The sequence below is a fragment of the Coenobita brevimanus genome, chromosome 5, assembly GCF_032717465.1.
Source record: "Coenobita brevimanus isolate Jiangsu-jjx chromosome 5, ASM3271746v2, whole genome shotgun sequence".
Lineage (NCBI taxonomy): Eukaryota > Metazoa > Arthropoda > Malacostraca > Decapoda > Coenobitidae > Coenobita > Coenobita brevimanus.
Window position 1 is genome coordinate 14,657,692 of NC_136958.1, and position 72,089 is coordinate 14,729,780.

The following is a 72,089-nucleotide window of genomic DNA, read 5'->3' on the forward strand; positions in this document are numbered from 1 at the left end:
ATTTGGATGTGTAGAAAGTGTAAGAATAACTCTAGAAACAAAATGGATGAAATAGAGAAACCAGAAAATGAAAACAAAGCATTCAAAGAAGAATGTCTTGACTGGAAGCAAATATTCCTGTCTATGAAAGAAGGAATTATAGGAGAAACAGTAGATAGGGTTATAGACATAGAGAAACAGTAATGCAAGAAATAAAAATTTGGATTAATGAAGAACGGGGAAAAAGAGATACCAGTAATGGTAGGGAAAATGGACTAAACCTAGTTAGGGAAAGTATCAACAGTAATGACAAGAGTTACCAAGATGTAGTGAAATTGAGGTTAAAGCACACACACCACAAAGCCAGCCAGGAGACAGGACGTGTGTGCTGGGCAATCCCCAGGTTCTGTCCTCCCCCCTTACTGTTTTTTAACCATCTCATACCCCACTGACCGGGCTAATGTAGACCTATGACCCGGCCTGCACTATAGGTGCAGGGAATCTTTAAACGAAACGAATGAACGAATTGAGATTAAAGAAAGATTAGAGGAGGAATTAAAAGAGGGAGAAGAGAGGGAAAAGAAAAAGAGTAATTTGGTTATATATAATATAAAAGAGAGTGAAGAAGAGGCAGGAGCAGACAGGTAGAATTATGACACAAATAAGTATGGTGACTACTTCAAAAATGAAAGTAGAAGATAAAGTAAATATAAAGGGAGTCAAAAGGTTGGGTAAGGCTGAGGCAAATAAGACAGAGCGGTCCTTGTAATGCTAGAGAATGAAGACATGAAATGGACAGTATTAAAAAATGTAAGGAACCTAAAAAGGACAAAGAAGGATTGAATAAAAGCAGTAGGTGTTATGCAGCGTGTTCTGTGTCACGACTTCTCGGGTCCAGTCACGGTGCAACTCAGGGTCCTAATTCCTGACCGGATCAGCACTAGCAAGGAAGGGAAACACAAACACCACGGGTGAACAAATACACCAATATATTAATAGATAAACAATTACACACACAATAATCAATAACCAGAGTCGAAATTACACAATGCCTTACACTGATATTGGTCTGAAGCACTGTCCACCTAGTTCAGCATCTTTGTCTCACATCTGGGTTATTTCCTCACAGTATCACTGGTAATATTGCGCCAATGTAGATAATACATCAACACAGAGAGGTTTACATACACATTACCCAGTATACTCACACGGACAGCTCAAGCCTAGGTGCTCGCGTGACATAGACGGGTCCTAGCTAATACATCATCTCTGTGTGACATGTACAGCAGTCCCTAGCTAACCTGGAAGCACTGCAGGGAAATGGTGGGGAACTGGTGACATGGAGGCGATTGTTTTTGTGGTTAACCCTTACAGCATTAAGGCGTCTGGCAATAGATAGATAGGTAGACTTGGCATAGTACACTGGTTCTCAAACTGGAAGCCATGGCACCCAAGCGGGCCATGACAGGATTTTAGTAGAGCCATGGTGGGCTAGTGTAAGTAGCCTACAGTATTTAATCAGAGTGTGCCTTTCACTCGGGTGAGGGGGTTCACGTGTTAAAGCTTGTCGCCCTGCTCCCTCTCGCTCCATCGTATATTTGTTATGTTTAAACACCGAAGGACCAATAAGCGGCCAAGAAAAAAATATGGATAAGTGGTAACACTTTGTATGCGATATGCAGGAGTGAACTTGTTATCGGGCAAACCATGTATAAAGTCCTATTTGCCTCTATCGAAGGGATAGGCTAACAAAAGGCCCGGTCTCTATAAATGTGGGGTAAATCTTAAACAATAACATCTATCCATGGGATTCTTTCAACAGATTTAGGACTGTACAGGGTGCAAGTGTGTCTCCCTTGCTCCCTGTTGTAATCTCCTTGACCAGGACCCCAGTTGGCGCCCGCAGCTGTAAATTTGTGAGAAGTATCTACTGCTCTCTGTACAGTATTCTAGTGTTACTTGCGAGATATTTAACTGATAAAAGTATTATGAAACTGACATATTTTTTCTGTCTATCTGTCTACCTGTAGTTATATTTGATATAGTTTTATAGTTTATGTATTCCCCCACTCTGCCTTCCCAGCTCACTGGTGGTCTCCCTATCACACATCTACCTTTGATATTGCTCTCATATAGTCTCTTTGTAATCTCATTTCTGTTCATCTCATTCATTCATATGTAAAATAATACCATTGGCCACTTGCACCAAAAAATATAGCATTGATTATTTTATAATGTGTGGCAGACTTCAATTAATCCACTTTCACCAAGCGATCTGAATTAAAATCATTGTTGAGAGAAAGAGAGAGAGAGAGAGAGAGAGAGAGAGAGAGAACGTTACGCTGAATTTAAAACAAACGGCTTTCACCAAACCCGATTTCAATGCAGATATGCAGCTCTGACTTGAATTTTGACAAACAACGTGGAATTTTAATGCAGGGTAGAGTCGGCAACAAATTTAAAACAGTATTATTTTTTTCTGCTTTCTTCTACTTACCGAAGTTTTTGGATGATTGAGAATTCATATGTGGTATCTCATGTTTCTTTTGCTGCGTTTGACATCTTTTTACGTATTTTTTCATCAACAATTACTGTTTACTGTCAAAATTAGTGACAATGCGAAAATGATACGGTACTGCTTATTCAAAGTGTACCGCTTCATTTAGCAATTTCACACGATATTTCAGTGTGTTCTGACGATGTTACCATTATTTTACAGTACATACTTGAGCATGATGTATGAAGTGTGTGCTGTGGCCCTGTCTTTTATGAATAGTTTTCTTCTCTGAGTCTCATTACTTCGTTGTTTGGGATATATACTCTTTGTGTCTTAGTCTGTTCTTAACTTCCTCGAACATATATATACTACATTTATCTCCAACTAGCATCTCATCCTACTAAACCACCAGCCTCCTGACACACACACACACACACACACACACACACACACACACACACACACACACACACACACTTCCTTGTTCTGGGTTTTTCCCACCCTTAACCTCTCATCGAGTTCTCGTTCTCCTCCTCCTCCTCAAGTGAGTGAGGAGGAATGCAGGACAGGATTACCAGCAGGAAATCCCACGTCGCATGGCAGAGAGAGAGAGAGAGAGAGAGAGAGAGAGAGAGAGAGAGAGAGAGAGAGAGGGAGAGAGAGAGTGAGATCTACGCTTGAAGATGAGGGTAATGTACACTACTATTTCAGTAAAAAAAAAAAAAAATACTACCGGACGAATTTTTTAGCTTAAGATCTCTCTCTCTCTCTCTCTCTCTCATACTGACGAGGTTAAAGGAAACTAGACAGAAAGGTCCAGCAGAAACATGAGAGGCAAAAATTAAAAAAACCATCATAAACAAAGCAGATATTAAGGACACAGTATGACGTGAAGATAGAAGACAAACTAAATATACTAACGTTCAGCGAGTGGCGAGCTGACGACTATGTTTATTATTTTGTCTCGTACCCACTCCCTTCCCTCACCCTGCCACAGCCGACCACTGTTTTCATCAATGCCTTTCTTATATCTAGGACGAAGAGCAGTATCTAGTTTGTATTAAACATTCACACACACACACACACACACACACACACACACACACACACACACACACACACACACACACACACACACACATGTGGCTAGATATACTAATTTACACACACACACACGTGGCTAGATATACTAATTTACACACACACACACACACACACACACACACACACACACACACACACACGTGGCTAGATATACTAATTTACACACACACACACACACACACACGTGGAGGTCGCTAGTGGTCTTATCCCCAGCATATTACCTCATCTTGTTGGACTCCTTAATGGGTGGCTGGGTGGGTGAATGAAGGCTTTTGTTTGCGTCCCATGACAGTGGATATTAATGAATTGGCTGGCAACCCCACAACACGACCCTCTGGCATGTCTGAAGTATCTTCTATAGACTCTTCGCCTTTTGTGGTGACCCTGGAGCCTTACGAGGCGGCCAGTGAACATCGACCTCCACCTAGGGGGTCACATCATCGTCCCATGAGAGTAGTCCAGTCTGTATTTGACCTGCACGAACAAAAAGATTCGTTTGAGAAAATTTGTGGTTGTATGCTCGAAAGAAGGAGTGGATCTGAGGAAGTGTGATGTGTTTGCCACGCATAGAGTACTGGTGGAAGTTTGTGGTAGGTCCCTTAAGGTTGTTCCTCAGGCTGATGGCAGCTTGATAGTACAAGTGGATGATAAAGATATGAGTGCTAGTATGTTGTCGTAGAAATTTTGGGGGGATCAGCCTGCATCCTGTTCTCTTCATGCTTCCTTAAATTCCTCTAGAGGTGTCGTTTATGCCAGAGATTTGATGATGTATGATGAGGCGCGGTTAACAAGAGAGCATGCTAATCAACAGTTGTAAAGGTGGGGAGAATTAAGAAGAAGGTGAGTGGTGATATAGTTCCGATGACAACACTGATTGTTGCATTTGACTTCCATGTTCCTGAGATTTTAACAGCTGGTTGGCGTCGTTTTAGAGTTAAAGAGTATGTTCCATTACCTAAGAGATGTTTTCACTACCAACATTATGGTCACATTGACCTGTCTTGCTGGCGTCTAGCCCTCAACCTGCCTCCAGTGTGTGTTTCATGTGGGATGGACAGTCATGAAAGGAAGGATTGTATTGATCTTGAGTAGGCTAATAACCGAAAGGAAACCTAACAAATTAATCACAGTCCTGGTCGAGATTCGATCCCGGGCCCTCGCACTTCATACGTGCGCACGTTACCACTGAGCCAAAGAGAGGATCCCATTTTTGCCTCTAGGCAATGCGGGCTTTTATGCACCCCATTAAACTCCTCTTTTCTCCCCTTGGTGATTAATTTGGTGAGTTTCGAACACACAAGGTAGCGTAAGCATCAGAGGCCACCATGGAGAGGCTGCGAACCACACCGAAACAGCCCATCCCCAGGATGAGTGTAGGGACGCTGTCAGCTAACCAACGACCAACATCAAATTGCCAACCAAGCCCCGCCTCACATCCCACACCGCTGCCAACCAATGTAATAACCGAAAGGAAACTTAACAAATTAATCACAGTCCTGGCTGAGATTTGATCCCTGGCCCTCGCGCTTGATATGTGCACACGTTACCATTGAGCCAAAGAGAGGATCCCCCCTTTGCCTTTAGGCAACGTGGGCTTTTATGCACCCCATTACAGTAGTGTGTTAACTGTTGTGCCAGCCATGCAGCATCATCTAGGTCATGTGATCAGTACAAATTTGAAAAGGAAGTTTTGGTTCTACCTACCAAGGAAAGTCTGAGTTTTCCTGAGGCTAAGGATCGTGTGCGATTGACGTTTGTTCACAAGGCGTTACATTTGCTGTTGCACTCTCCAGATTAAGTCCAAGGGTCTCTTTTTGGGATATGACTTCCACGTCGCATTACACGGCAAGTGCCTCTGCATCTGACAGTGGTTCTGTCCTTGAAGCATCCTCTTCTGATATAGTTCTGGTTTGACCTGCCTGTGGCTAATTTCAAGTCTTTCCAGCACTCAAATGCATTGTCTTCCTGTCCCTGTTTGTGGTGTATCTTATGAATCTTCTCAACCTTCAAATGCAGTGTCTTCCCCAGTCTCTGTTTGTGGTGCGTATCAAGAGTCTTACCAACCCTCAAATGCAGTCTTCTTTAGTCCTTGTTTGTGATGACTCTCGAGAGTCTTGCCAACCCTCTGCTCCAGAGTGTTCTCCATTCCTACCCTCTGTTTCTGCCCATCATACATAACCATGACCTGCAATATCTACGTCTAGCCACTGACACAGATCATGCATTCCTCAGGCTTCTTAGCCTACACCTGCTACCAAACATGGTTCTTCTGGTTCATCAAAACGTAGTAGAGGGTCATCTGAGTCGGTTTTGGTGGAGGATCCCCCAGGCAAACTCTCTGCCAAGGAAGCCATTCAGAGGCAGCCTGACACTGCAGCTTCTGGGGCTTCTTCTCTCAGGGACGTGTTGGAGGTGGCTGGTGCGAGGGCTGGTGCATCCTCTGCCACTACCTCTGACAATGCTACGGCGCCAGGTCTTGTTTCTCCGGCTCCTACAGCGAACCCAGTAAACGATGATAAATAAATCCGTATTTCCAAACACCCTGTACAGTTTCCATCATATGTTCCTCGTCTGGGTGGGTGCAGTGGTCCTCTTCCTAAAGTTTCTCGCAAACAGACCATGCCTGGGCCAGCAAATTTTGCTTTGCAGTGGAACTGTTGTGGTGTTAGAGCTAATTGTGAGGAACTTCAGTTGCTTCTCTCTGAGTTTCACCCTCCTGTGTTTGCCTTCGAGAGACTATGGTCGGAGATAGGCCTCTTTCTGTTCTTCGTGGCTATACAGTTTTCCACTCCCTTCCTTTACTGGACTGTGCTATTCTGTGCTGAACAGATGTTCCATTCACATCCTTTTCTGTCAGATCTCCCCTTCAGGTTGTGCCTGTTCAATTACACTTGGAGAGAAGATATACATTTTGTTGCATTTCTTTCCCGCCATCTGTGACTTTGCCTGGCTTGTGTGGCAGTGACCATTACCCTATTTTGATCAAAACGTGCAGTTCACTGCCTGTGGAGAGCATTCCTCGGTGGTGTTTAAGAAAGGCTGAGTGGGGAGAGTTTTAGGAACACTGTAGGTTTGAATTCGGTGCTTGTGAGTTTGAGAGTGCTGATGATGCAGAACAGTACTTCACATGTACTGTTTGCCAGGGTGGGTTTTCATTTGTCCTTTGAATGTCTGGCCGGTTCTTCAGGAGACCTGTGCCTTGGTGGAATAAGGAATGTGCCCTAGCTCGAAGTGTCCGCGGAGCTAGCAGAAGATACAGGAAGAACAGAAATATTACTTTTCTGAAAACTGTGTATAAGAAAACTCGAGCTCACTACTGATGGGTTCTGGAGAATTCCAAAAGCAGCTCATGTAGATCGCATTTCTCGACTGTTTCCTCACCTACTCTTTTACCGGTGGTACGGAAAAAGGTAAGGAAAATTATAGGCAAACATTCGCCTTCTCTCTCTCCAGCGCTGATTGTTCACAGTGCTTCTGTGTCCAATGCTTTGGATGTGGCATCTGCCTTGGCAGATCACTTTTACAATGTCTCCCATAAGGATCCATCTCAGACGTTCAGTTGTTACCGGCAGCTACAGTAGAGGCATTGTCTTTCCTTTCATTCTAGCGGTGAGGAAACCTATAACGCATGTTTTACTCACCATGGATCACAAGCTGCTCTTCGGCAGTGTCGTGATTCTGTTCCTGGTCCAGATGACATATCTTACGCCATGATTTGCCATTTACCAGATGAGTCTCTCCTGTTTTGTTAGACCTTTAGAGTAGAATATGGGATGAAGGTATGCTGCCTACTACTTGGAAACTGGGTGTAGTCCTCCCATTTCCCTAAGCCGGGTAAGGACCATGCTCATGTTTCTAATTACTGTCCAATTTATTTGACGTCTTGTGTGTGTAAGCTGTTTGAGAAGATGGTTTGTGTGAGGCTGGCTTGGTTTTTAGAGAAGAATGGGTTGTTCTCTCTTCACAGAGTGTGTTTCATAAGATAAGATGTACATCTGACAACCACCTTAGACTTGAATCAGCGATCTGTGAGGCTTTTGCCTCGAAGTAACATCTTGTTGCTGTCTTCTTTGACATGGAGAAGGTGTATGATACGATGTGATGACATGGGATCATGAGTGTGCTTCACAGCTCTGGGTTGCATGCCTGTCTGCCGGTGTTGCTTCAGAACTTCTTGTTGAACTGCATGTTTAAAGTCTGAGTGAGCTCCACACTCTCTGCCCCTAGGGTTCATGGGGAAGGTGTTCCAAAAGGTAGTGTATTAAGTGTCCTTTTATTTGCGGCTGCCGTTAATGGCATAATAGACTCATGGCCTAAGGGAGTATCATCCTCCCTTTATGTAGATGACTTAGCAATCTGGTTTGCTGGATCCCGCATGTCGGTGATTGAGAGGTGAATGCAGATGGCATTGGAAAGGGTCGCCAACTGGGCGGACCGGAGAGGTTTTTGTTTTTCTTTGAGTAAAACTGTGGCTATGCATTTTCGTAGAATCAGGGGAGTTCACCCAGACCCTGACTTATTTCTCAGTCAGCTTCGGCTCTAGAGTGTGGAGACCAAGTTTCTAGGTTTAAAGTTTTACTGCCGGCTGACTTGGGTTCTACACTTGCAACATCTGAAGGTATCGTGTATGCGGGCTATGAATTATTAAGGGTTTTGTCCCATACCCAGTGGGACGCTGATGGCAAGACACTTCTAGGCCTGTAACCTATCAGGCGTTAGTGGGATCTAAACTTGCCTATGGTTGTGAAGCTTATTACTCTGCTACTGTACCTCGACTTATGGTTCTTGCTCCTGTTCATCATGCTGGTTTGCGACTTGCTACTGGAGATTTTAGGTCCTCCCCAGTCCCTAGCTCGTAGGCGGAGGCTGGAGTGCCTCCCCTGGATTTGCAATGCATTTCCTTAGTCACTCGTCGCTGGAACCGCTTGAGATGCATGCCTGCCTCGCTCACAACAGTTTGCGTATCTAAACAGTCATTTTAGAATTACTATTAGGTAAACAGAATATTAAGAATTTAATAATGGGGAATAGGGATCGCTAAAAAAAAGTAAACAAACAAGGATGGATCGCTGAGGAACATGCAAAACCAGCAAGGATTCAAGAGACGTTGACAATGTAAACCTGCAAATCCCTTTTGACTCTGGTATTAACAGTTTGTAAAGAGTCAAAATAGGGATTTGTGGGTTTACATTTTCAACGTTACTTGATTCCTTTCTGGTACTTGATTCCTTTCTGGTTTTGCACGCGCTCCAGCGACCCTTCCTTGTTTGTTTACTTTTTTAAGCAATCCCTATTCCTCATTTTTAAATTACTAATTTTGTATTTATCTAGTTTGCTTACTTTTTTTTTTAGTCCATTAAATTTTATGAATTAAACAATCAATATTCTTGCGTTTCAGTTACCATTAAGGCTTTTATGTCATGTTTATGGTTTGGCTATGTGGAGAGGATGGAGAGCGAGAGATTGACGAGAGGAGTGTACATGTGATGAGGAGTGGGGAAGAGGGAGGGAGAGGCCAAGGATGAGATGGAGGGATGTAGTTTAGAGGTATGTGAATGGGGTGTGAGCTGGGAGCAGAGCAGTGAAATAGCGGGGGACAGGGCGACATGGAGGCGATTTGTTTGTGGCCACCCTTTCGAGATTAAGGCGTCTGGCAATAGATGTTATGACACTAAACACTTGGCATTTCCTAATAATTTTCATTGCTGTGGTGTTGTTGCTTAGCACACACTGAATGTTGGTTGTTATTTTAAATTCTGGTCTTCATTTTTACTACAATTGTGAAGTCTCTTACGGTGGACATTGATTGTTTTCAGAATCTCTATATTTGGGAAAATGATTAAACAAAGATAATTTTTAAGAAAAAAAAAAATTGACTCCTGGTGGTTTTGTGGGTAATAAAGGTACTCCAGTCGGAGTGAGCCGCTGAAGGTTTATATCCAAGGGGTGGTTGGGGTTTATTGCTCTCGTAATGCCACTCAGGGATGAGTGAGGCTGGTCACTCTCATCTTATATGCCATGACCAACTTTCCTAGCCCCGGGCTCCTACGCTCCTCATGGGGCAACGTAGGATTGGATGATGGATGGATGAATGTTTAAGAAGTTGCACTGAGTAAAACCTGAAATGCTGTACAGTATATTCAGACTGATTACGACAGAATCGAAATCTGCTGTTGTGTGTTTTGCACGACTCTTTTGCATAAGTGTTTTTTTTTGTGTGTGTGAAATAGATAATGCAACATTACTACACTAGTTACAGTAATATCACTGGTCTACAGTCAAAAATGCCTATGAAATAAGTCGTACTTTACTAATTTTGGGTCCCTGAAAACGAAACTACTATGGTACGGTACTTAAAAATCTTGATTGGCTCTAGTTTCAAGATATCATCGAATATAATAAACTGCTCGAATATTCAGTCGAGCTATAAGGACTACGAGAGAACGAACTTGATTTCAAACAAGATTGTGTTATCTGAATGATTGATATGATCAAAAGACAATATCTGATACTGAATCACGTACAAAATCACTTAAGTCACATACAAAATCACATTAATCAGCTATAAACAAGTCACTAATCACTAATACTGTAAAAACGTGTTTTCTGTGTTTGCAGGTTTGGTGGAAATGCCTCGTAATTGTATTAACAATGTCGACAACTGCTATGTTTGTGGTGCAGAATAACCGCCATGATCAAGAAACCCTACCACCTCTATTTTGGCTGCAAAATCGGCGATCAGGATAAGACCTGGGCCCCACACATATGCTGGAACACCTGTGCTTCAATCCTCTGTCAGTGGGTGAATGGGAAGAAGAAATCCGTGCTGTTCGCAGTGCTGATGGTCTGGAGGGAGCCGGCAGAGCACATCAGCATCTGCTACTTTTGTATGCTGTCCCCACTTGCAGGTGTGTCAAGGAAAAAGAAGTGGACTGTGCAGTATCCCAATATTCTATCTGCCATACGACCCCATGGAGAGGCACTGCCAATTCCTGTGGCTCCAGAAGCGTTCACACTGGAGTCAGATGAGGAAGAGGAAGATGTTGAAAGCTGCCTTCTTGAGCACCCCACATCACATGACCCAGATTTTCCGTCACAAATTCCTTTCTAACCACAGTTCATAACACAGGCCAGACTCAACGATCTCGTCAGAGATTTGGAATTGCCTAAGAATAAGGCAGAGTTACTTGGGTTGTGGCTACAGGAATGGAATCTACTGGTGAGCGATGTTCGGATTTCCACGTTTCGTGAGCGCCAAAGAGATCTCGTTTGATTATTCTTTATGGAAGGAGAATTTGTGGCCTACAAGGACATCAATGGATTGATGATGGCTCTCAACATCGCTTATGAGTCTTCTGAGTGGGGGCTGTTCATCGATTCATCATAGACCAGCCTCAAAGCCATTTTGCTACATAACAGCAACACACTGCCTTCAATTCCAGTCGGCCATGCGGCACATACGAAGGAAACCTACGACAACATGGAGCAACTCCTGAGATGCATAAACTACGACTCACATCAGTGGCAGCTCTGTGGCAATGTGAAGGTTGTTGCTCTTTTGTTAGATCTATAGGCCAGATACACCAAGTACTGCTGCTTTCTCTGTGAATGGGACAGCCGAGCAAGAGATTCACACTACATCATGTGAGACTGGTCGCTTCGACAGTTGTTGGAACCAGGTCAGAAAAATGTTCAGCATCCCCCACTTGTTGACTTGGGGAAGGCATGACAAGACTAAGCCAGCCTTCAAGTACCTCCTCGAAAAGTTCCCGAGGTTAAGTGAAGCAAAAATAAATGAAGGAGTGTTTGTTGGCTTGCAAATTTGTGAACTTGTTGGAAATGGTGACTTCCACCATGTTTTACGAGGAAGAAGCTAGCATGGAAGGCTTTCAAAAGAGTTGCAACAGACTTTCTTGGGAACAAGAAGGCAGACAACTACAAGTAATCGGTGGAAAACCTGTTCGAGACGTACAGAAGCCTAGGCTTTCTAGCCTAGTCGCTGAATACACTTTCTATATTCTCACCTGGATTTTTTTCCCTCTGAACTGCAGAGCAATGAGTGACGAGCATGGTGAACGGTTCCACCAGGATATTGCAACAGTGGAGAAGTGATATCAGGGCAGGTGGAATAGACTGTAGCACCAGTCGAGCGGGGCAGTACTCCCAAGGTGGATGGAAAGCTGATGACAGGGAGAGCTGGAGCTCCTGTTTCAACAGCCCTCAGGACTAGTTCCTGACCATCCCCCTTTGTTGAAGTTTTTCAGTGTTTCAATAACACAGAGAGTAAGCCAGCATGCTCTCCAATACAAGTTTCTCTGTCACCACCAAACTACATGCACAGTACACAATACACTTCCTTTTCAAAATTAAAAAAAGAAATATGGTGTCTAATAACCAAGCCTCAGAGTCCCCAGGGAGGAGGGAACCATAAATGCCCCCATCATTCGCCCCTCTCCTGGTGAGGACTCAACGAGCTGCCTGGAACCACTGTCTGACTCACTTCTTCATTTCTGCAACATTTGCGGCCTTTCCTCTAACTTTCTCTCTGTTGAGCACCACCTCTCCTCCTCCAAACCCCACCCTCTCTTCTTAACTGAGACTCAGCTGTCTCATGCAACTGATAGCAAACCTTTTTTGTGTATCATCCTAATTTCTCTATACTCATTTCAAAGCCAAAGTTGGCTGTTGTGTATATGTACACAGTGACTTATCTTGCTGCTCGTGTTCCTGAACTTGATTCTTCTGGCTTCTCTACTCTCTGGCTCCGGCTTACCTGTCATTCTCTGACTAAATATATCTGCACTGTTCACCTATCCCCTAATTCAACTGACTACGAAAAATTCTTCGACTATCTTACTTCTGCGATGGAACACATTCTATTCATTTCTCCTTTCCCTGAAATCTCCATTGTAGGAGATTTCAATGTTCACCACCACCTCTGGCTCTCCTCTCCTTTCACTGGTCCACCTGCTGAACAAGCCTACATCTTTTCTATACTTAAGGACCTAGAGCTGTTTGTACAGCACTTTACCCCTATCCCTGACCACTTTGGAGAGAGCTCCAACATACTTGACCTCTTCCTCACAACTAATCCTTCTGTTTACACTGTTAATGTTTCCTCTCCATTTGGCTCCTCCAATCACAACCTTATTACATTAACTTGTCCTATCACTCTGGTACGGCCTGTGGACCTCCAAAGAAACGTCGATTGTGGCACTTTGGAGCTGCTGATTGGGAAGCCCTCAGGCAGTCTATCTAGCTGTCTATCTACCTAGGCTGCTTCCCCCAAGGAAAGGGAGGTAGCCGAGACAGGACGACACACTCCCAATTTACTTATCCACTCAAACACATTCATTCGTATCTTAGCCCAAAGGGGAGAAGGGACAGATCCTCAATGCACCACACCGCACGAGGGTCAACTGTGCAGTGCAATCAGCGACATCCGCAGGAAGGTCCAACAGCAGAGCTGATTTACCCTGCCACATCATAATGGGCCCATCCCCTCACCTGCACCTGACCTGATCAGCTGATCAGACCAAATGCTGGAGAATGTCCCCTCAGGGCTACGTCATCATTTATTCATTCGCTGTTTCTCTCCATTTATTTCTGTCACGCACAGCCGCCCATCCTTGCTCAACAGACATCCCTCTCACATCCAATGCTCTCTTCACACTGTACATCCACCCTATTTGTGGTCATCCTCTCAGCCTTACACCTCCTTAATCAGATCTAGTTATCGTTTTCACCAATCGCTCATTATCCATTCTCTCCATATGCCCAAACCATCGCAACATCCTCTGCTCAACACGATCAGCCATCTCCCGTTCAACTTCAGTTCTCCTTCGCACTTCATCATTTCTCACTCAGTCCATACGTGTCACTCCACACATGCTTCTCAGACACTTCATCTCCATTACATTCAAAATTTTCCTCTCTGCTGCACCCATATTCCATGTTTCAGCCCCATATAACGCAGTCGGTACCACAACACCCTTATACAGCCTTCTCTTTACATCCATTCTAAGTGAACGACATTTAAACACTTTTTTCATTCCTCCCAGCACCTTTCCTACTTCATTCATTCTAAACTTCACTTTTGCATCTATTCTTCCATCCACAGCAACATGTGACCCTAAATACTTAAAACATTCTACCTCCTCAAGCAACTCACCATTCAAAACTATATTCATCCCTCTGCCATCTATCAACTTCGTACACTTCATCACTTTACTCATATTCTCATTTATTTTCAATTTCCTCCTTTCACACACCCTTCCAAACTCCTCTTCCAACTGTCTCAATCTCTCCTCTGAATCAGCCACCAGTGCAATATCATCTGCAAACAGCAGCTGCCTCATATTCCACTCTCTACCATCAACATTCACCCGACTCAGACCTCCACCTAACACTCTTGCATTCACCTCCCTTACAACACCATCCATATAAATATAAAACAACCAAGGCGACATCGCACATCCCTGCCGCAGCCCCACTCTCACGGGAAACCAATCACTCACTGTATTTCCCACTCTGACACACGCTGTACTATTTACATAAAAACTTTTCACTCCTTTAAGCAACCTACCATCAAGTCTATACAATCTTAAACAGTCCACAAAGCCTCCCTATCAGTCCTATCATACACTTTCTCTAAATCCACAAACGCCCAAAACACATCATACCTATCACTAAATTCTTCTCACACACCTGTCTCACAGCAAACACCTGATCCACACATCCCCTCCCTTTCTTAAAGCCACACTGCTCATCACCAATCACTCCCTCTTTACCCTTTCTAACTCTCTTAATTAACACTCTACTGTACACCTTACCTACAACACTCAACAGACTTTTACCCCTAAAGTCAGTACATTCATACTTACCACCCGTACCTTTATACAACGGGACCACACAAGCACTTGCCAGTCTATGAGAACCATACCTTTCACAAAGCACACATTCAACAATCATACTGACCAGTCAACAATAGTTGCTCCACCACCTTTCAGGCATTCCACAGCACACCCATACATACCTGCAGCCTTCCCTGTTTTCATCTTTTTAGCTGCCTCCTGCACTTCCTCCATCGTAATCAAAGAATCATTTAACTCTCCCAAAACGTTTATTCCTTGCACCCTTCCATCTGTCATAATTTCAGCCTCCCTTTTTTCCTCTACATTTAAAAATCTTTCAAAATACTCTGCCCATCTCTTCCTTACTACATCCATCTCAGTTAACATCTTTCCATCCTCTGCTTTTATTTGCTCTTCCTTCCCAGAGTCTCCCTTTCACACCCTTTTCACCTCCTTCCAAAACATTTTCTTAGTTTGTTGAAAATTCTCAGTCAACCGCCTACCCCACTTCTCATCTGCTGCCACTTTCGCATCACGCACAGCCCTTCTCCCCTTATTCCTCTTTTCCTCATACCTCTCATATGACACCTCATCCTTCCTCTGCAGCCACAATTCCTATGCACGCCTCTTCTCAGCCACAGCCATACTTACTTCCTCGCACCACCATTCACTTCCCTTTCTTACACCACCACCCACTCGTCTCACACCACACACCTCTTCCGCATGCCCCACCACACACCTCTTAAACAACTGCAATTCCTCCTCCACACTGCCATTCTCCTGATCTTTCACTGCATTCCGCTCATCTTTCAATTTCTCCTGATACTCTATCATTTTCTCTCTTTTATCCAACTCATTCACTTTCAAAACCTCCCTGCCACACCTAGCTCTCCTAGCTCTCACCCATCTCTTACCTATTCTCAACTTTCTTTCCACCAGCTAATGGTCAGACATACCTTCACCATCCCCTCTCAAGACTCTCCAATCCAACAATCTTCCTATGACATTCCTGGACATAACCGCATAGTCCATCAATGCTCTATCAACAACCCTTCCACCCTCCTGTCTCACCCATGTATACTTATAAATATCTTTCTTCTCAAACAGGGTTTTTCCAATCACCATCTCTCGTTCAACGTGCATCCCTATCATTCGTTCCCCAATTTTATTTCTTCCAGACAAACCATGCATACCAACTACACCTTCAACTGCTACATATCACACCCTAGCATTCAGATCTCCCATCATTACCACGTTCACATTCGCTCCAAAACTCTGCAGACTCTTATCAACATCATTCCAGAAAGATTCCCTCTCTTCTTCATCCCTTTCACTACCAGGCCCATATGCACTCACAAATACCCACAACTCACGTTCAAATTTCGCTTTCACCCACATCAGTCTCGATGGCACCTCCTTCCATTCAATCACACACTGCTGTACTTCTGGGCTCACTAACAAGGCCACACCTTCTCTTGCCCTTCCTTTATCAACATCTGACAATCTTCCATTCACACTTTCAAACTTAGACTCTCCTTTCCCTTTCATCTTTGCTTCACTCAAAGTTAACATATCCAACTTTCTTCTCACAAACACTCTCCCAATCTCCTTCCTTTTAGCCTCAATCGTACTACATCCACGCACATTCATAGACCCAATCTTCAGGGTACGGGGATAACTCAATCCCCCATCCTTTTCTCTAGCCTGTCTCTTTTTAGGAACTAAAAAAACAGAGGAAGGAGTCCCTAGTCCCCTCACCCCGCCCCTTTTAGTTGCCTTTTTCGAAACGCAGGGAATATGGTGGCAGGATTCTTCCTAACACAACCTGGCTGCAGAGTAGTAGTACCATCCTATAATGCGGCCAGATTGATTTTCCCTGGAATGGTTATTGCTTCCATTGCAGGGAGCCATCTGAGTGTGCCTTGCGCATTACTGAGGTTATTCTCTCAGACATGGAAGCATACATTCCCTTCTCATATCCTTTGACTAATGCAAGAAAGCCTTGGTTTAATCACGCTTGTTCTAATGCTGTCTACAAGAAGGAGAGGGTTTATAAAAGGTACCAGAGCCAATCCACCTCTGAATCACATCTTTTTTATGTTTCTGCCCGGAATTGTGCTAAGTCTGTTCTTCATTCTGCTAAAAATAATTTCATTCATATTAAATGCTCTAAACTCCCCAACTCGAATTCTTCCTGCTCCTTCTGGCACCTTGCCAAAAAGCTTTCTAACAACTTTACCTCATCATCCTTCCCTCCTCTTTTCTATTCTGATGGCTCTGTAGCTATTTCTTCTACTGACAAAGCAGATCTCTTCGCTCAGACTTTCTCCTCCAATTCCACCTTAGACGATTCTGGTGCTGTTCCTCCATCACTTTCCCCCCTCTGACTTTCTCATGGCTGACATTAAAATTTTTTCAGCTGATGTATTTTCTGCCATCACTGGCCTCAATACTAACAACGTATATGGGCCTGATAGAGTCCCTCCTGTTGTCCTCAAGAACTGTGCTTCTGTGCTTACACCCTGCCTAGGTAAACTCTTTCGTCTTTGTCTATGAACTTGTATCCTTTCCTTCTTGTTGGAAGTTTGCTCTCATTCAAGTCTATCAACTTGTACCTTTCCTTCTTGCCGGATGTTTGCTTTCATTCAGCCAGTCCCAAAGAGGGGTGGCCATTCCCAACCCTCTAACTATCGCCCAATTGCTTTAACATCCTGTGTTTCAAAAGTTTCGAGACTATTCATAAAAAAAAAAAAAAAAAATATAGCAACATTCCTATCACAACCTTCTTTCTGATCGTCAGTATGGGTTCCGTCAGGGGCGCTCCACTGGCGATCTCTGTTCTTACACCTATCAACCCGGCAAAATCTTCCACAGAAGTACCCATTTATGTTTAATAATATCGAGCTCAATCCTGCATCATCCTTGAAAATGCTTGGGGTTTCATTCACGCAAGACTTATCTTGAAAAGATCATAATTATTACATCTCTTGTAAAATCTGCTTCCAAGAGATTAGGTGTGCTAAGCCAACGCCATACCTTCTTTACCGCTGCACAGTTGTTGAATTTATTCACGGGTTTTATTAGTCCCTGTGTAGAGTGCAACTCTCATGTGCGAGGAGGCTCGCCACATACAGCTCTTCTCACTAGGGTGGAGTCAAAGGCTGTTCGTCTCATTAACTCTCTCACTCTTACTGGCTCCCTTCAACCTCTGTCTCTTCGCTGCACTGTTGCATCTTTATGTCTTTTCTGTCACTACTTCAATGATCACTGCTCCTCTGAACTGTCTGCTTGCATCCCTCCACTTCTACGACGGGTGTGTATGTAGCACCCGTCTAGCAACAAACTCTCATCCCTTTTCTGTCCAACTCTCTAATGCAAGAGTTAACCGTTACTCCCATTCCTTCATTTATGCAACAGATAAACCCTGGATCTGTCTCCCTTTGTCTGTATTTCATACTTCCTATGATCTCCAGTCTTTCAGACGCAGTGTGTCCAGGCATCTGGAAATGAACTGATCTTGAATTTGGCTCTATTTTGTATTGTTTTTGTTTTTTTCTTGGAAGGAACACTTTGCATGCTCCTAGCCTTTGGTTTCTTCTTCCTTGCTTAAAAGAAAAGAAAAGAAAGAAAGTGGAGTCCATCAATGCTAACAGACTACACCTGGACAGTGACAAGGGATGCTCCACTCAAAAGCTTCAAGGGGCAAGCGAAGAAACGTCGAACAGACAATGAGTGAAGTTGAATGACTGTGTGACTTGCACAATTACTGTAGTACTTTCATAGTATCATGTTGAATTAGTGTTTTAGAACATTTTGTCTGTATTATTCAGTGTTAATGTGATATGAAATATACATACACTGACTTACTATGTATCTACTAAATGTGATAATATCCGGAAACCAGAAGCCAACCAAGGGATTTAATGGTCATTTTTGAATTCAGGACGTCCAAATCTACCAGACAGCACATTTCATCTCTGAAGCAGTCAACTTTCAAAAATTGTAGATCAGTGTATAATAATATTGATGTAGGGGGCACTTCTCGTGCCTCCCCCATGCCTTTTTCGTCCCCTTTCTCTGCCTCTTCCTTGTCCCCCACCATCTCTCCCTCATCCCCCTTCTCTTCGCCCCCTCTACTGTACAGTTGACTCGTGAGTTGGTTACTGTCCAGATGACTTCCAATAACGCTGAATAACTGATCCATGTTTGGCGTTAGTTCGCTTTAAGAAATGGTCACGATATGACAACATGATCAATTCCAATTAGAGCGCAAAGCACAAACCCGCACTTTTAAGTTGTCTCACGTGACGTCTACACACAAGCTGGCTGGGACTTCAGAGATGAACTATGAAAAGCTAAATAAAGCCTTGGGTTAGTAATTAATGTAATTGTGTAAACTCGCACCAGTGCGTGTTAATTACACAAAGACCCTTTCCCACAGCGGTACTTCATTGCCTGCCTAAGTACAGTAATCTACTAGCTAGAGTTTTTAACATAGTAATAACGTAGTACAACATAAGATTTATTATAGTCACGCTGATAATGATGCACTATTGATACCTGATGGCAATTCAGTACTTGAATGGCTTCTCACGCGCTTGCAATGGCGTAGAGGAATCTCTATGTATCTGGAAGGTGGATGATCATCTTTTTATTAGGTGTTTTAAAATAAGTAATGGACACGCACGGTGACCCATTAAGTACGAATAGTAAGTTTTTATCCCGAAATACCGAATAGATTTTCTTATAGACTTGTGAAACAATAATATGAATAATAATAATATGAACAAACAGGCAAAATCGAATGTACCAAACATTCTTATAACACTTCATTTCCACATTATCTATGCTTGGCTGACTTAAACTGTTGAAAAGGAACCCTCTGGATGTTGTTTCAAGAATCAGTTTCCTGTCTAAGATGGTTTCTAGGTGACTGTTCTATTAGGGTTTTCAGCAAATTCCTGGGTGATGCGTATTGTGAACCACTACCATGGTTCGTGATGATTCCCATCCTCGTTCTCCATGTCCTTGTGGGTGCAGGGTTTGGCAGATTATGGGGTACTTTAGTCTTTCCATTCCATAAGGCCTGTGCGCCCTGTCTGGGTTCAGAGGATTGCTTTGTTGTTGCTCCCAGAGGTGCATTTAAGCAGGTTTTTTGTGGGCTTTAAGTCCTCTGTCCGTTCTCAAGCCCTTCGTCAGTTGTTTTTGGAACATTTGTCTCTCCACAGTGGCACTGTCCTTGTTTATGTGGATGGTTTGAAGTCAGATGCTGGCACTGGGTTCGGAGTGGTATTTCCAAGTTTTGTACGAGGTGGAAGTCTTCCAAAAATTGTCTGCTGTCATTTTAGCCTAAAATTTATTTTAATTAACCAAGACACATAAGACACATCTTTTACAGGTTTTAGTGACTCTCAAAGCGCCCTTTTGGCCGTTGAGGGTTTGAACCCAACTCACCCATTGGTCCTTTACATCCTCGAGTAGCTTTACCTGATTAAGCGGCGAGGTAAACTTCTCGAGTTTTGTTGGATCCCTGTTCATGTTTATGTAACTTGGTAATGAGAAGGCCGATGCACTGGCCATTGCTGTTTCTTCTCGTTGACCCCCTGCTACTTACCCTCTCCTGCGCAAGATTTGACTCCTGCTGTCAAGTTTGCAGTTCAGGTTTGTTGGCAGGCAAGGTGGGATGCTATTAGGGACAACAAATTAAAGTAGGTAACCGAAAGGGTGGTTACCAATAGGATGCTCCCCTTCATGCCTAGATGGTTGGAAACTGCTGTGGCCAGACTGTGCATTGGGCACTCCCAGTTAACTCTTGGGTTCCTGATGTGTGGTGGGCATCAGCCATATTGTAATGACTGCTTGGTCCCCCATATTACTTGGCACTTGCTGGTCGAGTGTCTCAGTCTCAGGGACCTGCGTCGGAGGTTCCTCCATAGCCATAGGGAGGCAGATGGCACCGACTGTCTGTCCTCCGTGCTTGGGGGAGCCTTTTTCTTTTCATCTGAAGTTTTTAAACTCTTGAGGGAGGCGGGCCTCCTCCACCTTTTACAGTCCAGTGTAATTGTGGTCATGTTTTCCTGTTTTTATGTTCTTTACCGTGTCCTGGAATAGTTGTAACTGTATATGTATGTATTTGGGTGCATATGCATATATATGTACTTACGTATTTTCGGCTCTATATGACCTAGGTGTTGCGGCTTTATTCTATTTTTAATAACTCATTCATTCATTCTCCAAAAGTTCCCAGTGAATTTCAATGAAATTTTGTGGAAGGGTCGGCCATGGGCAAAGAAATTACTTATTAAATTTTGGGGCTGATCCGGATCCGGACCCTGCAGTGGCACTGGCGGTGGTATGCGCTCACCGTTTGCTTTCAAGTTTAAACACTAATCCGTCTGTCCGTCAATTGGTCTCCATTAATTTATCAAACATTCTAACTGCTTCATTTCCGTTCTGTTTCTTCCTCCAATCATTCTCCCATCTGCTTCACTTATATCCCATTGTGAACCCAGGTTCAATACTATGAAAGGAATTGGGCATTTTCAAAAGTTAATAAATGGAGGAACCCCGGATTTCGGACCTATGAGCTTCACGATTATGATCCGATAGGCGGAGGGCGATACAAAAAACACCTTTCCATCAACACCCTACACGCAGCAGTCCTGGGATCCAGTGGGACATGTTGTCATACCGTACCTACACTTTGTTTTCGGTCTTCTTCTACCGGTCCTCCCTTTAGTTTCGGTGTTACACATGTAACCCTTTGAACGAGGTCATTATATAGGCTACTTACTGATGACGGTGAAAAAAATAAAAATGGTGGACAGCACTTGGATTGGCGAGCAGGAATGGTAATGAGCGATGATAGAGAGACCTGGAGTTAAAACAGTCGTGGCCACCATGAACGAACTCTGGGATTACTCTTTTGAAGATATACACATAGGTAGATGATCCAGTGCGACAAGTGGAAACGTTGGGTGGGAGAGAGACACAGGTTAGAGCTTGAATTCTTTATTTTTTCTAATGTTTCGAGCTACAAAGAACCCATCATCAGAAAGTCTGAACAAGGAGTGACAGACCCGAGACATTTATACCCCTGGAAAATCCCTCCCTCTTCTCGTGTCGCAGCCTAATTTCTCTAGGAAAATTCCGTCATCTTACCCCACCCCTGATTGCGACATTATTTCTATCCGTGCTCTATACCTACATAAGCTGAGGTTACTTACATTTTTTACACAGATTTAAAGCTACTTCCAACATTTTTATCAATTGTTTATTCAGATCTTTCTCAATTATTGTAGATTCTTCCCACTTAGGCAAATGATTGTGCTGATCTGTGTGCAGCGCCAGAGAATGAGGTACTCTGTGACCCCTTGCATCTGCTTTATGTGTTGCTATCCTTGTATCCATTCCTCGTCCAGGATAGCAGAACACAAAGCAGATGTAGGCTACGATGTTACAGAGTATCCAATTCCCGAGTGTTGCATACAGATCAGCACAATCATCTGCCCAAGTGGGAAGAAGTTACAATCATTGACAGAATTCTGAATAAACAAATGAGAAAAATGTTGGAAGCAGCTCTCATTTGTGTAAAAAATGTAAGTAACCATGGAGAAGGATTTCTCAGCCTATGTGGGTCTACAGCAAGGACAGCACTAATGTCGTAATCAGGGGTGGGATAGAAAGACCGAATTTTCCCAGAGGTATCCAATCAGGCTGCGACACAAGAAGGGGGAGGGAATTTCCGTGGGTGTAAATGTTTCGGCTCTGTCACTTCTTGTTCAAATTCTCTGAAGATGGGTTCTGTGAAGCCCGAAATGTCTACACATAGATACATAAAAAGGGTATACAAGTATATAGACTGACAGAAAGATATAGCTGGCTAGCTAGATATTTAGACAGACAGATAGAGAGATAGTGATTGGATGAAGACAGTCAGAGAGACAGTACAGACAGATTGATAAATAGGTAAATGGGGAGCAGATAGAGAGGTAGCTCAATAGACAGAGATAAAATTAGGGATAATATGGTTATGTTGCAACGTAAGTCACACACACACACACACACACACACACACACACACACACACACACACTCTCTCTCTCTCTCTCTCTCTCTCTCTCAGAGAGCGGGGGTTCCTTGCTTAGTCTTCGTAGGACAGTCAAGGAGGGAGGTTGTGGTAGCTGTGGCGGCTGATCGACAGTGGTACTTGTGGTTGTTCCTACAGCTGTTGATGGTTGTGACGGTAGGAGCAGAGTGGTGACTGAAATGTGGGCGTTTTGGTTGTAATGTAGTGAATGAATATGAGTCGTGGCTGTATTAGATAGCTGTCACTCCAGGAATTATTGCTGGTTGTAGTACTGGTCAAAACTGTGGTAAGCACGGTGACAGCAGCTGAAACAGCCAGTGGTGATAGTAGGTGTTCTGGATAGGAGAAGTGCTAGTTGTGTTAAAATGGTGGTAAGTTATGGTGATGGGAATAGTTAATGGTAGATACTGGAGGAGGTAGACAGGGTAACTGTGGTACTGTTGGATGTTTGTGATTATTATTTTTTTGTATGTGTGTGTGTGTGAACAGCGAGGATGTGCAACGTGACCCGATTGTTTGCCGTGTTAGCGACGGTGATGATGATGATGATGGTGATGGCTCTTGGGCAACGATCCGATACGCCGCATGAAGATATTCCTTTCTTCTCGATTGAACCCATCATCAGCGGCGTTGTAGCAGAAGTAAAGGAACTGCTCAAAGAAGAAAGGGAACTGTTGGATCACAAAATCGTGGCAGTGGAGCAGAAGATGGAAGCATTGTATCAGAGAGTGGTGACAGTGGAACAGAAGGTTGAAACAGTAGATCAGAATGTAGGGGCAGTGGAGCAGATGGTGGAAGCTGTGGATCAGAAAGTGATGTCGACTGGGGCAGCAGTGGAACAGAAAGTGGAAATAGTGGAGCAAAAAACTGAAGCGGTGGATGAGAAAGTCGGCGAATTAGGGGCATCAGTGGAGCAGAGTGTGTCGTCAGTGAAACAGAAACTGGCAACAACTGGGGAGGCAGTAGAGCAGAAGGTGGCGGCGACTGAATCAGCGTTGGCGAGGCTACTAAACACCCTGGCCACACACCAGCAGCTGGTGGAGATGAAGGCCAAGTTGTCCACAATGGTCTCCACTGCCAGTGGGAAGGTAACGGAGGCCATGGAGGAGATGGCGGATGTGGTGAAGGAGTGTGGAAGTTGTTGCCAGGAGGACTCTGTGGTCCAGGTCCTGGCCACCGCTAATGACACCAAGTACAATGTAGCCTCCCTCGCTCACCTCATTAACACCACCACCGACGCCAGTGTTCAGGTCAGTTCCTCCCTCTCACATCGCTTTGCTCTGCTTCCCCTCCCCTACACCTCATTCCTTCCCTCTCACATCCCTTAACTCTCCTTCACTCCCCTCAACAACCACTTGCTTATCCGTTCAATCTCATTCTCTTCCTCCTACACCCTTTCTCAATTTCTCACAAGTCATCCACTCTCCTTTCCTTCCACATCTCTTAACTCTCCTTGTGGTCACATCACATATATTGATTATGCAGAACGTTTCTGTTCATTTTCCAAAAGGAGGCATAAAAATTCGCTTGAATGTATCGAGAGAAGAATAGTAATGAACAATAATCTCAGTCTCTTGATGTAAGGTTTAAGTAATTAAGCTAATACTCACTGCAGAGGTGGCGAGCGATGGGACACTTGAGAGTGGTGTTTAAATGGTGAAGACGACATAGAAAAACTTATTGAGATGATTACTATAGTCAAAATGCTAAAAAGTAGGGATATAAAACAGACACAATTCACTTTAGAACAGAACGAGTTAAGTTTTGGTTTGGTAATACAGTGGTGGACGAGCGGAAGAAATTAACCACATGGGAGCCGCCAGCTCTGTTGACATCCCAGGGAATAAGCTTGATAAATACTCGTATATAAGTAACAAGAAGAAGCGCTCTGAGAGTGAGACACCAGAGCTCTAGAGTTGAACTATGGTCCCCATCATTTGACTTTGCTCAGTACCTTGAAATACGAGCGACAGTTATGAAGATCGAATTACTTCATTCTTGCCTCGATTAGGCAAGTGTGATCCATGTGCATCAGAACTCTATAAAGTTTGATCCAAATCAGTTCAAAACTGAGTTATACGGCCAAACGTCTATCTTTGTCCTGTGACCCATCCGTCCCTAAGTCGTTCAGGTTAGGTTAGAATTGGTTAGTTTTTTTTTTTTTGGCAAGATTAGTTTAAATTAAGCTAGGCTGGGTTAGACTAGATTTAGTTGGGTTAGTTAAGGTTAGTAGGGATGAAACGACTGGTGGCGGTTTGGCTTGAGGCCCAATCCACCTAAAAGGCCACAATAGCGGAGGGTCATTTGCCTTGGTCTGTGTGCAGAATTGGTGAGGATATATAAATAGTTTCAAAATTGCCAATTTTCTGCAGCCTTGTAAAGCTATCATCATGATAATTAGGTTATAGTAAAATATATGCATAGGTTCGTACCTAATTTCACCATTTCTATGTATTTATCAATATGGGTAAGGTGGGGTAAGAGGAAACCCCCCCCCCGCCCCCAAGGGGAAAAGTCCCTGATACCTGAACTATTAATGACACCGACGTGGGATGGATATATTGAGAAGCCTTCATGTATTGCCTATCTAGGCTCCGCGTTGTATATGTATTGTATCTCAGGTTTTAACATGGAAAAAAATGTATTTAAAAAATATAAAAGGGCCTTTTTACTATCCCATGGGTTGGGCAAAAGGCCCATGGAGGAGACCCATTTACCCCACCAAAAAATTTCTGTTCTGATCAAATGTGTCAAAAGCACCAACTTGAACAAAATACAGTTTTATTGACTCCCTTAGCCAAAAAAATCAGCTCCATTATAGCCGGAAGTACAAATTAGCTAATAAAAAACAAAATTATTTATAAAACTTGATAATGATTGACCTTAATACAATCACATATGCAAAAAAATCTTTTCTTCCTCCACTTAAGGAAAATATCCTCCATTTTAGACTTGAGTGAATTGCATTTTAGAAACAGGAACAAAATTAACTTTATTTTCATTGAATTTCATACAGTCGTTTTATATAACATTAATGTTCTATTCTTGGTTACTTTTAGTCTGCTTTTACGTAACTTAAAATTATTTTTTGGTGTGCAGATACTGTAAGAAGATAAAATTCATGCTTTTTTTTTTAATAGCTATAATTACATACCAACAGGGCCGTACAAAAATTGCACGTTTGCCTGAACTTCACAGAGGGTTAGTGTGAAAAATTATACTTACTTAGGTATCGTCAGATTCACAACTGTGACACATGTACCGGTGAAATTCAGGTGTACATTCTTCATGCGCCCCTTTTCTACAGGAGGTCCACTGTACCCAGGTCTGCTATCAGCAAATAGGGCTCCACACACCAGATAAGGCCATTCCTCTTCGTCAGATGAAACTGGAAGTGAAAATGGCCGTTCCTTCGTTTTCTTTGTAGTTTGCTTGTTAGGTGAAATAGATGCAGAATATTTTTCTGGAAGTATTTTTTTTTTTTTAAGCTGATGTTATTACTTCAGGCCTTTGTAATTTCATTTTCCCACACTGCTTCTGAGTTGGTTCTGGGGACTGCACAGTTGTGTAAGAATAATTTTTGCGTCATTCTCTGCTGATGTTCCAGGTTGTGGATCGTGGGACTTAAGTGCTGAGGAAGTTACATTTGTTGCTGAGAATGTATTAATGCTGACATCTAATGAACTTTTATCAAGATCTGTGTACACTTTATTCTCAATTAAATCAGAACTGTTTTGTGTGATTGTGCTAAAATCATCGAATCAGGTGGGTCTTCAGTAATGTTGCTTCTATAAAGTCTTCATGTGTAAAGATGAAAGGCCACAGACCAACTGTTCTAAAACTATTTACAGTTTTATCTACAATGGCCGTTTTCATGAAGGCATTGGCAAATACATATACCACATTATACTGTGCAATGCGTCCCCCAGCATTTGAAATCATCCAGTTATCTGCAGCTTTACTGTATATATATATATATATATATATATATATATATATATATATATATATATATATATATATATATATATATTAAACAGTATACAGGTGTATCATATAATTATATGCATAATACACACAAGATACAAGAATTTCTTTGTTTGTATACGCATACTTGCATTTGTGTAACTACTGCATATTCATATATGCATACGTGAAAGATCTTGATCACATGGGTAATGGATTGTCTTAAGTGTACTGTATATCAAGTAACACATTTATATATTTTGAATATGTATATTCAGTAATAAGCAGTACAACTAAGTCTAGGAATACAGTTATTTTCGTGTTACTACATATACACTATACAGCTGTCGATTGTACCATATTCTGTGTATTGAAGGAATATGCTTTCTTACACTGTAGGCTACTGCATAGTCAATCAAAAAAAGTATTGGTCCTCTTACTGCGCGTATCATTCTGAATTATGGACGAAGTATTGTGATATAAGGCTTACCCTCATTATAAGTGCAGTTATTGTTCTTAGTATTTATTACTACGACAAATCACACAGAACTTCACATATTTACGCACTAGGTTAACAGATTCACGTGTGTCTGCAGAACTCGGTCATTTTCACATCCATCCAATCCCCAGCGGTGCGATACTTTTTTGGCTGACATTACATTGCCGATAAATATGATAAAAAAAAAAAAATTACCAGAAACGTCAAGTTTTTCTGCTCTACTCTTACGTTACAGTGCAATAAGTTCTTTTTCACTTACGGTATTGCTTTGTGATGCATACCAAATGGGGGTGTAAGTGAAACATCAGATATGAGCTCCTCAGTAGCTTTTTTTTTTTTTTTTTTTTTTTTTTTGCTGCTGCTGATCACTCAGTTTAAGGGAAAAAATGATAGTCAAACTATCTCACAGGAAAAAATTGTCTATCTCTTGCTTTCACCTGCTCCTACCTCATGCGAGTATGGCTACTTTTATAGGTAACTGTAATATGTAACTCTCACTTACTCATGGCTATATTCTCCCATTGTGGCCACGGCCATAGATATGTGTGTAACTATACCAACTTTAGGGTGGACCATCATCTGATAATTTTTTTACCGTTATCCCTCGGCACTCACTTGGTCCAGCGTACGATGCACAAGTTCGACGGCGAATACAAAGTAATTTTACCTTTGCGAAAAGAGAGAAGACAGAACAGAATAGATTTTAAAAGTATTTTCCATAGCTTTGGCCAGAATTCTTTCCTGCAGACAAGGGGCGTGGACAGAATATTTTATGGATAGATGTTCTGATACAAAATGGGAATGTTTTGTGTCCTGAGGACGTAAACAAAAAATAATTTTGACCAAATAGTATGCACTTACGGTTTCTGTAGTTCAAGCCATTTAATAAATTAAGTGATCATTGTTGTGAAAAAAAAAAAAAAAAACTTTGGCATTCTCAAACCTTTGGCATTTACTGTGATATACCGACATGATTAATATAACATCTGACATTTCCTAAACTGGTGCATAACACCGCATTATCATCGACAAAAAGAAACAGATTCTTTGATACCAAAATTTAATTCCGGGTTGTGCTTGAATTTCTAGAAAATAGCACTGAAACCCTTTGTATGGTACTTATCATGGCAAATATGTGGCAGACGAATACAGTGGCAGTCATTATGGTGGCCATGTTATTATTATTTTTTTTTTTACCTCAATGAACTGAGATCATTTGGTCATTGTTTTCTGTCTTACTCATTACACTAACAAGGCTTCACACTATTTCTGGAATTTTGTTGGAAGCTAAAATACTTTTAAGTTCCTTCTGGATCTTTTCCTTCTCTTCCATATCTTAAAATTTGCTGTGTGAGGATAAGTTGGTTACTTCTGCATATGTTTGGCGTACCTAGGATTTCGGATTTGTGATACATTAATATGAGTGCGCAGTATCTCGTGTCGTGGTGCTCTCATCTCCTGTCAATCTTCTCTTCAAATCTTGCATTAATAAATCCAGAAATGAATACTATATCTTTCCTCCGTAACACTCATCAGTGTTAGGAATCTGTGGCTCTTTCTTGGGTATACAAATAGCTTTTGTTGTGTCCTAACGGCATGAAAAAATAAATAAAAAGATGTTGCCCCCCAAACCGCACTCTTCTGGTTGCAGAGAGGGCGAATGAGCAGATCCTCAAGCATTTGTTAGGGTTTTATCTGTGCACATGCCTGCTGCATACATTTAGTAACACCGCCGGACAGTTTTATTGAATGAAATACTTCTTGTACTGGGAAGATTATTAAAGACGCATTTGTCTCCGCCACGGCCAGACACGTGACAGCATTATCCAAGAGGTGGGTCGCCTGGCCAATGAGAGCAGCACCACCAACAATTTTATCGGGGCCAGAGTGAATGAGGTCCAGGCAGCTGTGATGGACATCAGGACGTCACTGGGGGAAATTCTTAACTACTCCTGCTCACCAACAGTACCACCATCAACAGACGCAGGTTAGTGCACACACACACACACATACAGAGAGAGAGAGAGAGAGAGAGAGAGAGACTGAAGATGATAAAAACTGTAACAATTCTGTAATGAAGTATTTCTGTGATAGCCATCACTTGCACCGACGTCTACTGGTTTCACATGTTATTTACATATGGTTACTCCGTTTCTGATTCACTGCCACCATCTTGGGGCAAGTTATCTGCAGACTTGTAATATTACGATGTAATTTTGCTTGAGTACTGTACTCAAGCAAGTTTTATGGATATCGACTTTTTAAAAATTATATAATTTTTTTTTTATTAATTTTACTTTAACTTGAGTACGGTTTTCAAATACTTTTACTTCAATATATATTGAAAATTAATAAAAAGTGACTCGTTACATTAATCATTTGAGATTGACGTTAGCCTTTGGTCAGTGACAGAGCACAGAAAAGTGCAAACATGGATGCTGATCAATCACAACACTGTTTGGACCAGTCACGTGAGGTCTTGCATGTGTTTTCTTCTCGGTCTCCATGCCTCCTTCCTGCTGAACCGGCCCCACCAAATCGATCTCTCACGATTCATCATAATCTCATCTTTATTTCCGACCAAGTATATGTGAAAGTATGGACCAGAACACAAGGAAAGAGGGAAAAAATGATGGGAAGAGCCCTAATCAATAGCATCCCCAGTGAAATAGGCCACACACTCACTCGTTCAAGCCCCTGGAATCCTAAAGCTGCCTCAAAGACATAAGGATCGGGACATTTTTGTTTGTCTGTTTGTTTGCTTGTTTTCAAGATGCTGTTCACATCCCCTATCACAAAGTCAGTCCAACAACAAACTCAATCCCGTAAGTTGCCTCATATCATCGACTTTCATACCTGGCTTCCTCACACATTCGTTCACCATCATTATTCATTTTCATCTTTGACAACACCACGTTGAGTACACCGCTTCCCGTCCGATCAGCGAAGTTAAGCAACGTTGGGTCTGGTTAGTACTTGGATGGGTGACCGCCTTGGAACACCAGATGCTGTTGGCATCCCTACGTGTCAAGTGGGGTTGGTGGAGGATTAGTGCCCCTCCCTGTAAAACAATTAACTCTAAGCCCTTGGCCACCCCGTGTGGGATACATGGCGTCTGGCAATGAATGAATGAAAAATCTTTGACAACCAGCCATCCTCCCAACCTCAAACTCATTCACATATATCCTTTTCATCACTCTAACTACATCTTTCCTCAAGTGACCTATTGTCAACTAGCTTCCTTTCCCCATATCTTTCACGAATCACATTATTCTTTGTTTTGGCCACTCTAACTTAAGCACTTCACCTATGTTCCTTACTAACTACATTTCCTCTGCCTTTATCTTGACATTTTTTGCTCTCCTGCTACAGCAAATGTTCGCACCTTGTTAATGTGAGCAATAAAACACATTTAAGCAGTCTGTTGCGGCTTTCACATTCAGATCCGAGTCTAATGTCAAGGCCTTCAAAGCATGCATCGTTATTTTACTCTACTTTTCACTTCCTTTGCGCATTTATATCTTTTTTCTATTACCGCACATGTTCAAAAGTCATGGATATCAACAAAACTCTGGATTAATCTGCAAATCTATTGTTCATTACCAGCAACCAGAACTATCCTGCACATTTAAGACTTAGGGTCTACTACCGTTCACCATTCATTAACTTTTTCCCTCTCTCTCTCTCTCTCTCTCTCTCTCTCTCTCTGTCCAAAACATTTGTTTTATCGCTGTCTATCTATCTATTTATATACCTAGCCTTTTCCTCCTAAAGAGGGATAGCTGAGACATGCCAGCACACTCACCAAATTACTCATCCACATACATTTACTCGTATATTAGCCTCTAATATATATATATATATATATATATATATATATATATATATATATATATAGAGAGAGAGAGAGAGAGAGAGAGAGAGAGAGAGAGAGAGAGAGAGAGAGAGAAAGAGAGATAGATAGATAGATATAGATATATAGATAGATAGATAGATAGATATATGCAAAGAAGAAGGAACCATTCAAGATCCGTTCATTTCGAGATGCTTGGACACACTGCTTTTGAAAGACTGGAGATTATAGGAAGTAGGAAATACAGACAGAGGGAGATAGTTGCAGATTTGATCTGTTCCATAAATGAAAAACTGGGAGTAACGGTTATTTTTCCATTAAAGTGTTGGACAGAAAATGGATGAGAGTTTGTTGCTAGACGGGTGGTACGCCGTTGTAAAAGTGGGGGGATGAAAGCAGACAGCTCAGAGGAGCAGTAACCACTGAAGTAGCGACAGAAAAGTCGTAAAGATGCAACAGTGCGGCAAAGAGGCAGAGGTTGAAGAAAGCCAGTAAGAGGAGGAGAGTTAATGAGACGAAAAGCCTTGGCTCCACCTCGTTGAGAAGAGCTGTATGTTGAGAGCCTCCCCACACATGAGAGCTGTACTCTACACAGGGACTAATAAAACCAGTGTATAAAGTCAACAACTGTGCAGGGGTAAAGAATGTATGAAGTCGGCTTAGCACACCTAATCTCTTGGAAGCAGATTTTACAAGAGATGTAATATGATCTTTCCAAGATAAATCCCTTCAGAGTGAAACCACAAGTATGTTTTAGGGTGGTGTAGGACTGAGCTGGATATTATTAAACATTAGTTGTTACTCCTGTGGAAGATTTTGTCGGGATGACAGGTGTAAGAACTGAGTCTTTGATGCATGAAAAACAACAAGATTACTATTACCCTAGTCAGAGATACGAGCCAAGTCAGACATTAGGTGTGCCATAGCCTCATCCCTTGTTTGTTGAAGTAACTGTTGAGATGGACGTTGCTGAAACCAAATGGAAAAGTGAAGGGTGGAATCATCAGTGTACGAGCGGATAGGGTTAGATGTACAACCTAGAAGGTCATTGATGAATAAAAGGAAGAGAGTTGGTGATAGGACAGAGCCCTGAGAAACACCACAGATCATAAATCTAGGTGAAGAACAGTGGCCGTCTACAACAGCAGCTATAGAACGACCAGAAAGGAAGCTATAGATGAAGGCATAGATAGAAGGATAGAATCCATAGGAGGGCAGTTTGGAAATTAAAGGCTAATGCCAGACTTGATTGAAAGCCTTTGAGATGTCAAGTGCAATGGCAAAGCTTTCACCAAAGTCCCGAAAGGAGGATGACCAGGAGTCTGAAGGGTAGGTGAGAAGATCGCCAGTGGAGCATCCTTGATGGAACCCACACTGACGATCAGAAAGAGGGTTGTGAATAGACTCGAAAACTTTGAGACACAGGATGTTAAAGCAATTGGGCGACAGTTAGATGGTTGGGAATGGTCACTCTTCTTTGGGACAGGCTGAATGAGAGCAAACTTCCAGCAAGAAGGAAAGGATACAAGTTGATAGACAAAGGCGAAAGAGTTTACTTAAGCAGGGTGTAAGCACAGTTCTTGAGGACAACAGGAGGGACTCCATCTGGCCCATATGCCTAGTTAGTACTGAGGCCAGTGATGGCAGAAAATAAATCAGTTGAAGAAATTTTAATGTCAGCCATGAGGAAGTTAGAGGGGGGAAGTGATGGAGGAACAGCACCAGAATCGTCAAAGGTGGAATTGGAGGAGAAAGTTTGAGCGAGGAGATCTGCGTATCAGTGGAATAAATAGGTATAGAGCAATCAGAGTAGAAAAGAGGAGGGAAGGGTGATGAGGTAAAGTTGTTAGAAAGGTTTTTGGCAAAGTGCCAGAAGGAGCGGGAAGAATTCGAATTGGAGACTTGAGGGCATTTAGTACATATGATATTATTTTTAGCAGAGCGAAGAACAGTCTTAGTACGATTCCGGGCAGAAACAAAAAAGATGTGATTCAAGGATGGGTTGGCTGCGGTACCTTTTATAGGCCCTCTCCTTGTTGTGGACAGCATTAGAACAAGCATGATTAAACCAAGTCTTTCTTGCATTAGTCAAATGATATGAGAAAGGAATGTATGCTTCCATGCCCGAGAGAATAACCTCTGTAATGCACAAGGCACACTCAGATGGCTCCCGGCCATAGAAGCAATAATCATTCCGGGGAAAATCAAAGAAGTACTGCCTGAGAGCCTCCCAGTCAGCAGCTCCACAGTGCCACAATTGATGTTCCTTTGAAAGGTCCACAGTCCGTAATGGAGCAATAGGGTAGGTTAAGGTAATAACGTTTGATCGGAGGAGTGCAACAGAGAGGAAAGATTAACAACGAAAACAGAAGGATTAGTTGTAAGGAAGAGGTCAAGTATGTTGGAACTCTCTCCAAGGCAGTCAGTAATACAGGTAAGGTGCTGTATATAGTCCAGGAGACAGTGAGGTGAACCTTACAGTAGGGTATATACAAGATTTTTTTGCTATTTCTAGTCCTCCTGGGTGTCCTAATGATGAATCTGACGGAAGCCACTCTGGCACCCTTGGGCATTTGTTTTTATTAACAGAAATTCAAAATGGCGGCCAGACCATATCTATCACTGTGGTACTGTGAAGAAGATCAAGAGGATACCTGCTTTAAATACTATGTACAAGCTGTCACTGCTATTATAATAACGTCTATGAGTTTTATTTAACATCATACACATTCGTCATGACAATACATGGACATAGTATGGGCAAAAAGCTACCAAACGGTATAAAAATAGCATATAACAGTAACAAAATGTATGATGCCAGCAGTGACTAACATTCATCAGTAAGTTCTCTAGACTACCCTTCACCAAAATATTTAAAAGAAAGCTCTCTACACTTCACCACAATATATAAGCTTTAAACATTTACATCCATAGCTCAAAACAGAGATCTATTCATCCAGATCATCTTCACTATCTGATTCAAGAGGATCATCGAACATCTGCTTAACTGTATGTTCATTGTTGCACTTGTCCTCTGTTTGGCAGCTGCAGAATGTGGTGCAAGACATCTTTGCACTCTTACAGCTGCACTGCTTACGACTACATGGTGTGCTGCTTGTGCATCCACATGCGATAACTTTCATCAGGTCTGAAGGTGCTGCAGGCCTATACATTGTTACTGGATAGGGGACCCCATCTCTGTTATGCCACCCATAGTCTTCTGCATTCACATCTGGGGGTTGCTGCTCATCAGCAGCTTTCCACAACATTGCCTGAAGGTGAGCTCGCTTCATGTGGTGAGTGAGTGCCTCGTCTGTTGGCGGAAGAGAGTGGAGATTGGAGCATTTTTCTCTCTTTGTGGTGAAGAGCATGTGGCGAACTTCAGCCATGGTTGTGCAGATCTTGGCACCATACAAGAGGCAAAACAGACGACGACCAGTCTCCATCAAGACTTCTTCAGAAGTGTTTGGTTGACCCACTGGAGTAAGATCAGGGTTGTCATGCTTCATCATGACATTAATGGCAGATACTTTGCCTTTCCCAAAGGGGTATGAGACTATGTTACACCCGGTAATCACATGCAAGGGCAAAAGCTGCAAGCTTTTATTTCCAAGCTTTCTAGCTGTAGCAGTTATATCGATAACTGTTCCATCAAACTTCCTCATTGTGACCTCCTGGGAGAGGTGGTGTTTACAACAAAAGTACACCAACAGCACAAACACATCTGTGTCCTCACTCAGTACCTGAATGTGTTCTCTGCTTTCCTCTCTTGCCAAAAGAAGAGTGTAGCTGATGATGTTGATATCGGCTTCTTCATGTCCAAATTCTTCATCCTCCTGACCAATGATCTTCACATTCACATCATCATCATCATGTGCTGAACAAAGAAGGCCAATGAGTTGCTTTTTATTGTTGACATTCTTCATGAGCACATTCCTATCTGGCAGAGGAGTGGTCATTGTCATTTTGATGTCAAGGGGCAGAGCTCCAGATGTACGTCTCTCATGTTCATGGGACTTAATGGATCCCTCCTGGTACCGGTCAAAGATAACGTACACCTCATGACTTCGAGATACTGATTTGCTGAAGTTAGTTGCCAGCTGTTCCATTGTTGCATTCTTTGGCCAAGAGATGTGGTACAGCATTGCATTACCATCAGTGATTTCAATCTTGGGCTGAATGGTTGAATGCTTCAATACTGCAAGATGGCTGACAAGAGAGGATTTGTTGCCTTTCCTCATATCACCATATTCATCGAATAGACTGAATGGGATGGGTGCCAGTTCATAACTGAGGACATCCTTTAAGTCAAAGCCCCTGTGAGCACTTGTCACGAGCATTCTTGCATACAACCTTTCTGTGTCATACACTGTCTTGTCTCCGACTCTGACTCCTTTCTTCACTGTCTCCATAGTGACCACCTCTTTTTTCACTGGTTCATAGAAACAACAAGAAAACTAAAGCACTATGTGCATATCTAGTGTACAAAGAATTGGTGAAATGTGTGCAGTAGCTTAGAGGAAGGCAGGAAACTGCCCTACAGTCATGACGTGGCATGGGTACACCATAGTTTTTTGCATTTTTCTCGAAAAGTGTGAGGCCTAGGATCACCGTTGTGAACTCAAATGAAAGCCAATGAAATTCTGCATAGGATGATAAAATAACAATATAACAGTGTCGAGAAAAGTTTTTCGCTAGAGCTCCCTGAATAAAAAATCTGTTGTCTGTCGGAAATGGGTTTTACTTTTTCGCTTATTACTTGAACACCATACCTCGTATCAAACTGGGACTTCCGGCATTCGAAAGCTAATAAAATTCTCTTTTCAATGATGTATAACATGTAGAGATTGATTAATAAACATTCGACTTATGATGTTGGGAAGTAAGATGTATGCTTCTGAATGTTTATTCATATGGCCCTAATTTACGTATAGTGTTTTTTTTTTTTTTTTAATTGTTTAGAACAAAGACCGACAAATAGGAATATGTGGGTTTTGTGGCAAACTAAATATGTTTGGGTGGTGAAAATAAGCCAAAAATACTTTTTTGGAGAGAGCGGTGGCAGGGGGGGAGGGGAGAAAAGCTGATGCATCATGACACAAAAAACTTATTAACTTATCCACGCGCGAAAGGGTTAACCCGTACCATCCCAGGCATTTTTGCAATTTTATACCCACCCAATCCTGCACCAAAAATGGAAAAAAATTTTATTACATAAAACAATCCAAAAGGACATATAAATTAAGGAAAAGCAAAAAAAAAAAAGTACTCCTTATAGGAGAAATAAATGCAGGATGGCCGTCCATCGTGTTTCTAGCCCAGTTTCCCAAGCCGTGAGATAAGTTTTCCCTCCCAGCTGGGCGGGATGAGAGAGAATGGGGAGAGGAGAATGGGGAAATCCCCGTTCTCAATATCCTTCTCCACTGGCTCATATTCCTCCCCAGAAGAGTCGTCCAGGTCTTCCTCTTCTATAGAATCACTAAAGGAAGGGACAGAGGGTCCATGTGACAGTGTCAACCACCTCCTCCAGCCCAATGAGGTGGGAAAATGGCGTGACTTCTGCGACATTCTAACGCTGTGATGGACAGTGGCACACTGATATTACCCAGCCATGCAGAACCAAACTCAGTGCTACAAGTGCTTGTGCACAATGTCGCCAATACATTAAGCTACTCCTTAGCAAAAAATTAGCTAGACTGAAGCAGTCAGAGACGTGCTACAGTGCTCAAATTATGCTGTTGGCACCATCACATCGCTGGGATTACTCAAGACGTTTTGTACCATAGGCACCCTGCCGATGGCGGGATTGTACGGGTTAATAAAGCATTTAAACATACATGTGGCTTAAATGTGAGTTCTTCGTCAAGGCTGACACCAGACAATTTTGCATGTAGGACAATTCATTACAGACAATTCATTACAGAAGTTAGCAATGACAAAACAGACTCATGTGTAGGAACATTTCGAATATGATACAGGTAAAATGTAAGCAAATGCTGTAGACATGAATTACATAAAAAAAAGTACATACTCTTCCCCAAGAGAGAAGGTGGAAGTAGACTTTGTAAAGCTCAGATGGGGAAATAAAGAATGAAACTTCAAAACAGCAGTTAAAAACTCTGTCACTCATGTTGCTATTATTAAATTCAGTAACTACTGTGACCGACGTATGGTATGTTGTACAACTTAATTCAGCATCCAAAAGGACGGAACATACTATAGTCATTCTATTTTATGAAGGCAGTTTGGGTGGGACAACTTAAGACCTCACACCACTAGCTCAAGTGCCACATCACCGCCGCCACACATTTGTAATTATGCCTGCTCACCTCTCTTTCCCTCTCTCTCTACTATTTTAAGTTAGTAACTACTTATAAATGAATTTTAAATACACTGTATAGATGTAATAAAAAAAAAAGCTATAGTAGAGTATAAATCTGGTAAGACTTGTCAGCGTTGCTTTTGTGACGTTGTCAAGTGGAGTGACACGGGAGATAGCCTTGTGTGTGCAGCTCATACTCAGTCAGTCTCCCGCCATGGAAGCTTGCCCATCAAAATTCAAAACGAGGAAAGAAAACAAAGAAAATAAAAACAGAAGTAGTTAATATAAATATAAATATGAGTGAGTGTGTGTGTGTGTGTGTGAGAGAGAGAGAGAGAGAGAGAGAGAGAGAGAGAGGAGAAAAGCACGTGTGTGGTGGCGATGTGGCAACAGAGCTAGCGGTGTGAGGTCTTAGGAGGCCCCACCCAAACCGCCTTCATAAAATAGAAGGCCTATAGTTACCAAATAGACTCGTCGATCAAAATTAGTTTATCAACAAGAAGGAGTGCGGGTGTTGCCATCAGAGGGTGCAACACCCGTGAGCACTGACTGGTCTACTGTATGGGTCAAATATTTGACTGTGGCTTTGATCTTCGATAGACTACTATCAAAATCGGATTTGTCATTCTTGCCTAACACCACCAAATTTGGTTCAAATCGGATCAAAACTATATGAGCTGACTTTGCCCAGTGACTTTGATGTCTGAACACGCCCTATGGCCTTTACCTTTGACTGGTTGTTCTCAAAATCATATATCTTTATCCTTGTTTCAACTCGAACCCTTCCACAAAGTTTAGTGTACATCGGATATAAATTTTGGGTTGACCATGTCACGTGGCCTTGATTTTTGACCTACTGCAATTTTTTAAAATTTCAACCTTTTAGGTGATCCTAAACTCCTCCACCACGTTTGACCTACATCAGATTAAACTGTTATATTTATTTTTCACACATACACACAGGGTGAACTTTGACCTTGCCTTGTTACCTTGACTGATGACTTTTCACAAAATTTTTTTCCAGTTGTTGTTGCCTGACTCTTAACCCTACCACTAAGCTTGGTTCAAACCAGATCAAGACTGAGATGATCTTTCATAAAAATAGTAGTAGTAGTAGTAGCAGTAGTTGCAACCCCACAATTATCTGGATGCGAAACTAGTGGATAACAATCTGAAATAATTCTTCACTTGTAATCCAGGCAGTGGGGCCACTAGATCTAATCGATACCACCACTTGAAGGTACACCTTTCCGGGAGCAGCTGTTGAAAAACAAACAAAACAAATGCTAATAAAGACAGCAAAAACTAATATTCCAAAACAAAAACCTTGATCATAATTACGAAAGTAAGTAAAACTGCATATAAAATTAACGAATGCTTAAACAGGTAGGAAAGAAATGAATAGGCTTGTGAACAAAAGACAGTGGTGAAAGACAACAGAGAAACTTGGATCAGTTGGAAGCGATTGCCAAGTGAAAGGTTTTGGAACAGGTTCGATAAGAACCAAAGAAACGACAAATGAATTCTTTGAAAGTTAATAACTGGGAAATTTTCAGTGCATGGACTGAACAGTGTTACGAAGAACTGTACATTTAAAATAAAATACTATCAGTATGTGTTTATGAAGACGCAAATGTGCCAGGAGAGACTGCTGACGAAATAAGTTTTAGGTTCAAACTCACTTATTTGTTCAATATATTAAGAAAAGATAAAACCCCTGAAACACGGTGTAAACCAATTGTAATTATGCTTAATAAGAAATGAGACTAACAAGACCTTTGTTTATATCCTTCTATTCATGTACTGATTTATACATTTGTATATATCCCCCTCTTTATTTACAGTCTGTCTATCTATCTCTCTGTCTATCTGTCTGCCTGTCTGTCTGTCTGTCTGTCTGTCTGTCTCTATCTATCTATCTATATCTATCTATCTATCTATCTGTCTCTATTTATCTGTCCATCAATTTATATACTAGATTCTTACAAACAGGTTAACTAAGACTTTAGATGACAACTATGAACAAGAAACAGGTAGGATTCCGAAACCAGATTTTAGAGTCTGTGGAGTAACAGAATTATCTGCGTTAAACACAAGACTAAATACTCGAAATATGATCGTTTTTATGTCTGTGTTTACAAATTTTTACCTTAGGATTATCTGTAAATATTTATTAAAATATGTCATAATTTCATTTTTTTAATTTTTCACACCTAAGCTGGCTGTCGTGTGGACGGAACACATCTCAGAAATGGGGATTTTCATGTCAACGTCCACTGCAGCATCAGCGAGTGTCACGAAGGTTATTTACGTCCGCATCAAGGTAGACATCACACTTCAGTTAAGTTTATTATAATCAACACACGCAACATCAGCAGGTATGAACAATCCCATCACTTCTGAGAAACTTTTATATAACAGTGATTATTCTCTCTGACAAGGAGAGTTTGTTTTCACCCCCGTTTGTTTGTTTGTTTGTCTGTTAGGAGGATTACTAAAAACTAAGAGAGAGATTTGGACCAAATTTGGTGGGTAGGTAGCCCATGTCCCAGAGAACAATAGATTAACTTTTGGGACCGATCTGGATCGTATTACAGATTCTGGATCCGCAAAACACTTATTGCGAAACCCTAATAAAAAATGAGAACTCTTAACTCATTATAAAGAGTGGTTGGAAATTACTTTGCTCTTGTAGGAGAAATGCGCTCCACTGAGCGCCCCTCTAGTGTTTGATAAATGATCATTTTTAGTATACAGTATGTACTTGCTGTTGCCACATCCCTTGTTAAAAGATAGAAAATCGAATGTCTCCTCACTGAAGTGTACACACGGATCGGATATAAATGAATAAATAAATAAGTAAAAGAAAATTATGATTACCGAAATACAAAAAGCGTTTTGTCAGGTGAATTCGTTATTCGATATTCACATAATAAATTCGTTGCTACATTCTAAGTGTCCTTTCTAAAAGTGCAAAGTCTGATATTTAAGGCACCTTTCCAGTTATCTTTCATATTATGCGTGGTACTGAAAATGGCTACGCTCAACTGTTGCGCTAATCAGAAAACGATATAGCACAAAGTTGACAAGTTTTTGTATTCGGTTAAGGAATACATGAGATAAGCTATCTCATTTCTACACTATCCTCCCCTACATAATTCCCTCACCAATTACCACTGATGATAATTACTCTGAGTAATAAATATGAATATATGAATGAATTTTTGATAAGCTCCAGTTACCTTTTAAGATAGCGTTCCATCTGTTGAAGAAAAACATTATGCACTTATAGCAAACGTCCCAAGCATAACCCAAGGAATGTTCAGAAAAGATGAGAAAATGTATTGTAACACATCATGTCTAGGGTAAGGGCAGAGTTCCCGACTAGAGACTTATGTGTAAAAGTTTACTCATTCTTCCAGCATATAACAGTTTGACAGAAAGGCTCTCCGTTGAACACTCAATAGAATAGGGTACTTGAAGTCAGTTTTACATAATTGTCAGGTCTAGCTGAAGCATCACGTCGGTGTCTAGGCATTATTACCATTCATCAAAGTTTAATCACATAACCTTTGGGTCAATTGGAACTTTCCCATAACAGCTAATTGTTTTTCTTGAGTTTCTTCATTATTTTTCTGTAATCTGGCAGGCAAACAGACAGATAAGTAAAGCAACCTTTCCATCGTCGGTGGCGATGGTGATAATGGCACCAGACTGGCAACGCAGATAAGAGATGGGAGGAAGAGATGCACATAAAATAAACTGGATTGATGATATCTGAAAATACTGGTATGCAATGAAACAGATAACACCTAGTATTTTGTGAGAGGCCTTGTCGCGCAGTGAGTCAATACATGCTGACGTTAGAGAATAATGATGATGGTATTCGCCAAGTTTTAAGGTAGGGTGTATTTGTATGTGACATTTTTACTTTCTGTGGCAAGAGAGTATTTAAGGTGTCAGATAGAGATTTCCTCAACATAGAGGCTCTAAAGTAGCCCTAAACCCAATTTTTATCTTTTCTGATAGGTATTACTAATGTTTCAATTACCTTTAAAAATGTGATCTAAATGACGCTAAAGCAGCGATTATTGACTATATACGTAACTAGTTTTTCACTGGCGACCCTGAAGACAGCTATTGTGATCGAGTAAGTATTTATACATGTATGTATGTATGTGTGTATGAATGTATGTAAAAATTTCGTCAGGGCTAGCTCCGATCTGAATTAAAAATGGCTCATACATTGTGTGTCGATCTGGGTAGAAGTGATTCGATTTTGTTGCAGACAGGTGAAGGTTTAAGGTTATGGATCAACATCAAAATTCAGGGTGAGGCATTAACTCATGAATGCCTGGTCCGATTACGATCTTTCTTCGCAAATGCACTGAATGTAAGAATGGGAAGATGTTAATCTATTGTGCTGCAGATCGAGCAAGTGGCAACGTAACTGTGCCCTCTGAGCGCCCTGCAGTTTGTTTTTTTTTTTTTTTCATATTACTTCACTTCCTTCTAATTTATATTCTTCCTACTGAGTACTAATATTCTCTTCCTTTTCAGCCTAGCCATGGAACAACATCCAACATTAGAGCAACTTAAATGTGATGATCCCGTCAACAACCATATGTTTGTCATGTCTTGTACAAACTATGGAGGGTCTCTTTATCTTCCAAGCCATCCTTCTACGATTTTCCCCCGCACCCACAGGAACAACAAAACATAATCCTTATCCCTATCTGTATCACTTCCTCCCTCGCTCCCTCACTCGTCACTCACCAAGTTACTGTACTTTCCTAAAGAATGTGGTTAAGGTCTTCTGAGAGGAGTGTTAGGAAATGGAATTCTGCACTATGGTAGACTTTCCACTAGGCCAGGTATTCCGGTAGGGCGGGATCCTTGAGGGCTGCCTCCTCCTCCCCCACAAGGATGGCGGCCCTCTGGTATCACATTCAAAATTGTTATACACGTTTTTTCTAAATCTGGAAATACGAATTTTTTGCACAATGGTAGTGTTACACTTGCGCCAGGATAAAAGCATGGTGGGATCCCCAAGGACCGTTCCTCGTAGGGAGGGCGGTCCCCTGTAGTCTTGACTAGACGTAATGCATAACCAAGATTTTTAATCAAAGATCATGAAATTTAGCATACTGATAGATGGTTACCTCAGCCATGTTTGAGGGTCGTCCCTCACTTGGGAGAGGAGCAACACTAGAGCATCCCAGCAAAACCTTTATGCATGATCATAGTTTTTAACTTAGGAACACGAAATTTTGCTTATTGGTAGACGTTTACCCTGTCACATTCTAAGCATGCTGAGACCCTCGACGACCACCCCTACGGGCGGAAGGGAGAGGGAGCAGCCCCCAGAGGGTCATTACCAAAGATTTTTACTTAAGAATATGATATTTTGCATAGTGGTCGATCTTTCCTGAGGCTAAATTTTAGGCAGGGTGATACCTTTAAAGGCCGCCCCCCACAGGTGGGGGAAGGCGACCCAAGGGGGCTCTGGCCAATGTTAGTTATGCATTGTTATTGTTTTCAACATAAAAACAGAAAATTTTGCATGTTGGTAGACTTTTACCTGGGCCACGGTTTAGGCAGGGTGGGATTCCCGATGGTCACCTTTCAGGGGGGACACCAGTTTTTAAGCTGGCACAGAATTTTTTGCACATTAATAGTCCATCACGTGGAACAGAGTTTACAGAAGGTAGGACTCCCAGGATTTGCCCCTCCTCCTTCCCCATAAACGATAATTTCGTTTCCCTTACATTATTGCAGAGGTGAGTGTGGGTATAAGAGGTGACCTTTGACATATTCTAAGTACTGTGTATCCACTCGTGCTGAATTTGGAAAGAGAAGAACTGATTCCTGTCAGCAAGTGCCTCCAAGAGGCCACCCTCAGATCCCAATCCTCTGGGGCTAGAATCTCCAACAGGAAGATCATGTTAGTATCCTGCCTGATGATGGCCTCTCTGATCTTCAATCTCTGATTTCTGACCCCCTGCACATTCCCTGTGAACCTGCTGGGGATGAATGATGAGGAACCAGAGGTTATGACAGCTTGGGCTGTCATTGACATGATAATAAGATGTCACTGGCTTTTGCGCCATCCTTCACTGCAACCAAGCCAGCAGGTATGCCATCCGCCAGGCTGCTCATCAGCTACCACAAAATCAGTGATGTAGATCTGTGTCTTGAATACAAGCGGCACCATCACGTGTAATTCACCAACCTACGGTATGAACATGAACCAGCAGATCATGAGGCTGGTCATCACTGAGTGCATTGCCAGTGAGTGAGAGGTCCTGCCTACAGTGGCTATTACACTTTGGTGGCTGCTTTAAGCAGTAGTTTGGGTGGCAACCATTCTGTCAAAGCAGTTTGAACTGCTACGTGACAGTAGAGGCAGCCTGCTGTGGGGAGTTGGGTCCCTGTTACTGCTGGCATGATCCCTCATATTTTGGTTTAGGAGGGTCACTCCTTCTAGTGTGGGATGGCTGTTGCTGAACCACACCCCTTGCCACAATGGTGGTGGCGGTGGAAGCACAGTGTGGTGTTAGTGGCATATTCCCTTGAAGATGAGATAAGCTATAGATTGGACACGAGAATGGTGGGACGGGCACAAAGTGGCGAGCTACAACGCCTGTGCCTTCTCACCGACAATCCTTCTCACGTGCTCAGGGAATCTCAAATGTCATAGATAATTCCCCCCACCACAGCTGAGGCACTTGGAAGTGAGCTCGTCATTCTTGTCCTTTTGCAAGCACTTCTTTACCAGACGTGGCAGCAAAGGCACAACAACTCTAGTAGTAATAAACCACTGTCATTAGTAGCACCTGATGGCCTTGAGTGTGTAGCGATGCATGGAGTGCCTACCCCAGCACTGTAAGTTATATTTTCGGGCAGAGGTCCGAATAATATGACAAATACCTGACAAATGAAATATCCTTCTCCAGCTTTAAGCACATAGCAGATGCCACCTGTAAGTGGGTCTACCAAGGTCTAAATAAGGACAAGTTTGTGTATTTCGAATTAATGCTAAAGATGGTGGGGGGTGGGGGGAAATAAGTTGCATCGTGTCAAGCGACAAAAGAAAACTTTATTAAAAGGATTCGTCCTGCCTTTCCCCCTCCCTTTCTATGTCTTTGAGTTGTTAGACATATTAATGTTAGATCTGGAACATGCATTTCATATAATCAAAACAATATATATCTCGGTCATGAGGAAAAATATTTCCTTATACGAGTAATGTCGGTCAAGTGATGCTCATTACAAGTCCTCATCGTTTTAAAAGTATATATATATATATATATATATATATATATATATATATATATATATATATATATATATATATATGGAGCCTCTGTGGTACAGTGGTAGAGTGTGCGTTTCGTACACGGGTCAGCCAGGGTTCACACCCCGCCAGGGTAATAAACTTTGGGAGTGTTCATCCGGCCACATACTGCTTTGGCGGATACAAGGGGTGCTGTGGTTGAACTAGTGTCGCTTACTATAAAGTATGCTTGCACCCAGTCGGCTTGCGCGGGCCGATTACACTTGGTTCACAGACTACACACATATCCAAAGCCACTCCTACACTACAATTACACTTACAAGCACTTCTCACCCTACACACACTCTCTACTAGACAGCCCAAGCCACTTGGTAGAGGTACATTGGCTGTATCGTCCCGACTTCAGTCGGGATAGGCTGCTCCTGCAGTGGATACTCAAACGGCTGCTGCTGCTGCTGCTGCTGCTGATATATATATATATATATATATATATATATATATATATATATATATATATATATATATATATATATACAGTATCCTGACGTCAAAGACGGTAATATTGTCGCCTGAGGGTCCCGTCTTGGACGAGAAACGTCTTGGACCAACACAATACCTTATGGAAAAAATTAATGTCACAAAATCTTCGAAAAGCGCCCCTAAAAATATCAACCTACACCAATTTTGGCATCGAAACAAATTTCCTCACCATGAAAGTGTGCGTTTCTGAGCTTGTTATCTCCAGTAGCTCAATCATCTCCTGCTTACTAGCCTGAGGTACATAGCGGCGCTTCAGGGGGTTAGCAGGCGGTTTCCTAGGCAGGGTTACGTAAGGAGAGGCAATAACCAAGGAGCAAACGCTAAATGCAACACGCGGTAAGTGTGTCCATGATGCTCTGGTGAGGGAGACAAAAGGTAGCCCGGCCTGCTCATCACGTGACCAAATGCCAATATTTTACTGGACAGCATCACAACCACGTCACTTTCCTGGGTGCGGGAACCGTGTTGTACCAGGTGAGACCGTCATAGCTGTAGTCTCCTCGGATTTGGGCCCTTATAAACCGTTTGTTTCGTATTGGACGTATGCAACTGTATTATAGCAATATATTGGAATATATTATTTATGGTCTCCGTCTTGGATTCGAAACGTATTGGACAAACCCGTCTTGGACGCGAGGGTTTATATATATATATATATATATATATATATATATATATATATATAGATATATATATAATATTAACTGTGATAAACAGTAATATAAAAAAAAACTCTTGTATGATGCAATAATTGGTCAATTTAACATTGTAATATTATTATTAGAGCAGTTACAACGATTTTACTGTATATTGGATTAGGGTAATCCACTAGACCAAAGCTGGAGCACAGATGACTGCTTGTCAGAGCCACATGCTGCCGCATACACCTACCACGTGACGTCCCAGGTCTCCCTGCACCAGTAGGATCCATTGTCGTTCTATAATGCTCAGGACTGTTCACAGACTTTGATGTCCCCACTGTCTCAAAGTGAAAGTTGAGGAGGTATTGCTGGAGGACAGCCTTTGGATGGTTTTCTGCATAAATAAATAAAAAATAATTTGGTTTTACGCCAGGTATCCCCGAAGAGCTAAGGTGTTGCCCCTGGGTAGAGGACTTTGGATTGGAGCTTGTAGCATTTTATGACCAGATGCCCTTCCTGATGTCTACCAATGACCTTTGGGTGGATTCGATCCTCCGACCCTTCAGTCTGAGCGGAGCGCTCTAACCCACTGAGCCACGGCTGCATATTCAAGTAAATGTAGCTGGACAATAACATCCCGGTTCTCAAGGAGTGGCTATAGCTGGCCGGTGGTTCCTCATCCCTGGTGATGAGGAGGTACTTCCCCCATATGTTTGGGTGGGTGCTCAACAGCTGGAGGTCAAAGTTCTCCTCTAGTATGGTGATGGCCTTAGGCACTGAGCCTTAGCTGTTAGTAGCCTCATCAGGTGCCTGTAGTCTATCTTTTTTTACAATAACAGAAAACAGGACGGGAAAAAAAAATGCATATACCAGATTACTGGTGTCTTCTATTCATAAAAAATCTGTAACAGTTGGACTTGAAGAGCAGTAGGTTGAAGTATGGGGGGAAACCATTCTGTGGAAGCGAGTTCTAAAGAGATGCAGTTCAGGGAATAAAAGAATTTTGATTGGCTGAAGGTCTGCAATATGGCAGCATGACAGCCCAGTCATAAGCGCTACCAGATGCCCGTGTAGCGCGGGGGAGACGGGGAGACGTGGCACAATGGATGCAACTTCGTCTGAGCATTTGCCACAACAGTATCTGTAAAATAATGCAAGGGAGGCAACATTCTTTCTTACTTGTAGGGGAGGTAGTTTATTTGTAATAGCAGGGTTATTAATAGTTTCTAACAGATTTGTTTTGAATTTTGTCCAGTTGTTTTAGTGCAACCTCTCCAATCCCTTCCATTAGGGTGAGCAATATTTCAACTAAGAGTATGCATGATTCTTGTGAATTGTAGTTAACGAATCGTCAGTGAAGAAGTTTCAGATTTTATACAATAATTCAAGTTTCTTTGAAGTAGTTTTAGCATGCGATCTAACATAAAAAGTCCAGCTGTGGGCTTTGTTAAGTGAAAAACCGAGAATTTCAATACTTTCAGAGATAGGACAATTAGTAGCACTGAAGGTAATATAAGAATCAAACAATGTCTGTGTATTAGTATATTATATAGATTTGGTTTACCCAGCATTAAATGAGATAAAGTTATTTTGTCCTCATTCAGTGATTTAAGATAAGTCTTGATTTATGGAGACTGCTATACTGAGTTGTGAGTTAGAAATATTAAACTCTGTGAATGGATGTCTAAGTGTAGAGGAGCTGTGAAGTGTTGAGTCTTCTGCATATGAGTGAGTGGGATTATGGGTGACAGATGAGATCATTGATATGAATTAGGAATAGAGTTGGAGCCAAGACTGATCCTTGTGGCATGCCGACATCAATCGAGGGGAAATTGGAATATACATCGTCTACTTTTACTCTTATGTCTCTGTTGCTGGGGTATGATAAATAAGAGGAACAAAAGATGATAGCCCATAGTAAGGGAGTTTGGACAGCAGGGAACAGTGCCACACTCTGTCGAAAGCTTTGGAAACATCAAGGGTTACTGCACGAGTTTCTTCATGTTGGTCAATTGACTGATTGATGGTATGAGTCAGGAGACTGAGTATACTGTATCAACAGTGGATCTTTCATGGCGAAAACCATACTATCTATCACTAATTAAGTTGCTGGATTTAAGATGTTTAACAGTGTCCTTATTAATAACAATCTCAAACACTTTGCCAGGAGAAGATGTGATAGTTATTAGTCCGCAAGCAGAGGAGTCAGAGAAAGTTCTTTCTTCGGATTTGGGTGGATATCGGCTTCTTTCCAAGAATTGGGGAATGAAGAAGTATGTATGCATAATTTAGCTAGAACAGGAGCAAGTTCTGTGGAACACTTTTTGAAAACAATTGGAGGAATTCCATCTCGACCTGGAGCTTTGTTGGTTGGTTAATTGTCTACGATGGATTTTACGTATCTAGTCTGTATCTTAAGTGGAGCAATTTCGGGAGAGTTACGTTCTAGTACTGAGACCTTTTGGCCAACTTCCTCTAAGGTAGAATTTTCTGTAAATGTACTGGCAAGGATGTTCTCTTTACCAAAAGGATAATTAATTTTTATAGTGTTACCATCTGAAGATTTTAGTGGGAGAATGGGTGATGATTTGTTAAAGTTATTATCTAATTGGTTGCATTACCAACTGCGTGAGATTAAACGATTCTGGAAACAGCTCGCACTCTAGAAGAGTATCGTCAGTCCCGGCAGAATGCTCTAACAAGTCTACATTATGGACGTTAAAATCGCCCAAAACGGTAATGTTCGTGGTGAGGGTGAGGTTTAGGTTGGTCAATTGTGTGGATATGGAGTCAAATACGCTGGATTCTGAAGGAGCATTGGGGGAGCGATAAACTATACAGATATATTTGGTAATATCTAAATAATTTAGTTTGTATAATGAATAATCAAAATAAGCTGAAGTGATGTTCAAAACAGTTTCAACTGCAAATTCAGATTTGATATAACAACAAGTGCCACCCTTTTTACGGAAGTTTGTGAGGATATGGTAACCAGGAAAACTGGAGGGAAAAGAATGTCTCCTATTACATTTTACATGTTCCGAAGGGAAAATATTTTTCATTTTTTTTCTTCTTAAACACTCGTCGCCACAATGTCCCAACGTTACTTCTGGTCCAGTTAGATCAAATAAAAGTGATGATAGCTAGGGCTGGTGGCAGTTCTGTCAAAGCAAAGGGAGAGTGGTTACATACGGTTTGCCACAAATGTGTGGGATGTAACTCCATCTTGTACAATATATGTGAGAAGTGGTTGCAGAAGAAATGTAGTGTTATTAGTCGTAAAGGGCGAGATAATGTTTTTCGCGTGTGAGGTGTAATGGGGAGGGCATGTAGAGACTGTCAGGTACAAAAAAGCTGATCTTGCTGGTGGTCTCCTGTGTGCGTGGAAGAGGTTTGTTAACTGGGGGACATGTTCTGTGCTGGAGGTAGGGCAGGGGTGGCTAGGGTAAGGAGTGGTTGGAGGAAATTCAGGGTGCTGTTAATTTTCCTGACAACTGAGAGGGCTCTCCCTCCATGCTAAGGGATATTCGTATGCGGCATGTGTTAGGAATGTAATGCTGTTTGGTAGTGAGAACTGGGGAGTAATGTAAGAGGATATTCGTCGGCTCAAATGTATAGAAATGACAGTGATTAGATGGATGTGCAGTATGTTCATGAATGCGAGGCCTGGGAGGGTCTAGGTTTACGAGAGAAGAGTTGAGAGGAAGGATGAGGCTGGAATGTAATGGTGTTTTGATAAGGAGGGGTAGATTAAGATAGTCTGGGCATATGGATAGGATGAAGGACGACAACTGGGTTCGGAAAGTGGAAAATGTGAACGTCGGGGGTAGGGTTGCGAGAGACAGACCGAAAAAAAAAAAAAAAGCGAGGTTATAGAATGTTGCCTCAGGGATAAGGAACAGAATATGGCGGCTCCCGGAGATTGAGCAGCGTGGAAAGCGGCCATTAGGTGACCAAGACCGACGTATGCAAGCATTATGGAGGCTTTATAAACGATACGAACGATACGAATTGGATTGAAAATTACTCTAACTGGGCTTTCATAAGACCTTCCTCATATTTTGGATTTATGCCTTTAAAATGTTTTTTCTGGCTAAAAAGTGCAAAAGAGATGGGCCCGAGATACTGCCTGACAAGCGTAGAACAATCAGAGGCAAAACAACCACCCCAGGCAAGGCACGTGTTCTGTTTAGCTTCGACTGCGATTACGACACAGAGCGAATTCGATTCGAACGTGCCCTAAAGCCTGCTTGTTTTGTAATATGTTTCATATGACTCACAAATGAAAGCTCATGAATGTATTTATATATATAAGATGCAACCATAGGAAAATGTCACGCATGTGTTAGCAAATGTTGCCTCCTCTCCCCCCCCCCACCTCCTCTGTCTCTGTCTGTCTGTCTGTCTCTGTTGATGTTAGTGTAATGAACCGGGTTTATACCTTTATTGGATGCTACATTGTATCACACAGGTGTACTGAAATGATACATCCCACAGGACCACTGAGTGCCAACGTGAGCTTCAGTAAGCTGCATGACCTTGGCTGTATTCACTTGTACACTACTAAGAAGAACTGGCATGATGCGCGAACTGATTGCCGGCTCCGAGGTGGTGACTTATATGTGGCAGGGGACCTTCAGGCTGCAATACTGGCATACAAGGATGAAATTAGATACACTGGTGAGTCTTAGAGCAGAGTCCACACACACACACACACACACACACACACACACACACACACACACACACACACACACACACAAAAGCACGCACGCACGTACGCGCACGCGCGCCAGTACAAGCGATCGGACATAAGCTGGATGGAGCATAAAAGTTTATCTAATTTGTGGGACAGAAGAGCTCAGTTCAAGTTAAGTAAATGTCTCCACATGAATTTAAATATCTATTGATTCAGAGATAATCAGAAGACAGAAGTTAATTATAAAGATGTGGATATTTTAAAAATCAGCTGAACACAAAACCCCGAAACATCAACTATGTCCTCTCGTTTCTCCGGAGGTACACCCCAAATATCAACAAAGTAAATCTAGCAGTAGAAGGATGAATCCTGAATCCATAGAATCTGAAGAGTTTCAGGGTGCATCCAAGGAGATGGATAAAAAATTAGAGAGGGTGGTGACTGAGCAGGAGGTTATAAAGATGTAAGAACTGTTTGAAGGAAGAATACAGGTAATTTGTGAACATAAGTGCTTTGGTGGGGATAGGTATTATAGACAGGTTGACTGCTTTGGAGAAGAGACTAACTGAGAGGGATGAAATGAAGGAGGGAAAGATGTAGGCTGAGTAATAATTGGTAGAATAAATGACAAAGGTGGAAAGTCAGATTAAGAAATTTTAAAGGAAGAGAATGAAGCACTAAAAAGAAGTCTAAGGGGAAATCAAGTGAAAGCAGAGGAGATGGAAATAGAAATGAATATTATGCAGAATGCGTGGCAAATGGATGAAATAAATGGAAAAATGAATTAAGTGAAATAATTTAGGAACAAAAGAGGAAAAAGGAGGGACTGGAAAGAGACGAAATAGAAGAAAAAGTGAATTTTGAAGCAGGTGTATTAAACATCAGAAAGGGGGAGAACATAGTGAGAGAGACAACAGATCGGAAAAAATGTATGATAGTATTTGGAGACAAAGAAGATGAAATCAGAAATAAAGCTGAGAGAAAAGAGACAGAGAATAAGGAAAGCCAGTGAACTGATTAAGGAATTAGATCCAGAAAATAATGGATGGGAGGAAGAGAGAGAAGGAGTGTGGAGGTTCTGATAGCATCGAAAGGGTGGGGTAAGGACACTCAAAATTCAGTTCAGGCCAGTAAGGGTGGCTGAGGAAGTGATGAAATTTACATGGAGGTTGAAGGAGAGTGAGAGATACAAGGGGGTAGTTGTGAGGACGGATCTGAATCGGGATGAGAGACTATATGAAATTTAATATCAGAAGCAAAGGACAAATAAGCAGAGAACAGATGAAGATATATATATATATATATATATATATATATATATATATATATATATATATATATATATATATATATATATATAATTTTTTTGAGAGAGAACCGAGTATGAAAATGATAAAATTGTATATAAATGAGAAGACAAAGAAAATAAAAATCACAAAGTAAGAGATGTTACACATGATAAAGTAATAGACAAGAAGAACAATATAATGAAAGTAATGTATAGTAATATAGATGTAATGTGCTTAAATGAAACAAAGTTAAAAGGTCATGAAAGTAGAGGTGATGGGTTGGAGTGGTTATAATATATGGAGAAGAAGCAGAGAAGGAAGAGCTGGGGGAGGAATTTCAATAATGACAAAAAATAATGTGAAGATAGCTATGTCATGTAGAAATAAATATTAGAAATAAAATGTAGAAGCCATAACGATAGATATCATCAATGAGAAAGGCAGAAACATAGATACTGGAGTAGTTTATAATTATGCCACCTCGAACAAGAAAATGGAATGATGGAGAATATGAAGTAATGAGTAGAGATATGTTGATATACCTGGAACTGGTATTAAAAAAAAAAAAATCGACCGGTGTTGGGGTGAGAACCAGGAGGGAGATGGAAACAGCGAGGCCAGCTTGTGGTTTAGTCTAATACAGTGGTTTCCAACCTGTGGGGCGCGCCCCCCTAGGGGGGCACGAAGGCTTGATAAAGAGGGTAATTATATTTGAAAACTATGAATTATGATGGAATTCAGTAATTTCTAAATATGGAGAGTGGTATCACAATACTGTCATGTAGTAATTTTTTCACTTCCATGCTCACTTCCCTGTTTCTTATCACTGCTTTCAAGGAACCAGCAACCTTTCTTCCTTGTTGTACCCTTTCAAGCACTTCACCCTCCAAACTTCCATCCTTACTCATCACACTCCCCAAGTACTTAAACGTACTCACATTTTCCATTTCCTCAACATCCAGCCTCACTGCACATTCACTGACTTCACCTCTCTCCAAGACCATCACTTTACTCTTCCCTATATTCACCTTTAGATTCCGTTTCTTACACACTCTCTCCAACTCATCCACCAAGCCTTGCAGCTCCCCTTCGTCTTCACTTAACAACACAGTATCATCTGCAAACAACAGTACAGGGAGTTTCCAAACACTACCCTCTCTCACTAGGGCCACTCCAACATCCACTGCCCTACCTTAATATCTCTTATATTACCCTGTCAATGTACAAATTGAACAACCTTGGAGACATGACACATCCCTGTTTCAACCCAATCTTCAAACAAAAAAATTCACTCAGTTCACCATCCACACGCACTGCAGCCTTAGCACCATCATACATACTCTTCACAGCATTCAACAACTTTCCCCCTACTCCATATATTCTTAATACCTTCCACAATCCTTGTCTATCCACCCGTCATATGCTTTCTCCAAATCCATGAAGGCCGCATACAACTTCTTTCCCTTCTATAGAAACTTTTCCACTAATGATCTAAGAATAAATATCTGATTTACACAAGCTCTTCCCTTCCTAAAGCCTCCCTGTTCCCCTCCAACTAATTCCTTCGTTATTTCCCTAACTTTGTCAACAAGTATCCTACAATACACTTTTGCTGTTACACTAAGAAGACAAATGCCCCTGTGATTACCACACACTTCTTTTCCTCCCTTTTCCTTTGTACAAGGGAATAATTAAACCTGACTTCCAATCCTCTGGGACTCTACCTTCCTCCCAGGCCAATCTGCTCATCTTCCCCATCCATGCTACTACTATCTCTACCCCATGCTTCAGCATTTCACCACACACTCCATCAATTCCTGGGGCTTTCCCCAATTTGATTTTCTTCATTGCTTCCACAACTTCTATCCTACCGATTTCTTCCTATCTTCTCACCTCCCTCCTTCTCCCAGCCATTCCCCAGCCACTTATGCTCGCATTACTTCAATTCTCTATGTTCAACAATTCCTTAAAGTGTTCTCTTCATCTGCTCACTTTCTCTCCCTTCTCCACTAGTAATCTACCATTTTTATCATTCACTCCCCTACTAACTTCACTGCCACCCTGTCTTAATCTCTTCACTTCTTTCAAGAACATTTTCGTACAGTCCCTCCACTTTACACTCATATTCCTTCCAAATTCCTCATCCACTATCTTCTTACTCTCTCTTACTAATCATTTCACCTCTCTCTTCCTTTCTACATATAACTCTTTCTTCCGCCTCTCAGCTTCTTCCAAGCCCCTATTTCTCATCCATTCATTGTGTGCTTTCTTCTTTTGTGCCACAGCCTGTCTCACCTCTTCATTCCACCATGCTGTTCCTTGCACCCCCTTCCGTCTTCTCTTCACCCTACGCACCACATCACATGCTGCACATATTTCTTCTGTGAATATCTTGCACATATCTTCCGCGTCCCCCATCTGCTCCAGTTTATATCTACCCAATCGTTCCTCCACTTCTCTCTAATATTCTGCCTTTTTCTCATCCTCTTGTAACCTTTCCACTCTCCTAGCAACTACTCCTTCCTCCTGTCCTTCCATTCTTCTATTTCTCCATCTTACTTGAATCTTGATTCTGGCCACCAGAATCTAGTTATCTGAATATATAAACAATTTCAAAGGTTAAGAATCTATGATATTTATTGACACATGCCAACTATGCCAGTAAAATACAGTAATTAAGGAAGGGGGACGCAGGGAACGTGTCATTCAGTGAGGGGGGACGAGAATTAGAAAAGGTTGGAAACCACTGGTTTAATAGGTACTGGCAAGGGCGCGTCCTCTCTCTGGTCTGGCCTGAGTCAGACTGCCCGTCAAGCCCCAGGAACCAGGTGCAGGCTGGTGGCGCGGCTTGACGGGAAAAGTTTCCAGCGCAAGCACAAACTCCAGCAATTGATATTAACTGGAGATTTTAATTGCAGAGGTCACCTAGGAGGAAAATGATGCAGGTAATAATACCAATACGTGGGGTTATAAATTACATGAAGTGGCAACAGAAAACTTATTGATCCAAAACATTAAGGAAAGCACAAGAACACGACGTGAAGATGAACCATCGAGGTTAGATTTTTTCACAAAAAGATCCAAATAAATTCCAAAATAAAAAGTACCGTTCTTCCTTAGGTAAGCATATAATATACTAACTGAGCTTGAGGTTATAAACTGGGAAGAAGATGAAATTATAAACATGAGGAAATTGGGTATAAGTATAGCATAGTTGACTATAAGGCTATGGGAAAATATTTCAGGGAATTTGACTGGAGAGAGTTTAACGAAGCAGTGGGTGTGGAAAACAAATAATATCAGTTTACGGAAGCATACATGAAGGGTGATAGTAAATATGTTCCCAAATATGGAGCTAAATTCGAGAAATAAAATGAATGGTTTAATGACATGTAGAGTAGCAATGATAAAGAGAGAGAGAGAGAAAAAAGCTTGGAATATGGTAAGGGAAACTAAAAATAAATCAGCATGGGAGATATAAAAACATTTTGGAAATAATTATATGAGGATTAGAAGAGAAGTAGTAGCAAGATATGAAAATATAGTGGCAAAGTGTGGAAGTGATCCAAAATTGCTTTACAGATATATAAAGAGTAAAATGGATATTAAAGATAGAATTCTAGGACTGAAAGATGATATTAATGGATATGAAAGAGAAGGTGACGTGTGTGAGATTGTGAATGAGAAATTCCAGATAGTATTTGTAAAGGAAGAGGATTTTCAGAGATCGGAAATAGATTATGAGAACATAGTAGATGAAATAAATAAAGTAAAATTTTAACCTAATGAGCTTTTGAGGTTGACGAAATGTGTGGATGTAACCAAAGCCATGGGACCTGATATTATTTCTGGTTGGGTAATGAAGGAATGTGCTGAAGAGTTGGTTAAACCAATATATGAGGTAATACAATGTTCTGTAACGGAGGGAGGTTCGACAAGCGATTGGAGGGGAGCAAATATAGTACCAATATATAACAGTGGCAGCAGGAAAGACCCATCAATCTATAGACACGTGTGTCTTACAAGTGTTGTTTGTAAATTGTAAAAAAAAATGCCATAAGGAAGAGATGGGCTGCTCATTTAGAGAAAATTACGATAATAACTTTTAGGCAGTAAAGTTTCAGAGAAGATATTTCGTGTGTCATAAACTTGCTGAGTTTTTACGACAGATTTTGTGTTACAGGAAAGAATTCTGTGGATGGACTGTACCGTTATTTATTTTTCAGGAAAACGTTTCATAGAGTGCCACATGAGAAACTGATTTGGAAATTAAGAGATGATGGTGGCACAGATGGTGTTTTATTGAAATAAATGAGAAGTTACCTCACTGGCAGACAGATGAGAACTATGATTAGAGACAAGTTTTCAGCATGGAAGGAAGTGGAATGCACCATAGAGGAGTTTTAGCCCCCCATTCCGTTCCTGATATATGTACATGATATGCCCAATGAAGTTCGATCATATGTGAATATGTTTGCTGATGATGCAAAAATCATGAAGAAAAATGTAGGTGAAAGTAGTTGTGAAGAGTTGCAGGATGATTTAGATTAACTACATAAATAGAGTCAGCTGTGAAAGATCATTTTAACACTAGTAAGTGTGAAGTAACTGAGATAAGTAAGAGATGACCAAATTAGGATTACAAAATGGTAAACAAAGATAATTATACACAAAACTATTCAAGAGAAAGATTTGGGTGTTATAACAAAGCATGGGTAATCTCCAGAGAAGCACATAAATTTGGTAACTACCGGAGTATATAATTTGTGGATGAACTTAGAAGAGCATTTGATTATATGAGTGAGGAAATGCTTGGCAAATTGATAATGACAATGGTATGACCAAGACTGAAATATGCTGTCATGGAGTGGTCCTCTCATTTCAAGAAACATAAAGAAACTAGAGAACGTGCAGAGAGCGGCTACAAAAATTATACCAGGCTTAATGGATTTGCATTGCGAAGAGAGATTGGAAAGACTGAAACTGACTACATTACAGGAATGAAGAGAAAGAGGAGATAATATTATCATAATGACGTATAAGTGTACGGGTGGTATAAAGAACAATGATAGAAAAGATTATATCGTAAGGGGTGAGGGGAGGACGAGAGGATATACTGTAGTTTTAAATTAAAGGTGCCAACTTTCTCGGGTGTTGTAAGAAAATATAGCTTTCTAAACTGAAGTATAACCAAATGGAATAATTTGGTTAAAATGTTGTTTGTACAAACAGTACCCATGATTTGAAAGGAAAGTTGGATAATTATATATTGGAGGGGGAAAACACGAGCTCAGGCTTTGTAGAACACAACTAGGTAAACACACACACACACACACACACACACACACACACACACACACACACACACACACACACACATCCACACACACACACATGATTATTATTTATCTGTTTTCTAATACTTATCACCGATGATATATATAAGATTATTATGTGAAGCCTTTTTGTAGGGATGTGGGTGGGCGCCAGAGCCAGGACCTGGTTGGATGGCCGCGAGGTGAGTGGTCAAGAGTGGTGGAGTGGCCAGCCAGATGGTGCCATGGAAGAGTGTGTGGCTGGTTATCCTTATGGGTCTTCTACTGGTGCCTGGGATCTTAGCTGTACAAACAAACACCCTTACCTGTGCCAGAAAGCAGTCTCCTTCCTCTGTTAGTGAGATGGCGTAACTACTTCTGCAATTACTGTTATTATGTATGGGAATAATACCAGCGGTAGTGTGAGTGGGGACCTGGTCATGGAAAGGTCATTCCCAGTGTCATTTGAGAATGGGTTTGGTGGTACAGAATATGAATCAATAAAAATTTGTGCATAAAAAAAAAAATCTATGGAAGGACTGATTATTGTGCCCATTTACATATATTGACCTGTACAATGGTTTTCTCATGATCTGACATCAATAGAAGTGTTAAATTGTCATTTATATTCCATAAGTATTTGTCTTTCTTAATAAATTCCCAAATGTTTCCACACAGAAAATATTAGTTATGTAGTCATACCAGTTACACAGAACTGTGGATAAGAAATACTATTCTTATTTACACAAATAAGAATGCAGAAATATTCACATATTATAAGTACCTTAATGGTATGAATTTTATCACCTATGTAGAAACAACAGATTTACCTTGAGTTTGATTAAAAGTAGGACCAATGTCAAAAGGAAAACACGCACACACACACACACACACACACACACACACACACACACACACACACACACACACACACCGAGAAAGGGAGTGAGGGAGAACGTCCGTCACCTTGCTCTGCAGCGGCCACCTTTGGCCGCAACTGGCCACTCCTAAATGACATCTTTATATGAGTCAGGCTCTGTACTAGGTTAAATTAAGTGGTGTTCTAACACAGTAGAGCAAGTATAAGCAAAAGTATTGTCCAGACAATAGAATACATCCAGTTAGTGCAAGAATCCGCTGATATGCATCATAAGCTGGGTGTCGTCTATCATCAGACGGGTAGCATGGAGACGCAAAATTGTAAGTAAAAGTTATTTTTCCAAGTGAGAATTACCGCAAGATGAGCACCATCTTTGGTAAAGAGAATATGGAAGGAGTTTAGGGAAGGGATAAAGGTAGAAAACAGGATCATGACTGCTACCCAGAACTGGCTGAAATGGAAACATAATAAATTAGTAGAAAGTGAATAAACTTGGGAAAACTTTTCAAAGTGAAATGGATGAAAACCCCACCCCCCCACCCCCAAACCACCTCCACCCCCACACCCCACCCTCCACCCGGACCTCACTCCCAACCCCCCAACCCCACTCCAAACCCTCAACCTCCACCTATCACCCCCCAACCCCCACCCTAACCCTCCGACCCCACCCTACTCCCCACTCCAGCCCCCCACCACCCCCAACCACCACCCAAACCTCTCTGCGCCACCCCATCACCACCAACTCCCCCCCCCCCCACAAACCCCCAGCCATGTCGCAACAGCCGATTATGCCCGTCCTGAGCTTATGTCAAAACCTTCTGATGCCCGTCTTAGGATTAAATTGTCGCTGTTCTTCCTTCACATCCCTCATGAAAGCATCAAGCTGTTCTTGCATCGTCAGTTGTAATATCCTCTGTTGCTCCTGTAATTCCTCTTGAAGCTATTCATATTATTCTTTCTGTTCTTCGCTTTGAATGATTTGAATGGAAATGTAGGGAATGTGAAAGTGAATGGGGTAGTTGGTGAGTGGGGTGTGCCTGCAGAGATGGATGAGAATGGCAGTGCTTTAGTGGACATTTGTGCCGCGAGGAGGTTGGTGATAGCCAATACCCTCTTCAGCCACAAAATAATCCATAGGTATATGTGGCGAGTGATGAGAAGGTTGGATGGTGAACTGAATGAACGGAAGGTAATGAATGATTATGTGTGTGTGGATGAAAGGATGAGAAGGTGTGTAATGGATGCAAGAGTATATAGAGGTTGGGGGGAGTGGACTTTCTGACCACCACCAAGTGGTGGTCAGAATCATGGTCCAAATGAAATGGAGAAATAGAAGAAGGGAAGAAGAGGAGGAAGTAGTTCATACAAGGAGAGTGGAAAGATTAAAAGAGGATGGAAGAAAGGCAGAATATAAGAGAGAAGTGGAGGAATGATTGGGAAAATATGGATTGGAGAAGATGGGGGACGTGGAAGGTGTGTGCAAGATATTCACAGAAGAAATCTGTGCAGCATGTGAGGTGGTGTGTGGGGTGAAGAGAAGAAGAAAGGGGGTGCAAGGAACAGCATGGTGGAATGAAGAGGTGAGACAGGCTGTGGCACAAAAGAAGAAAGTATATCGTGAGTGGATGAGAAACGGGCGTGGAAGATGTTGAGAGACGGGAGAGAGAGTTTTATTTTATTTATATATATATATATATATATATATATATATATATATATATATATATATATATATATATATATATATAGTTAGTTAATTAGTTAGTTAGTTAGTTTTCCGGAAGAAATTTTCTAGCCTAGAATTTGTGCTAACTCAATTTAAAAATGGTGTTGTGGCATTATAGAACAGTGCGTTCCATATTACCACCATGCCTTCTATCTTGTTCCATATTACCACCATTCCAAGGGATGTCTCAAGTGAAAGAACAAAAGAGAAGGCAGCAGCTCCAGCAGCAACAGCTGGTCCATCAACAACAGCAGGTCCATCAACAACAGAAGGTCCATCCACATTTCCAGGGTTTATCTCCCCACACATCATTTCTCCAGTTCCACTGGCAAAGAAGAATGTGTCAAACAGAGGTCGCAAAGCTCTGAAAGCATCTGTCTTGATTTGCTCTCCATACAAGGAGGCTTTAAAGACCTCGCTAGAGAAGAAAGCAAGTGCAGCAGGACAGAAGAACAAAGCACCTGCTCATGGTAAAAGTCAGAAGAGAAATGCATCAAGAACCAGCATGGAGTCAAACAGGCCTACACAGAAAAGAAAGAAGGAGGTAGAGGAAAAAGCGCGAAAAGTAAAACAGAAACTTTTTTCAAAAAGACAGAGATGAGGATGAAGGTTCTAGTGAAGAAGAAGAGAGAATTCGTCTGTCTTCTGAAAGTTCAAACTCGGTAGAAGAAATTGTAGGAGAAGCAAATCCTTGAAGAGGTGATGCAGACTGTCTTTTTTGTTCAGAAAAAATCACGAAGTTCAAATCAGGAAAACTATGGGTTCAATGTGTAGTGTACTAGGGATAGGCTCATGTCTTGTGTAGTGAGTGTGAAACTGATATTTTCATTTGTAACTTCTGTTCTTACACATACCTTTTCACTGTAAAATTACTATTTATGTATTCCCCCCCACAAAAAAATATTATTTTTTGTTATTTTCATAATTGTTCCATATTACCACCCCACTAGTTTCATATTCCCACCCCGTTTTCCAAGACCCACTCTTTTGGATGTGCTAGAATAACAAGTTGTGGCATTTGAATGGTTTAATTTTTCTAATTATAACTCTGAATGTGTTATAAAGATAAAATTTGTCAGTACTTCTGACGGTTATTGATGCAAGTTTTCCCTTTAAAATAGGTGTTTTCGCCTGAAACCAAAAAGTGGTCCATATTACCACCATCTCCCTTACATCACGTTTCTTTCCAAAGTCCTGTGATAGCTTGCTGCCGAGACAGTTCTTAAGAATACAAATTAAACAATTCTTCCTTAAAGTTGTTACTTACAAAATAGCTTCTTAATTTACATAATTATTCCCTCATGAAAAGTCATATAGCTGGACCAGATAACATAAGCCCTATTTAGCAAAGTTTTGACTAAATTAATCTTACAGATCTGAGAGCAAAAACTAAACCAACTTAATCCACGACCTGTGTATGCAGGTTTTCTGTAGACTCCAGTAACCAACCCAGTAGTAGACTTTCAAACAAGAATATCCAAAAATGAGAGTGAGTCATTATTTTTCTTTTCACGTGTAAATTTTATGTTTTTATGCCGACTGTTCATATACTGAAAAAATCGACGGTTATCCTCCTCACATTAGAAAATCAGGAACGTGTCATCCAAATATCTTCTATAATAAATAGGCCTAAAATCAACTGGACAGTCCCTTAACCAAGTAACCTCCTTATTACATAAAAAAGCATTAGCAACAAGTGGACCTAAAGCTAGACCCCATGGTGACACCATCACTTGCACAATCCCTTAATGATTTTACCTCCTTAATACATAAAAAAGCATTAACAAAAATTGGACAGAAGAGAGGCCCCCAAGGTGACAATATATATATATATATATATATATATATATATATATATATATATATATATATATATATATATATATATGCTCCTACGTGTCAAGTGGGTTGGTGGAGGGTTAGTGCCCCATCCTGTAAAACAAATAACTCAGAGTCAAATGGCCACCCCGTACGGGATTATGGCGTCTGGCAATATATATATATATATATATATATATATATATATATATATATATATATATATATACACTAGCAGGGGTACCCGACTTGATGGGCCAAAAACACTAACACTAACCCTATTTCAATCTTTCTTTCTACTAAAAAAAGACCATGTATACCTCTTATGCTTTTGAAGAGGAATCATAGGAGGTCCAGGAACTTTCTTTTTCAGCTTTTCACAGACTAACGTACAGTATTTGTGCGCACTTGTTTACTAATACCGGTGACCTCAAATGACCTCCGACTGGTGACTTTAAATGACCTCCGACTGGTGACCTCAAATGACCTCGGAAGTTAACCTCACATAGCCTATGTCCTAACTGGAGGTCATGTGAGTCTTCATGCAAAGAACTGGGCTACTGGGCCCAGTTGTCCAAGCGTGTATTACCGGTGACCTCAAATGACCTCGGAGGTCAGCCTCACATAGCCTATGCCCGAACTGGAGATTATGTGCGTTTCGATGCCAAAAAATGGGCTGCTGGTTCCAGTCGTTTAAGCGTGCATTACTGGTGACCTGAAATGATCTCCGACCAGTGATCTCAAATGACCCCGGAAGTCGACCTCACACAGTCTGTGTCCGAACTGAAGATCCAGTTAATACTCAAATAGACTGATATTGCGACAGGGTGTATATATATATATATATATATATATATATATATATATATATATATATATATATATATATATATATATATCTATCTATCTATATCTATCTATCTATCTATCTATCTATATATATATATATATATATATATATATATATATATATAGATATACATATATAAATATATATGTGGAGCCTCTGTGGTAAAGTGTGTGTTTTCGTACACTGAAGATCGAGGGTTCGCGCCCCGCCAGGGTAATATACTTTGGGAGCGTTCTTCAGGCCACGTACTGCCTTGGCGGACATACGGGGTGCTGTGGTTGAAAAAGTGTCGCAAACTATAAAGTATGCTTGCACCCAGTCGGCTTGCGCGGGCCGATTACACTTGGTTCACAGACTACACACACATCCAAAGCTACTCCAACACTACAGTTACACTTACAAACACTTCTATCTATCTATTGCCAGACGCCACAATCCCGTAAGGAGTGGCCATTTGACTTTGAGTTATTTGTTTTATGGGGAGGGGCACTAATCCTCCACCAACTCACTTGTTGACACGTAGGGAGCACGTATGGTTTCGTATATATATATCACCCTACATATAATCTCCACCAGACAGCCTAAGCCACTTGGTAGAGAAACATTGGCTGCAACGTCCCCACTTCGGTTGGGATAGGCCCGTCCTGCAGTGGACACTCAAACGGCTGATGAGATGATATATATATATATATATATATATATATATATATATATATATATATATATATATATATATATATATATATATATATATATATATATACATATATATATATATATTGCCAGACGCCTCAATCCCGTTTGGGGTGGCCACAAACAAATCGCCTCCAAGTCGCCCTGTCCCCCGTCATTTCACTGCCCTGCTCCCAACTCACACACCCCTCTCTCATATACCTCTCCACCCCATCCCTCCATCTCATCCTCGGCCTCCCCCTCCCTCTTCCCCCCTCCACCTCACTCACATACACTCTCTTCGTCAGTCTTTCACCCTCCATCCTCTCCACATGGCCAAACCACCTCAGTGTGTTCCTCATAACGCTTCCTATCACATCCACATCAACTCCACAACGCTCCTTTATATCCTCATTCATCAGCCTGTCTCTCCATGTGACTCCACAGGCTCCTTTTAAATAACTCATTTCCACTGCTCTCACTCTTGACTTGTGTCCTTCCAACAACGTCTAAGCTTCACTTCCGTGCGTTAGAGTTGGTATCACAATACTGTCATGTAGTAACTTTTTCACTTCCATGCTCACTTCCCTGTTTCTTATCACTGCTTTCAAAGAACCAGCAACCTTTCTTCCCTGCTGTACCCTTTCAAGCACTTCACCCTCCAAACCTCCATCCTTACTCATCACACTACCCATATATATATATAGATAGATAGATAGATAGATAGATAGATATAGATATTGTGAATTGCCAAAGGAGGGTTTATATCTCCTTGAAAAAAAAAAAAACTGACACTGGATAAGACTTACAGAACTTGAACGAGTTGCTTGCATGACAAAGATGTGAAGCGCTCTTATATCTTATTCTGTTGTCCGTGTTGTAAGTTCTTTGTTATTTGAGCATTGTTTTTGTGTTGATATGTAAGCAGCCACAGCTCCTGTTATTATGAAGTTGTGCATATGTTAGAAGGATAATAGAATAACCATATGACTGCGCGATACAGTTTTAGAATTTTGTCAAACATCATTCGTTAGCTTCGTTTTAACTGGTGTAAACTATCAGAATTCAAGTTTTCTCCAAAGTATTTGTAGTAGTTAAACATTTTTCTTGCAGTACTATATGACAGCCTGATAAACACAGGCAAGCATATGCCGAATGTATTATTTACATATCTTTTTCAGGTAATAACTGGGTCAAAGGTTATCATACACCTTTCTCCCTGTTAGTACCGTTTGTTTCTACAGATCATAACCAGATGATTTAATCAAAGATTTTGTTTAACCCATGTTGTACTGGGGCCACCCCAAACGGGATTGAGGCGTCTGGCAATAGATAGATAGGTAGTATTGGGGCCCCTTCCAGTTCGAAAGATATCTCCTGTGCTGAAGAAAGTCGTGTGGAGTCTGACAAATACACAACAAATACATCATCGGTGTGAAGGGATTATGCTAATTAGTCTTCGAATGGTGATAAAATGTGTGTTCTTATCTAATTGTTCTTACCTAATTGTATCTTTACAGGAATGAGTCAAGCTCGTACTGTCCCGTGTGTTAAACCAATTTTATCATACATATACTTAAACTTATGAATAGTTTTGGCACACAGTTTCATTCGGTAGTGCATTCCACTGATCAAATGCCCTATTTGGAAAACTGAATTTCCTGTGTGTATGTGTGTGTGTGTGTGTGTGTGTGTGTGTGTGTGTGTGTGTGTGTGTGTAAGTTTTAAATAGTTCTCCCTATCACCTTTTCCATACCATCTTGATACTGCCTTTGAGACGACAATTCTCTAGTACAGACATGGGCAACACTCTGGTGCCGGCGGGCCGAATTATGGTTTACCTATCAGTCTGTGGGCCACTTTCCTTTAAAATGATTCCAAAGATATTTTTACTATCATCTTCAGGCATGGTAATATAAACTAACTGCTGTGTATATTAGTGTATTCAGTAATACCGTAACAGGTATGTTTAGTAATAATAAAAATACGTGAGGAGCAATTATTTACATTACATTACAATTTTGTCTGAAATGTGGTTCATTACAAACGAAATCCTATCCTTGCATTGCGACAGGAATATCCTTGCTCCATTTATCAACTGGTATGGTAAGGTATACGAACAAGTCACATTTATTTACCCATGACTCATACAGATACTCGGTTCGGATGCCTCTGACAAGCCGGTTAGAACTCGGAGGAAAAAATCATCCCGCAACACTGATAATATTTTCTGAAAGTTCAACTGCAAGTTGAGAATTGTGACTGGACATGATAAACTTCATCTGTATGAAAAGCTGTTCTCATGAGCACGGGCTGCCAAACAAAGCATCCCTCTTCCTGGCAAACGCAGTAGAGGTTGCGTATTTATTACTTGACTAGTATTTACTGCTAAGAGTTTTGCTATTGCCAATAATATGAATAATATAAGGATCGATTCAATGTAAAATTTAATGGACTTCGCACCTGATGTACTTATGATAGCTCACAGAATCAAGTCTGGTACGTTAGTACAAATAATGGTCCACCGGTCACATTTTATCAGAGCTACGCGCGAAAACTTGCATATTTATCACAAGGATACATGGGCCGCAGGTTGCCAGTTTATACTCTAGTATGTACACTCACGATTTTAAGGCTTCAAAAAAATATCGTCTTTAGAAATGCATGCGGCTATAGTTTTTCTCGAGGCCATAGAAGAGCATAGCAAAGTCAGTGCTCCATATTCTCCAAATCTTAAATCCACTTAAGTCTGGAGGAGGCTAATTAGCAGAAAGTCATCACAGAGAGTTAGGGTGGATAAAAGCTGGAACCGAGACCAAATGAGAAAAGTCCTGATTTAGTGCGGGACACAGAAGTCACGGAAGAGGTCAGGTATTACGAGATTTTCTGGCAATTAATTTCATTTCCTGCCTCACATTTTTTTTTTCTCTTCTGAAGTCGGTATTAAGATTACTGGATCTCCTCCTCTCCTTCCCACACACTCAAACATCAAGAACAAACGTGTTGAAGCCTATATGAATCATTAATGAACATCTGTCTCAGCCTCATGCAGTGATTCAGAGCAAGAGAAAAGTCTATGATGTTCTGATGAAGTCTGTGTGAAGTTTGGAAGTTCATGAGGTTGAGGCATTTAGAGCCGATTTCATAATCTAAAGAAAGACATTTTCTACCATTCTTAAGTGGTATTATATACATGTTTATATCCATCTATCAGTCAATCTGTCTATCTATCTATCTATCTATCTGTCAAACTTTGTATGTGTGGATGTGTGTATATAATATAATACGGTATATATATATATATATATATATATATATATATGTGTGTGTGTGTGTGTGTGTGTGTGTGTGTGTGTTGTACTCTTGTTTGTAGATGCCGATGGTCCAGTTCCTGTCTCGGATTATCTTCGGTATAGGAAACTATGTTGCATCTGTTCCGTAGCGGTTTGTTTTATATTATATCGCTTTTTATTGATCTTTTTGTTGTGTACGTCTTCGATATCCACATGGATTGAAAAAAAAAATGGCATGCATATATATCAGCTGCCATGGAGGAGGCGCTGAGTTGATAAGAATATGAGCTATAAGAATATGAGCTCATATTGATAAGAATATGAGCTATAAGAATATGAGCTCATATTGATAAGAATATGAGCTATGGGTTCAGCAGGTAGGAATGTAGGCAGACAAACACCATAAGAACAGTAAATATTCGTATAAAAACTTATAGTAAATTATTTGAGGTTAATTATGCTCTTAGCAGTGGTCCATCATTTTTAAAGAAGCCGCATAAAACGGAGACGCGAGGAACTTTGAAACAGTGGTTTATCAAATTGACAGGTGATAACAGTGAAGAGTCCATTATGAGAAATAATATTAAAAGGCTTTTTTTAATGCAAAGAAGAAGGAACCAAAGGCCAGGAGCCAGCAAATTGTTCCCTCACAGAAAAAAAAAAAAAAAAACATTCCCAAGGGAGTCCACAGTGGTCTTTATAATGACACGGTACACTGACATATATCCGTGTCAAATGCCATGCTGAATTATTGAACATTTCAGCAACATACGATCTCAAAATTTGTTTGTTGGTGCAAATTGGCCTTTGATCCAATATATCCCTTTAAATGGCCTGAGAGAGAGAAAGAGAGAGAGAGAGAGTCTGATAATTGATTATTAAATATAATAAAAAACTGGCGGCGCAACATTTCAGTACACAACAGCTACATCCATATTCTGTAAGTTTCCTCTCACTCCATTTTATATATATATATATATATATATATATATATATATATATATATATTTATCTATATATATATATATATATATATATATATATATATATATATATATATTTATCTATCTATCCATCTATCTATCTCCACATCATTTTTTTTCTCACTCCATGTCAGTTTCTCTCTCCCTCCCTATTGGTTTTTCTCTCATTTCGTTGCAGTTTCTTGCCACTTCATATAACTTTTTCTCTCTCCATGTCAGGTTTTTACTATGTTAGTTTTTCTCTTCCGTATTAATTTTCTCACCAGTTAACATTCTCCCTTTCTCTCATGCTCAGTTTCTCCTTCAAATTTCCCCTATAATTATTTTCTCAGAATTTTTCTCTTTCCTGGCAATTTTTTTTTTTCTCCTTACATGAAAGATATTTATTTTTCTTAATAGCTTTTCGTTCCACCAGTTGATGTTGTTGGTCAACCCCAGTCTGTCATCATTAACCACAGGCAAGCAACTGCCCCTGAACGGCCGTCCCGCGTAGTGTACCGATGTTCTCTTGTGGTTGACAGCACATTGCCACAGCGATGAGCGAGGAAATGAGTGGATATTTGACTCCTGGGTGGATGCCGCATTTGCATCTCTCCAACCAGTTAGCAGAGCTGCCATTGTATGCTCCACATCACCGCGTTATTTGGCCATATGGCTACCACCCAGCATTGTACATGATTTCCTGATTTAAAGAAAACCATTTGGTTTGTCACTCAGTGTAGCGTCATCTGAGGAAGCGTAATAAATAGCGACATGAAGGATTGGAGAAATGGGGAGAGAAGTCTCACACACACACACACACACACACAATGAATGACATACAAGAAGGAAGAAGTAGGTTGCACTACATCAAGTGAGGGGATGATGGGCATCCCCACCTATCACCATGACACTCAATTTACAGCCACCTGAAATGGAAAGGAGAGTAATAAAAAATAACATAAAGGACAAGGAGAAGCGAGAAGAGGGAAGGGCAGGCAGAGAAACAGGATGATAAAAATGACGGAAGAAGTAAGCAGCATTGCATCAGTTGCGTGGCTGATGGTCGCCACCACCTACCACTTTTGTCACGAGAAATGACATTAAGCAACATGAATAGAACATATATAAGAATGAAATAAATGTCAGTAGATTCAACTGGTTTTACATATATGCATTTGTAGGGTGGTCCTTAATTTTCAACTTGAAAAATTTGCTCCAGCTGCTGGGGGACTTTGTTCCTATTGATTAAAAAACACACACATGACAAGCATTAGCACTAGAAGATAAAAGTAAATGCCTGGGCAATGTTAGACAGCGAAACAGAAAATTTAGTTGGAATGGAAAAATCACTCCCAGTGAGGAGATAGCCATCCGGGAAAGCAGGGTGTTGCCTGGGCCACTAGGGAAACACCTCTGCAGCCCTCCCTGGCCGATGCTCATCCTAATCTCTTTCTTCTTCTTCTTCGTCTTGCTTTTCTTCTTCTTCTTCTTCTTCTTCTTCTTCATCTTGCCCTGCATTTACTTGAGCTAAAGGATGACCATAGCTGACCGACTGAGTAGGAGATAAATAATAACGTTTATCGTCAAATTAGTTCAAACCTCTCTCGTTTACTGATAGCGTGGAGATCTGCCCCTGGCGGTTAGATATACTGATGGCTTTTACATAATGAATCCTTTTGGTCCCCAGAAGAGTGGAGTGTCTTTGTATTCTTGATGTTTAAGATTTTTCCTGTCATAGTTATGAATTCTCTTTCTAGTTATAATTTCTGTACCTGACTGCAAGAGTAAGGAGTATAATTTTGGCTTCAGACAACATGCTTCAACTAGCAGTTTCTCCCTCACCTAGCTTTTTAACAAACCCAACTGTCCTTTACGTGCATCATTGTACAAAGGATGGTGGGGACTGAAATTAGATGTAACTATCCAGTCCACAAGAGGGTCCCTTTGCAGTTCACTTATGTCTTCACACTCAAGTGATAATACAAAGCTGTCAGCACCTGAGTACATTGCCTTTACTTTTTCCCCATAATGTTTTTTGAGATCTTCATACCAAAAATGATACATCTTCACCTTGGCCAACTCAAAAAATTGTAATCTCACAAACTGAGGATGAGACAATTTCATGGTTGGTGACAGAGATGGTTATTACTCGATTTTCTTTTAAGGGAATCACCTTTCTGAAGAAAGGATTCCTAATACTTTTTAGGAATTCTTTCCTCTTTCGGCAAACTTAAATTATGGTTGCACATCTCCGGGGGTTAGGTAAAGTTTTCCCAAACAATGAATTTTACATTAGCTTGTACATGGCTTTTTTGTCCTTAGTTGATGCATTATTTCTTAGTTGAATGTTTAGTAGTCTTTTAAATATGGTTCCTGTCTATAAATGAACACCGAAATCACTCTATCTACTCTCAGCCCATGTCTCATACTCGTATAACTTACAGCAAAGGCAGAGCTATAAGATAGTTGTACTTTCCTGAGTGACAAGGTACAAGTTTTTGACTAAATTTAGGTTACGGTCTACCTTCCATTTCTAATAACTGTTTAGAATAGGATGAAAGATCATCGTAAGTAATGTTTTATTGCTCCAAGCCCAGAGGAAAATAATCTGTTAACTGAGCAACCTCTGCAGACACTGGTTGAGTGTCACACACAACCCAGTACCCAAACATACCATCAGTAGGTTGCCTTTCAGTTCCCTTATCAAGAAAAGTTTTCATCTCACTCACACTAAACGTCTTTATATAACCAGTGGGAAGTGATTCCGTCATTACAGAGGCATAGAGTGAATTAAAGTCGTAATAATTTAAAAAATTTGAAGTATTAATGGTAGGATCAAAATCAGGGCTGGTGAATTTGTTGTTAGCTCTCATGAAGTGGCGAACAACCATAATCAAACCACCTCGGATGTTATTCTGAATGAGGTGAATCAAAGATCTATCACTGATGAGATGAACTTCTGTTTTTGAGGATTTCAGCCAGCTATCGAAGCTGAATGAAGGAAGGGAGACATAATTAACTATATGTAAATGGTATTGTTGCTGCGAAGTTCTACGCAAGTTTGCGAACGTATCAGCTAGTACACCACAGTTTACTTTAAGGTACAACATGAGATAGTCCTTCAGAGTAGAGCAACCTGCCATTGACCAAACTTTTGATGCATGATCATATCCTTCCTCTGTAATGCAGCTTCCTTTTAATGAACTGTAAAATGCATCAGTGGGTGGTAAGCTATGGGTCTTCAAGCCTGTCAGTCTCGGAATGATATTCATATAGAAATACTTGCTTCCCAGATATTAGCATTTCTTTTAAGGGTTCATCCATTTCTCCAAGCATTTACTTAGTGAATTTGAGAGAGTTTCCAGACTCAGCAAGACTCCCACTCATAAAGCCATAACCATCGATGAATCTCAGCTTGCCAATATCAACCTTAAAAAACTTAAGTGCCTGTTTGCAAAGCAGGTTAATGAGGAGGTCTTGGTTCATTTCCTTAATGTCTAAGTCTATGTCATAACTCATATTGTGAGCAATGGTAATTAGTCTATTAGAGTTATCTTTTATTTGTATATTACATTTCATACACAGAACCCCTACAAACTGCTAATAGTGGAGATGATGTCTGTGTTTGTCATTACAGTTAACAAATGCTGACTCACATAACTAACACACCATTTATCTTTGAAAGTTTTCCTCATTCTTGTCGGTCATATGGTTGGGAAATGTGTGGTGGCTTTGTATCTGTTCATAATAGAGGGCTACTTAATCTCTGAAATGTGTGGTTGCATTGGGCCCAACATGTGTATATGAATCTACTAAATTATCGTCTCTATCCACAATAATATATGCATATACAATAGCGTGGTGTGTACTGACAATAGGATCCTTATCGCACCCACCCTTCAGTTGAGTTTTAAAATCACAGAAGCACACAGAATCAGGGGACACTGTTTTCCACCAATTTGTAAATTTAATAGTGGAATCTGGGTCAGGAATTACTTTTTGTTGGGAGAAGCAAAACTGGAAGTGCGAAACCTTCTCCTTCCCAGGAAATTACGAAAAACACACTTCACTAAAGACGGGACTCATAGGTCGATGTTTATGTAGAAATGCCTGTAGAAACTTTCTTAAATCTTTTATCAGACAACAGTGTTTGTTGTCAATTAAAAGCAAATTTACTTTGTCCTCATACTTCTTGCTCCCTCTTCTGACTATGTCCACTTCGTAGGGATGTTGATATGTACTGAAGCTCAAACTATAAATACTAATACTTAATTAGTTTTGAGTTTCTAACTGATCAAGGGACTACCAAGAAATCTCTTTCCCTCGAGGAAACTTTATCAAAAAGTACTACATTTTTCCCATGAATCCACTCGACGCCGTCTATCTCTCCATTTATAATGGATAGAAAATATCTTGTGAGCAGCCAAGCACTGTATTATACAAATATCGTAGTTGGGTGAACCGGGCCAAATAAGGGTCCCGCCAGTACAAACATCTTTATCTACTCCTCTTATAGGTCGAAGATTAAAGATCTGGTTGCTTCCTCTTACTGTGGAATGAAATTTTTTATGTTTACTTCAATGTATTTGGTTTTGTCAAATATGAAACCACTTCTCCCAGTAGCAGAGAGGACAGTTTGTATGTGATTTAATATACACGATACTGTTTCAACTCCTCCAGTGTTTGTCCTATGGTGTTGAGAGTAATGAAAACTCGTGGCGTGTGAATATAGTGAGGTCTGGTTGTATCTTCCCTCTCTAAAACAGGTTCCGGTCTTAATACAAGTGCCACCACTGCCAACAGATGCTGCTTGCCTCTGCCTCATTACAGTTTGAATTTGATTACTGAAAAATGTAGCAAAGTCTATTAAGAACATTACAGGGCCCTGAGTATAATCTGGTGACCTAAATCTAGTTGCTTTTAGTAAGCCGTCATAAAATAG

At 41.0% G+C, this 72,089-nt stretch overlaps 1 protein-coding gene and 1 pseudogene across 1 annotated transcript; both read left to right on the plus strand.

Moving 5' to 3' along the window:
- The first annotated feature begins 22,595 nt into the window (after positions 1 to 22,595).
- On the plus strand, positions 22,596 to 57,542 carry LOC145398029 (uncharacterized). Its single transcript, XM_080270995.1, has 6 exons — positions 22,596 to 22,678; positions 23,012 to 23,772; positions 28,797 to 28,974; positions 39,381 to 39,485; positions 50,138 to 50,320; positions 57,100 to 57,542. Exons 2-6 carry the CDS (start codon positions 23,017 to 23,019, stop codon positions 57,300 to 57,302), a joined length of 1,425 nt encoding a protein of 474 aa, XP_080127121.1. The 5' UTR covers positions 22,596 to 22,678; positions 23,012 to 23,016; the 3' UTR covers positions 57,303 to 57,542.
- On the plus strand, positions 29,886 to 30,004 carry LOC145399076 (5S ribosomal RNA; annotated as a pseudogene).
- Positions 57,543 to 72,089: the final 14,547 nt, after the last annotated feature.

Bases quoted from the DNA above. Each gene is read 5' to 3' on its own strand.
- LOC145398029 (XM_080270995.1), top strand. From the start codon at position 23,017: ATGTGCAACGTGACCCGATTGTTTGCCGTGTTAGCGACGGTGATGATG. The intron at 23,773-28,796 runs GTCAGTTCCTCC...CGCCACGGCCAG, and splicing joins CCACCGACGCCAGTGTTCAG to ACACGTGACAGCATTATCCA. The intron at 50,321-57,099 runs GTGAGTCTTAGA...GCCTTTTTGTAG, and splicing joins GGATGAAATTAGATACACTG to GGATGTGGGTGGGCGCCAGA.